General features: G+C 37.8%; 4 protein-coding genes across 4 annotated transcripts; 1 reads left to right on the top strand and 3 right to left on the bottom strand.

The window, feature by feature from the left end:
- Window positions 1-11,604: 11,604 nt before the first annotated feature.
- LOC122035994 (E3 ubiquitin-protein ligase UPL1-like) lies at window positions 11,605-12,428 on the top strand. Its single transcript, XM_042595160.1, has 3 exons — window positions 11,605-11,643; window positions 12,007-12,113; window positions 12,282-12,428. Exons 1-3 carry the CDS (start codon window positions 11,605-11,607, stop codon window positions 12,382-12,384), a joined length of 249 nt encoding a protein of 82 aa, XP_042451094.1. The 3' UTR covers window positions 12,385-12,428.
- Window positions 12,429-26,946: 14,518 nt separating this feature from the next.
- Window positions 26,947-29,340, bottom strand: LOC122036007 (probable phytol kinase 2, chloroplastic). Its single transcript, XM_042595175.1, has 6 exons — window positions 29,014-29,340; window positions 28,015-28,082; window positions 27,810-27,941; window positions 27,561-27,676; window positions 27,375-27,489; window positions 26,947-27,300 (listed from the first exon to the last, which is right to left on the bottom strand). The coding sequence occupies exons 1-6, from the start codon at window positions 29,320-29,322 to the stop codon at window positions 27,123-27,125; spliced, it is 918 nt and encodes a 305-aa protein (XP_042451109.1). The 5' UTR covers window positions 29,323-29,340; the 3' UTR covers window positions 26,947-27,122.
- A 35,168-nt stretch (window positions 29,341-64,508) lies between these two features.
- Window positions 64,509-68,487, bottom strand: LOC122036001 (phosphoribosylamine--glycine ligase-like). The gene is made up of 4 exons (XM_042595167.1): window positions 68,085-68,487; window positions 66,327-66,700; window positions 65,439-65,969; window positions 64,509-65,133 (listed from the first exon to the last, which is right to left on the bottom strand). The coding sequence occupies exons 1-4, from the start codon at window positions 68,347-68,349 to the stop codon at window positions 64,717-64,719; spliced, it is 1,587 nt and encodes a 528-aa protein (XP_042451101.1). The 5' UTR covers window positions 68,350-68,487; the 3' UTR covers window positions 64,509-64,716.
- A 975-nt stretch (window positions 68,488-69,462) lies between these two features.
- On the bottom strand, window positions 69,463-70,986 carry LOC122035995. The gene has a single exon (XM_042595161.1). The coding sequence runs from the start codon at window positions 70,984-70,986 to the stop codon at window positions 69,463-69,465; it is 1,524 nt and encodes a 507-aa protein (XP_042451095.1).
- Window positions 70,987-72,089: the final 1,103 nt, after the last annotated feature.

Below are 72,089 nucleotides of genomic sequence, written 5' to 3' on the forward strand. Positions count from 1 at the left end.
TCGGATTAGTATTTTACAGCAAAGTACAACTGTCTTATTCGATACTGGGGCAACCCATTCATACATATCCAGGGCATTTGCTGAGAGGTTAGCAAGACCTCCAGAGGTACTCAGTAGTCAGTTCCTGACGACCTTACCTTCAGGAGAAATCATGGCATCCACGCACTGGCTCAGAGCAGTGCCGGTCATTATAGCAGACAGAGAGCTCTTTTGCGACCTGATAGTGCTTAATATGACCGACTACGATGTCATCTTTGGGATGAACTTCTTGATCAAATACGGTGCCTCCATCGAGTGCCGTAAATAGAAGATCATATTCCAACCTGAAGCGGAAGCACAGTTCGAATTCGTCGGAGAACCCAGGAGAAAAGCCAAGAAGTTTCTCTCAGCTATGAAAGCACAGAGGTTGATGGATTCAGGATGTACGGGGTTCTTAGCACACGTGATCAGCACCAGTCAGGACACAGACCAACAGCTAGCAGAGGTCCGAGTCGTATGTGACTACCCAGCAGTCTTCCCTGAAGAGTTACCAGGATTAGCACCAGACAGGGAGATTGAATTTGAGATAGAGCTCATTCCCGGTACCAATCCGATTTCCAAAGCGCCTTATCGCATGGCTCCAACAGAACTGAAGGAACTTCATGAGCAACTACAGGAGCTGCTTGACAAAGGCTTCATACGCCCTAGTCACTCACCATGGGGAGCACCTGTATTGTTCGTGAAGAAGAAAGACGGGAGCATGCGAACCATGGGGAGCACCTGTATTGTATAGACTACCGGGCACTGAACCAAGTCACAATCAAGAACAGGTATCCTCTTCCCAGAATAGATGACCTGTTTGATCAGCTAAAGGGAGCAGCAGTGTTCTCTAAAATAGACCTCAGATCAGGTTATCATCAGGTGAAAGTCAAGGAAGGGGATATACCTAAGACAACATTCAGGACTAGATACGGACATTACGAGTTCGTAGTCATGCCCTTTGGCGTGACAAATGCTCCAGCTACATTCATGGACCTCATGAACAGGGTATTCAGAGAATATTTAGATAAGTTCGTTATCGTGTTCATCGATGACATTCTTATCTATTCAGGAACTCAGGAAGAACACGCAGAACACCTGAAAACAGTATTGCAGACCCTTCAGCAGAACCAGCTGTATGCTAAGTTCACAAAATGTGAATTTTGTCTAGATCAGGTGTCCTTCCTGGGTCACATCATCTCAAAGGATGGTATCATGGCAGACCCCAGTAAGATAGAAGCTGTGAGCAACTGGAAAAGACCCAAGAACGCTAGCGAGATCAGAAGTTTTCTGGGATTAGCGGGTTACTACAGGAAATTCGTAGAGGACTTCTCCAGGATAGCCTCCCCACTGACAGCTCTTACCAGAAAGAATAGAAAATTTCAGTGGACAGAGGACTGCGAGAACAGTTTCAGCGAGCTGAAAAGGAGATTGACCAGTGCACCTATTCTGACTCTGCCAGAGAACGCAGATAGCTTTGACATATATAGTGATGCCTCGAAGTTGGCACTAGGAGCAGTGCTGATGCAAGATGGCAAGGTGATCGCCTATGCCTCCAGACAACTCAAGGATTATGAGAACAACTATCCTACTCATGACCTTGAGCTTGCAGCAGTAGTGTTCGCTCTCAAAATTTGGAGACATTACTTGTATGGAGCTCAGTGCAGAGTGTATACAGATCATCAGAGTCTGAAGTACTTCTTCACTCAGAAGGATCTGAATATGCGACAGCGCAGATGGCTAGAGCTGGTCAAAGACTACGATATAGACATCCTCTACCATCCAGGAAAAGCAAATAGGGTAGCAGACGCACTCAGCAGGAAGTCCAGTGCTGCCCTATTATCTCTAGCAGCCATGTCACCGCCCCTACAGAAGGAGATCTCAGATTTCGGTCTTGAACTCATAGTCGGACAGCTCTCTACTATGACGTTAGAGTCTACCTTGCTTGGTGACATCCAGACAGCTCAGGGGCAGGATCCTGAAATTCAGAGAATCAAGCAAGGTTTAGCAGAATCAGAAAGTGGAGAGTTCAGAATATTAGATAGCAGGGTGTTGTATTTTAGTGACAGGCTATGTGTTCCAGATCAGGAGGAACTCAAAAAGAAGGTTTTAGATGAGGCTCACAAGACTCCCTATGCGATGTATCCAGGCTCCACCAAAATGTATCAGGACTTGAAGAAACATTTTTGGTGGCCTGGGATGAAGAGAGACGTCGCTCGATATGTCAGCACCTGCCTAACCTGTCAGAGGGTTAAGGCAGAACATCAGAGACCAGGAGGAGTTTTGCAGCCCATTCAGATACCAGAATGGAAGTGGGAAGACATTTCTATGGATTTCATCGTGGGATTACCCAGAACCATGAATGGTTTTAATACCATTTGGGTAATAGTCGACAGATTGACTAAATCAGCCCACTTCTTAGCCATCAGGATATCCTACTCCATGGAACAGCTAGCTCAGTTGTATCTCAAGGAGATCATTAGACTACATGGAGTCCTACGAACCATTATTTTAGACAAGGACAGCAGATTCACATCACACTTCTGGGAGTGTGTACAGTTAGCATTGGGCACGAAGTTAAAGTTCAGCACAGCTTTCCATCCTCAGACAGATGGCCAGACGGAGCGAGTAAATCAGGTACTCGAAGATATGCTCCGAGCATGTGCCCTAGACTTCAAGGGAAGTTGGTGCAAGTATCTGAGCTTAGCAGAATTTGCATACAACAACAGCTATCAGGCCACTATCGGTATGGCACCTTATGAGGCTCTCTATGGGCGGAGGTGTAGATCTCCAATCTGCTGGTATGAGAGTGGTGAACAGAAAGAACTAGAACTTCAGACAGATCTAGTGGCAGATACCACAGCAGCTATACAGCAGATCCGTCAGAGGATAGAAACAGCTCAGAGCCGCCAGAAAAGCTATGCTGATATACGGCGTAGACCTTTAGAGTTTTCAGTTGGGGATACAGTGTTCCTCAGAGTAACTCCCATGAAGGGAGCAATGCGTTTTGGGAAGAAGGGCAAGCTAAGTCCCAGATACGTGGGACCATACCTTATCAGCAGAAGAGTGGGCAAGGTAGCATATGAGCTAGAGCTACCCCAGGAAATGTCAGCTGTCCACAATGTATTTCATGTCTCTATGCTGAAGAAGCATATCCCAGATGCCACCCAGGTGATTGAGCCCCAGTCGGTATAGATCCGCGAAGACCTCAGCTATGACAGTCGGCCTATTCAGATAATAGACCGAGCAGTTAAGAAATTGCGGAACAAGGAGGTACCATTAGTCAAGGTTATTTGGCACAGTCACATAGCAGAAGCCAGCATGAGACAGAAGTACCCAGAATTGTTCTAAGTTCGAGGACGAACTTTTTATAAGGTATGGGGGATTGTAACGCCCGAAAATTCTCAAAACTATTTTAGAAATATTCTATGATTTTTCTGGAATTTTTAGATATTTTTCCGAAATTTTTAGAGTAGCGGAAGTAGCAAAAATAAATATAAGCGTAAAACGGCCTTCGCGGGAATTGAACCCATGACCTCTAGCCAAACCGAGACTTAATTGAATCCGGCTAGCCAGGAGCCCCAGCAGGGGTGTGCTGAAAGAAGAGGGAATCAATAATATTTATATTAGAGTTGGGCCGAAATATCCACTTAATATAAATAGAAAACTTGAGTGGGTTTGGTTTATTTTTCTTTGGTTCGGGAATTCTCCACCGAGACCTCACCTTACACGCCGCCCCCTCTCCATCTCCTTCTTCCTCTCGGCGCCAACCCTAGGGTTCTCTCCCTAGGGCCCTAAGAGCATCTTCCAGCAGCGGCTCCGACACAAGGACACTCCCCTCCGCGAGAGGAACGTGTTGGCGCAAGAAGACTATCGAAAGGATCGTCTTCTCCGGAAACCTAACGACTAGAACCGTAAGGAAACTAGCGTACGAGGTAAGAAACCCCTCACCTACAGTATAAGTAGCTTCCGTGTGGATTTTATGTTTAGTTTAGCAGTATATAGACTTTCGACACAAGGGATGTGAATTAGCGCACACCAAGTGTTCGATTAAATTGTTTATCGCAGTAAAATGCAACTTAGGCATTTTAGTAGCTTAGATAAATGCAATAGAAGCATTTTTACAGATTATTTAGCCTTGCCTCAACTTTTACAGGACTAGATGTCCAATGGGTGGGCTCCCATAGTCGCCTTTAGGTTCAGATAACCTAGAAAGAGCAAGGCAAGCAATAATTAGTTATATTCAGTATTTTACTTTTCAGTGGCACTGTACAGGATTAGACATCCATTGGGATGGGCTCCCATAGTCGGTCCCTAGGTTTAGATAACCTAGTAAACCCTACCAAATTCGGGACTTGCAAACCCGGGTCTAGTCAGGGACGCGCGCATAGCACGTACAGTTGCCGGGCCCAAACAGCAGCATGTTTATGTATTTTCATCTATTATGTATGTAGTTTTAAACTCTCACAAAACAGTTAGGTGAGATCAGTATAGTTTAAGCATTTGCTAGAATTAGCTCAGTTTATGCTTCAGTTCAGCTCATTTGTATGGTTATGTATGATAACACTATGCTCAACTTTTGGTTACATATGCTATAGATTATAGTATGCCATGTTTAGCTCTTGATTTCCATGTACTGTTTGATAGCATGCCATGTTTTAGTTTAATCAGTACATATTTCAAATAGCATGTTTTAAAAGCATAAATGCATCGTATGCATGTTTTTGTGAGGTAGATGGTTTCTTACTAAGCGAAAACTTATAGATACTTTCCTTTCCTTATACTGCAGATAAAGGTAAAGGGAAGATGGACTAGAGGAAGCTGGTGGTCAATGCAGAGATGGTGTGTGTGACAGGAACTCGGAATGAAGATCCTTAGGGAGTTTAGCAAATTAAGAACTTAGTTTCTTTTCTTAAGACACTTTTATGCATTTCTAGTGGTTAAATGCTGTGAATTAATAAACCTTGCACTATGTCATGTTAGAATGCTAGTTAGTAGATATTAGAATGTTTTCCATGCATTGTATAATTGTTGGGTGAGATTTTGGCACGAACTAGTGCTGAAATCAGAGTTTCAGTGCGAAATCAGAAACTCCGATCGATCCATGGATCGATCGGGGGTCCTCAATCGATCCCTGGATCGATTTAGGGCCGATTCCGCGAACAGAAGGCTTCTGGATCGATCAGCCGATTGATCCAGTCACATGCTGTCGCGAACAGAAGCCTCTAGATCGATCGGTCGATCGATCCAAGCTATTCCTCACGAACATAAGGGTTTTTGATCGATCATTGGATCGATTGACTTATGTTGGATTGATCAGCCGATCGATCCAAATAAAGTCCCGTGCACAGAAGTACGCTGGATCGATCACTGGATCGATCGGTGAGCCTGGATCGATCAGCCGATCGATCCAGATTATCGCCCGAGCACAGTAGCAGTCTGGATCGATCCAAAAGAGAGCAATCGATCCAGTTCAGTCTGGATCGATTGGGAAGTTCAGTTTCGACCAAGAAACTTAGCAGATCAGCTTCTAGTCCATAGGGGATGTGGGATACACCTTGTATCCTTTAGATTACACCCTTCAGCACATGTAGAACCAAGAATAGTTAACAGTTAGCAACTAAAATTTAAATTAGATCAGTTTTCCGCACAGTTAGCACAGCATAACTGTAGCGATCGGCCTTACAGCCTAGTAGAAGAAGGCGGGTCGTTACAAAAACAGTCCCTAAACACACTACAAGAAAAATTGGATTTAACCACACCTAATAGACAACAGTTTTTCAAGAAATTGTTGTCTTTTTTCCATTTAACAACAGTTTTATTGAAAACTGTTGTTGTTCACCATAATGTTTTTTAAATAATAACAGTTTTTCAAAACACTGTTGTCTAATGTGTGTCAAAGACAACGATTTTAAAAAACTATTGTCTTTTAGTGTTGCTTATGTGATAATATACAACAATTTTATTAAACTATTGTCTATTGAATGTTGTTGAATCCTAAAAACACAACAATTTTTTTAACTTCATGAAAAAAAAACTAAAACCCACTTCTCTGTAACTCTTCAAACGAACAAAAACCTATCTCTGACTCCTCCTTCGTGACTCCTCCGCAAAAGCCGCTCCTCCTCCAAATTTGACTTTATTTGGAGGTCAAATGATGGAGATCAAGTAGAATTAATATGAGCCGTTGATCCAGATCAAGAGAAATCTTCCTCCTTCATTCAAATCTAAGCCATCCAACCTTCCATCCAGATTTGAAGCTACATGGACCATTGGATCGAAGCAAGAAGGCAACTAGATCCGCACCACTCATCTCTTCATCAGCTAGATCAAATGGATCCATCTTCATCAAATCGGACGGCCCAGATTAAAGGAGGAGAAAACCATTCCCTTTCCTTTATTTCTTCGCACGGCATCAGTACCAGAACCCCCGATTCATCTCGCGCGGCTTCTCCTCGAGCTAGGGCTCGCGACGCCACCGCCCTTCCACTTCTTCTCCTTTACCAAAGGTGAAACAATCCTACTACATTTAACAACCTGTATTATCTTCTTTGTCAGGTTTTGTACCATTTCCAGGTTTGGGCATGGGACAACTGTTCGCTCTGTCCAAACTCTATTTACCAAGAGGACTGCTGCAGATAGACATGTAGGACCGTTGGGCCGGCTAGAGGGGTTGGTAAATAACCTGTCAATTAAAAACAGACAACCCTTCCTCGAACAATTAAGCTAACACTTGTAAAATGAATTAAGCAGATAAATAAAAACATAAAAGAAAAGACGAGGCACCAGATGTTTACTTGGTTACAACCGATGTGGTTGTTAATCCAAGAAAGATTAAGCTCAAAAACTCCTTCAGGCGGAGAAGCCTCTTACAGCGTTTAGGCACAGAAAACAGAAGCTTAACTACAACTAAAGCATACAAGTGTTTGGAAATAGAATGATCGTAATTATTGAAAAGCTTCTGGACCAAGGCTATATTTATAGCCTTGGTCGGGGCGCCTGGAAGGGTTCCGGGCGCCCTGGGGGGGATAAAATTTATCCCCCAATGGTTGGATCGAGTCAAAGCTCGATCCTGTGAAAAGTCAGTTCCGGGCGCCCCGGACAGCTCCGGGCGCCCCGGACAGTTCCGGGCGCCCCGGAGCCAAAAGTCAACCCAGTTGACTTTTGGCCCGTGCTCTCTTCTCCGGTTCAGCTCGCCTCTAGTCCGGGTCTTTCTGCTCCGGCTCCGCTTGCTTGAGTGATCTCTGACATCCAGAATAGGGCTCACCCGAACCCATCTTCCGGTCTTCTCGAGCGTGCTTCCCTCCGGCTTCTCGTCCCTCGGAATTGCCGCGTATCCCTTCTCGTCCACCAGCGTACTCATCCGCAGACTTTGTCCCTCGGTCACACCCCGTGCCGACCTTCGCGCTAGCTGCGTCTCTTGCTCCCCGAGCAATCTTCCGCTCCGGCTTTCGTACCTCGGAACCACCGCGCGCACTTCCTTCTCGTCCACCCAACACCTCGGACGCACAGCGTGCCGTCCTTCTCGCTAGCTGCGTCTTCCGCTCGAGTACCTGTGCTCCTAAGCTCCTGCACACTTAGACACAAGGTTAGAAACAACGCAGGACCTAACTTAACTTGTTGATCACACCAAAACAACCTTGGGGTTCCAACAATCTCCCCCTTTTTGGTGTGATCAACCCAAGTTAAGCTAGGGTCAACAATAGATATGAAATTAAACAGTTTATTGCAATAACATGCAACATGATAGAAAAAAAATTAAATTTCAAAAATTTCAAATTTTAATTTTTAATTTTTTCTACCTCCCCCTACACTTATACTTTCCCTTCTCCCCCTTTGATCACAATAAAAATAGGGTACAAACGAAATCTAAGGGTTGACATTAAAAAAAATTTTGAAAATATATTTCAATAATTTTCAGGAAAATATTTCTAAGTCAAGACAAATTTCTAAGTCATTCGACATCAAGATTTAAGAAGTTTCTAAACAGAAAGCTTTATGCAAGAAAATTTCAGAGAATTAATAACATAAAGAGAAATTTTCTATGCATTTATTTATTTATATATTTTATGCTTTAATCAGAAGGTTTAAATTTTCATTTTAATTTATCAGAAATTCTTAAGTCACACTTTTTCAGATTTAAAGCAGAAAATATTAAACATGCAACAATTTGTATCATGTTAATTTCTATTATTTTTTGAATTTCAAGTTCACAAAAATATTTCGATAGAATAGATTCTAACTTGATAAAATTTTTCGACGCTATAAAAAATTCTTTCGACAATGTGCAAAATTCGTTTGAAAGAATATTTTGTAATTTGCAAGAAAAAAATTCTAATTTGCATGAATTTATTAATAATAGATTTCTTAATCCGAAACACTTTTTTGATGACTCATTTTCTGAATTGCAAAACTCTTTCGAGAAATTAATTTGTAATTCGAGAAAATATTCGAAGAAAGTTTTTGACATCATTTCTAATTTGCATAATTCTTTCGAAAAAATATTTTGCAATTTACAAAAGTTTTTCGACAAAATTTCTAACTTGCAAAATTCTTTTAATAATAATTTGCAAGGCAAGTTTGACAATTGATTTTCTAATTTGAAAAATTCTTTCGATGATTCAATTTCTGATTCGAAAGACTCTTCAGGCAATTTTTCGATTGAGTCATTTAAATGATCAGAGGTTCGAGTCCATACCTGACTTACCTTTTCGGTAGTTGATTCTCCCCCTGTCGAGTTGCTTTTATCTGAAGATTCTCCCCTTCATCACTCTCGGGATGTACTTCGGCTGTTGGGGCTATCTCGGTAATTTCTTCCATCTCAGACTGTTCTATCGGCAGCTCGGTGTCCATCAAAGAGTAGGATTCGGCTTCAGTTGGTTCTTCGTAGAGTTTTAAGAACTTTTCCCAAAGTTCTTTTGCGCTGTTGTATTCGCCAACTGTATCGAAATCTTCATTTGGTATTGCGGTTACGACCGTTTACCATTGACTCGTCACGCTGCTTCTTGTTCCAGAGGCGTAGATCGAGTCTTTCTCCGTTCGTGTTCTTCGGTGCTTCATAACCTGTTTTCATTATTAGAGAAATACCAATATCACAGTTAAGAAATACCGTCATTTGTTGCTTCCAAGAAGCAAGCTCCCCCTTGAATGCTGGTGGGTAGTCGCTAGCTCCGGCCATTGTTTTGTTGCTTCAGACGGCGGTTAGTCCTTCTGAGGCGTACTCGGCTCTGATACCACTTGTAGGACCGTTGGGCCGGCTAGAGGGGTTGGTAAATAACCTGTCAATTAAAAACAGACAATCCTTCCTCGAACGATTAAGCTAACACTTGTAAAATGAATTAAGCAGATAAATAAAAACATAAAAGAAAAGATGAGGCACCAGATGTTTACTTGGTTACAACCGATGTGGTTGTTAATCCAAGAAAGATTAAGCTCAAAAACTCCTTCAGGCGGAGAAGCCTCTTACAGCGTTTAGGCACAGAAAACAGAAGCTTAACTACAACTAAAGCATACAAGTGTTTGGAAATAGAATGATCGTAATTATTGAAAAGCTTCTGGACCAAGGCTATATTTATAGCCTTGGTCGGGGCGCCTGGCGCCCTGGGGGGGATAAAATTTATCCCCCAACGGTTGGATCGAGTCAAAGCTCGATCCTGTGAAAAAGTCAGTTCCGAGCGCCCCGGACAGTTCCGGGCGCCCCGGAGCCAAAAGTCAACCCAGTTGACTTTTGGCCCGTGCTCTCTTCTCCGGTTCAGCTCGCCTCTAGTCCGGGTCTTTCTGCTCTGGCTCCGCTTGCTTGGGTGATCTCTGACATCCAGAATAGGGCTCACCCGAACCCATCTTCCGGTCTTCTCGAGCGTGCTTCCCTCCGGCTTCTCGTCCCTCGGATTTGCCGCGTATCCCTTCTCGTCCACCAGCGTACTCATCCGCAGACTTCGTCCCTCGGTCGCACCCCGTGTCGACTTTCACGCTAGCTACGTCTCTTGCTCCCCGAGCAATCTTCTGCTCCGGCTTTCGTACCTCGGAACCACCGCGCGCACTTCCTTCTCGTCCGCCGGTGTACTCTTCCGTAGCGCCTCGTCCCTCAGACGCACAGCGTGCCGTCCTTCTCGCTAGCTGCATCTTCCGCTCGAGTACCTGTGCTCCTAAACTCCTGCACACTTAGACACAAGGTTAGAAACAACGCAGGACCTAACTTAACTTGTTGATCACACCAAAACAACCTTGGGGTTCCAAGAATTACATGCTCGCAAGACAGCAATTGCGATACAAAGTTTTTTGATTTTATAGTTGTTGGTAGTGGTGTTGCTGGACTACGGTATTCCTTAGAAGTTTCAAAGTATGGATCTGTTGCTATAATTACTAAAGCTGAACCTCAGGCGAGCAACACAAATTATGCTCAAGGTGGAGTTAGTGCTGTTTTGTGCCCTTCAGATTCCGTAGAGAGCCACATGCAAGACACAACCATTGCTGGGGCTTATCTTTGTGATGAAGAGACTGTTAAAGTAAGCTTCCTTGGTGTTTCTAATTTCACAATTTTATTCTTGATTCACGCATATTGGTATCCTGTAGCTTTTTCTCTCTTGATGAAGTATGATCCACGTATGCTCATTGTGTATATTGTGATGGTATTTTAGTGGATAAGAATTTCGAAGCAGTGATCTGTGGCTTCTTTTTAATAGTAGATTATTAGTTATTACAAATATCTAAGAGGATTGTCCAATTACCTTCTAACATTGTCAACTCCAGGTTGTATGCACAGAGGGCCTAGATCGGGTAAAGGAATTAATTGCCATTGGTGCTTCATTTGATCACGGCGACGATGGGAAGTTACATCTAGCTAGGGAAGGGGGGCATTCTCATTGGTGCTTCACCTTACGACGGTCTTCTTCACTTCTTCCTACTGGGGTTCAGGCAGTAGAGGCAGAGGTTGGCGGTGGTTCATTCCAGCACCTCCATTACTTCCGTTCATCTTCCATCCGAGGGGGTTCCTTGGTGGAAGATAGTCCTTTTAAATGTATATTAATAGTCAAATTTCTTCTTCAATATCTGCGCAACTAGGGTAACTGAATCCACACTCAGATTTTTCTGGCTCAGCTATGGAAGAAAAGGAAATTAAATAATGTATAAATATACATATGCCTAATTGACTAAACTTTTACTTTTTCTAGTAACTACTTTTGTTGAAGGTCACTGACTATGAGCTTATTCCCAGAGGGAGGAATATCAAAGTAATTGAGGAGACAAAGCATGAATATGTGGATCTTGTGGCTGAACACATTTTGACCACAACTATTCGTCCTCAGATCAATTCTTTTCTAGAAGGCTTCAATGAATTAGTGCCTAAGGAACTTATTTTAATATTCAATGACAAGGAACTTGAACTTCTTCTAAGTGGACTTCCAGAGATTGACCGTAAGTTTGTTTCTTGTTTAATTAAAAGTTAGAGTATTGTACTTCATTTAATTCATCTTGCATCATGCAGTTGATGATCTTCAAGCCAACATAGAGTATACTGGATATTCAGCTGCTTCTACTGTAATTCAGTGGTTTTGGGAAGTTGTTAAATCATTTAACAAGGAGGACATGGCGAGATTACTACAATTTGTTACTAAAACATCAAAGGTATATTATGATAGTTTTATTGTTTTTTTACTTGACTTTTGTTGATCTTTTGACAGGAGATACTACTGACACATAACTAGTTACTAACACAGGCAAAGAGAAAACCTAATTACACTTGAAAACAAAGCATCATATAGAAGTTGAAAATGAATGGTGCACGATTATGCAGCACTGTTGAATAAATACAGCATAATAAAAAAAGATTTAGCAGACAAATGCATCTCTTCTTGTTGATTTTCAGTGCACTTACACAATAATATAGTAACATTTTGTTCCTAACAAGCAATTAAGGCCTTGCACGCATGGTGGGTTGAATAGTAAAGTTTGGTTGACAGGATTTATAATCTTTTGGATGTAATTCAGGTTCCCCTGGAGGGGTTTAAAGCATTACGGGGTATATCTGGTCCCCAGCAGTTTCAGATTCACAAGACATATGGTGCTCCTAAAAGGCTGCCCTCTGCACATACCTGGTAATGCCTTGCCACCAATTGTAAAATTCTTTCAGGGGTATAATTATGTTCTACATCTTGGTGTTTTCCATTCCCTCCATTCAATTATATTTTATTGCATTTGATGCTTTCATGTTTCTCTTTACTTGAATCTTAACCAAACATTAATAACTTTCAATCAATGTGCAGTTTTAACCAACTAGATCTACCAGAATACTCTTCCAGGGAACAATTAGAAGAAAGGTTGTTGCTTGCTATCCATGAAGCTAGTGAAGGCTTTGGTTTTGGTTAGACCTTGTGGCAGTTGATAACATATGACTATTTTCTCTCTGCCATGTACAGGTCAGTTGCTTTCTTTGATCTCTCAAATATATTGTTAGCCTTAATTTTTAGGTTAACTAGCTTATTTTGTACCAAAAATTAACTAACTGGTCTTTCAATTTTATAGCATGTCTATTTTATCATTTATTTTACCAATTGCTGATTTTGACCCATCAAATGCCTCTTTGAGTGAGGAGGATTTCTCTCGACCTGCCTAGGTGGGAGTATTGACTCACTACTCAGACTCAACCATTGGCTTAAAAGTTCTACTTGATAATCTCTCACCCTAACTTGAAAAACATTTCATTGGCAACAAGTCACCATATCACAATTTCCACTTAAGTCCCTGTCAATGCCCAGAAGTATGATGCATAAGCTAGGATCATTCTTAATCAAACAGCATGTAAAGTCTAGTGGTGACTCTATCAATCCCAACACCAAACCATTCTTTGTTAAGAAATTTAAGAGCCACCATATTGTTTCAAGAGGTTACCATTTATGTTACATAAATAACGCTTTTTGCACTTCTGTTAGATGACTATATCAAATGATTTTTATGGTTATGTAACATTTATGCAATGCAATTAGAATCACGCGTACAGTTTAGTTTCTAATTTGTAATATATATCTTTTCGAATAGTTGTCCTCAGGAGTATTGGGAAGAATGCCGACAAGCTAAAAAAATGAAGAGACTTTAACAAATTAAGGAGCACTAGGAGCTGCAATCCCTCCTCTTCACCGACATCTAAGCAGAAAATCTTGTGTTATATTGTTCTACCTTTGTTTTAATAGTGTTATCATTTTGTTGGTTGCTTATGAAATTTTGTTGGTTGCTTATGAAATTTCTTCAGAATGTTATAAATATTATTTTTGAATGTTAGAAAATTGTATATTAAATTTTATTTTGAATTTAATATTTTGAATGATTTATAATATTGGAAAATTATGTATTAATTTTTTTTCTAAAAAAGACAACGGTTTTTCACCGTTGTCGTAGATAGTTTAAAACTGTTATTGAATACCCTGTTATTAAAGGTAGACGCTCAAAGACAACGGTGAAAAACTGTTGTCTTTGAAGGAAAAGACAACAGTTTTTCACCGTTGTAAAAAATGTTGTCTTTGCCTTCAAAGACAACGGTTAAAAACTGTTGTCTTTTGCCACCCCTTTTAACAACACGACCTTTAATAACAGTTCAAAATGGCCTACGACAACGGTGAAAAACCATTGTTGTTTGACTTTTTTCTTGTAGTGACATTTTATGTTTTTCAAAACCTCTAGTCCACTACTAGGAATGTCGAAAATAACAATGGAGAGCATATTTGAACTCCTGATCGATCTAGAGATCTCAAATCAGCCATTTCAGGTCTTGTGGATTTCTAAAATTGCAAGGAGTCAAAATATACTCTTTATTGTTATTTTCGACATTCCTAATGGTGGACCAGAGGTTTTGAAAAATCTATTTTTTTTTCTTTTTTTCCCTTTTTTTTGTTATTGGGCCTGATATGAAGAGATATCAGGCCCACCTGATATCTCTTCATATCAGGCCTAACAACAGAAAAAAAAAAAGAAGAAAAAAAGGAAAAAAAAAAGAAAAAGAGAGAGATTTAAGTTTTTCAAAATCTCTGGTCCACCACTAGGAATGTCGAAAATAACAATGGAGAGCATATTTGGACTCCTTGTAATTTTAGAAATCCACATGACCTGAAATGACTGCAATTTGAGATCTCTAGGTCGATTAGTAGGTTTCCGTCAAAACCCACTAATGGACCTAGAGAGCTCCGATTGTACCCATTTCAGTTTCTGTAGATTTTTGATGTTGCAAGGAGTTTAAATATGGTATCTATTATTTATTTCAACTTCTAAAAGATGTTAAAATATAATAAGAAAGAATCAGCAAAACAATTCTTATATATTTTAGATTTTTCAAAACCTCTGGTCCACCACTAGGAATGCCGAAAATAATAATGGAGAGCATATTTGAACTCCTTGCAACATCAAAAATCCACAGAAATTGAAATGGGTATAATCGGAGCTCTCTAGGTCCATTAGTGGGTTTTGAACGAAACCCACTGATGGACCTACAGACCTCAGATTGCAGTCATTTCAGATCCTGTAGATTTCTAAAATTGCAAGGAGTCCAAATATGCTCTCCATTGTTATTTTCGACATTCTTAGTGGTAGACCAGAGGTTTTTGAAAAACCTAAATCTCCCCTTTTTTTTCTTTTTTCTTTGTTATTGGGTCTGATATCTCCCCATATCAGGCCTAACAACAGAAAAAAAAAAGAAAAAAAAAGGAGAGATTTAAGTTCTTTAAAACCTCTGGTCCACCACTAGGAATGTCAAAAATAACAATGGATAGCATATTTGGACTCCTTGTAATTTGAGAAATCCACAGGACTTGAAATGACTCCAATATAAGGTCTCTAAGTTAATTAGTGGGTTTCGGTCAAAACCCATTGATAGACCTAAAGAGCTCTAATTGCACATATTTCAGTTCTTGTGGATTTCTAATGTTGCAAGGAGTTCAAATATGCTATCTATTATTTATTTCAACTTCTAAAAGACGTTAAAATATAATAAAAAAGAATCAGCAAAATAATCTCCATACGTTGGGCCTTATATGATTCATATCAGGCCCACGCATGTGTTGGAGTGTATACTTAAAAGTTTAGCTTTTGTACACATTTATTTTGAATTAAAGAATCACATTGGTCAAATGTTTACATTTATTTGTTAAATGTAATTGTTCAATTAATTTATATAGTAGATAACATGGAGTGTGGAGTCACACTTAGAAGATCATGTTGTCGGTTCTCTATAAATTATAAACAGTTGCTCACGACTAAGATGGAAAGGAACAAACCATCAGAATAGACGTAGTGTAATTAAGTATTAGTTTATCTTGACTAATAAATTACACTGATACACTTTAAGTGTATTGAGTAGGATCATTTAGGTAAGTTTTTTTTGTACTGACTTAGTAAAAGAACTAGACCTTAGTTATTATGGAAGTGTGTGCTCTTAATCCTAATATAATAACAAGCATGTATATTTAATATTTATTTCTTTGACTTATCAAAGGGTGAGGTTTAGCTCGATAAATCAATATATCCGATAAGTTGGGAAATGATATTACTTATAGTATGTGCTGTTGATTATAGAAGGATCTGTGTCCTAGTTATCTAGGTTGAGAATGTCCCCAAGAGGAGCTCATAAGGATTGTCATGTTAAAGCCTGCAGGTGGACCTAGTCCAACATGACAATAAAGTTGAGTGGTACTACTCTTGGAGCTAGATATTAATTAAATGAGTTGTAAGTAACTCACTTAATTAGTGGACATTCGTAATCTTAAACACAGGGAGACTAACACACTCATGATAAGAATGAGCCCATAATGTAATTTGGGATTGGTGCGGTAGTGCGGTAATAATTCTCTAGTGGAATGAGTTATTATCAACGAACTTGAGTTGTGTGTTCGGGGCGAGCATGGGATATTCAAGCTCATCGGAAGGCCAAAACCAATTTCTCCTCTAGTTCCCTGTTGTAGTCTCAATAAAGCCTCAAGTCCATCCAAAGAAAAGTCTATCTTGCTGTCCAAGAAGGGGTCGGTTCATTGCTTGGTGACCAAGCAATGGCCGGCCACATATTCTCTAGAAGTGGTCGGCCCTTGCCTTGGGCAAGGGGGCCGACCGCAATATTTAAATTAGGAAGGTTGTTTTTGAATTTTTAAATTTCCTCAGATATTTACAATTTGTAAAAAGAGATATTTTAAAAATTTATAAAATTTTCCTAATTTAAATCAGGTCACAAGGTTTTAAAAGAGAGTTGTAAAATTTATAAAACTTTCTTTTAAAAAGAACTATTATTAGAGATGTTTTAAATTTTAAAACTTGGTTTTAAATTTTAAAACTTTCCTTTTAATATCCACATTAGAAAAAAAAAAAGAGAGTTTGTAAAATTTTATTAGAAGTTTTCTTCTTTTAAAATTTTATAAAATTTTTTTCTTTCTTTCCCTTTTAATAAGTGGACGACCACCTTGCTTGGTGCCCAAGCAAGGGGCCGGTCAAATAATTAAACATCAGCAAATAGTTGTTTAATTAATAAATCAATCTAGGATTGATTAATTAAAAGGAAAGAAAAAGAAAAAATTAAAAGGAAATAGGAATGAGTCTAATTTTTTATAAAACTCTTTCCATAATTTTCCGTTGGAAAACTAATATAAAAAGGGGGGAAGGGGAGGCCTTGAAAAATATAACAATTGATATTGTGTTGTTGGAGATCATCAAGTGGCCAGCCCCTCTCCCTCTCTTCCCTTTGCTCTCTTTTGCTCCTTTGTGGTGGCCGTGGCCGAATTCTAGAGAAGGAGGAGAAGCTTTCCGGGTGGTGTTCGTCTTGGAGGATCGTTGCCCACACGACGTCTAAGAGGAGGCGAGGGATACGGCAGAAGATCTCGAGGTTTTTAGCATACAAGGAAGAGGTATAACTAGTATTTAATTTCCGCATCATACTAGTTAATTTTTCTTTGTATAAATACCAAATACAAGAGGCATTCGATTCTTGTTTTTCGAATTTAATTTCGATATTGTGTTCTTTTTCTTTTTTCCTTGTGATTTGATTGTTCCTTTTGGTTAACCTAGAGTTATATAAGGAAATTAAATATTAACTTTCCTTAAAAGGCTTTGTCTAGTCGGTGGTGGTTGCTCCCATATCCAAGAAGGCCAAGTGCCTCGCCATGCAGCACTGGAAGCCAATTTTGGAAACTAATATTTAATTGAATTTATAACCTAGGTGATTTGGATCAAACGTGTTAAGTTCTGTAGGAGATCCAAATCTAAACCTAAAAGAACATATAAGTTAAACTTGGAATCAAACGTGTTAAGTTCCGCAGGAGATACAAGTTTAACTTAAAAGAACACATGGTAGCTAGGAAAGGTTCAGATCACATACAAAATTTTTGTACAGTGGAGCCATTGGGTTTTTCGAGTAGCAACCAACAATTGGTATCAGAGATAGGGTTTTGCCTCTGTGTATTTGGTATTAGTTTAATTATGCACATGTCATACATAATTTAGGCAGGTTAATAGTAGGATGTGCTAACTTTGTGGATGCAGGATCCAACTATTATGACTTATAGTTATTATGTGTGTGATTGGACCCTTGGACATGTCAAGGGCATTTATTATGTGTGCATGATTGTATTATAAAATGCAGCAGGAGTTGTATTTAGTTTTATTAGGATTTTATTTTTTGATCTAGATACATGTACATTCCTTTTATGGAATATAGGATCGATGGATGTAAATTTTATTTTATGTTTGATTTAGTTTACATGTACATTCCTTCGAGGAATATAGGATCGAAAAATGTAAAATTCTATTTATGTCGCGGATCGAATCTTGCAAGGCGTGGAACCTTTTGAGGATCAGAGTGGTGCAGCGGAACAAGGAGCAAGATGGATGTGACAACTAGACCCGGTGGCGGTGGCCAAAGATGGCAGCAGCTAGGGATGACGACACACGGAGGACAACAATAGATAAAAGTCATAATAGTTGAAAATTAGTTTTTCTATTTATTGCTTTTGTATTGTGTTGTGTGTGAATGTTAGTGTACATGTTTAGTAGGCTAGCATCATCAAAATTCCTCACTTTAAATAACTAAGTGGGAGAGGAATTTATTTTAGTGAATTCCACGGTCTCCATTACTGGTTTGTAAGTGATGCAAACAAACTTGCGCGTTGGCTCTGAGTGTCTTCCTCCATATCGGATGAGTTTGTTTGCGGATCACTAGATCAAACTTCCATTTTGGATGACTATAGGAAATTAATTAAGAGCGTGTGATCTTCCCCATCGGAAGGGGCACAATCGTATTAATGGACTTAGTGTCAAGTAATGGTATACACTTAGGCACGTCTAATAGTATCCTCCCCATCGGAGTCACTGCTATTATTTGTGTGACCGAAGGAAACCAACTATTAATTTTATTTGTCAAAAAGTTAGGTTGACAAGATAATAAAATTAATGGGATATACCCTCCTTTTACAAATGTTGAATTTGTATATGTCCACACTATCATGGCATACAAAATTCACGGTGTTTTAAGGTGTTGGTTAATTTAAAATAGTATTGTTTGAGGAATCAATATTATTCTAAATTTAGAGTTCTGACCAAAATTTATTTTGTGATTCTTAGGATGACTTTCAACCCACTGGCCATTATTCTAAAAGAAAACAAACTTACTGGTCCCAACTATATAGATTGGAAAAGAAACCTGGACATTGTTTTAACTGCTGAGGGCTATAAGTTTGTACTGTCAGAGGAATGCCCAGAAACACCTAGCAATGATTCTACCCCAAAGGAGATTCAGCATCATAGTAAATGGGTAAAAGCTGATGAGATGGCGCAGTGTTACATCTTGACTTCGATGTCAAATGTATTGCAACATCAGCATCAGGACTTACCAACAGCCTATGATATAATGAACAATCTCAAGGAACTCTTCGGACATCAGAATCGGGCTGCTAGGCAAGAGGCAATGAGAAAACTGATGACAGCCACCATGACTGAGGGGACTCCCGTGAGGGATCATATTCTCAAGATGATGGCTTACTTAAACGAAATACAAGTTCTTGGAGGGGAAATTGATAGGGAAACCCAGGTCAATATCATCCTCCAAACGCTGCCCAAAAGTTTTGAGCATTTTCGCCTGAACTATAATATGAATAAAAGGATGTATTCACATGGCGGAACTTCTGACAGAACTTCAGGCAGCCGAAGGGTTGTTTCGTCAACATTCTCAAATTCACTATGCTGAAAATGGTTCTACTTCTAAGCCGAAAGACAAGAAGATGAAGAAATAAAATGGCTCAGCAAAGAAGGTGAATAAAGCTCAAGGTGCAGGACAAAAAGCTGGAATAAAGAAGCCGAAGGGCAAGTGATTTATTTGCAAGCAGACTGGACATTGGAAGGCGGACTGTCCTCGTAGGAAACAGAACAATAAAGGTATATCTCATACTCTAGTAGTTGAAACATGTTTAGCGGTGTTATCTACCAGCACCTGGTGTGTAGATACGGGAGCCACTGATCATGTCTGCAATTCTTTGCAGGGGTTCCAGGAAACCCGACGACTATTTGATAGAGAGATAACTGTCTACATGGGCAATGCTACTAAGGTGGTGGCTGTTGCAGTGGGAGACGTCTACTTATCATTTGATAGGAATAGGAAATTGATTTTAAGGAATTGTCTTTATGTACCCAGTTTTAGAAAGAATTTAATTTCAGTTTCTAAACTGTATTTCGATGGGTATTCAGTTTCCTTTAGTAACAATGTGGTTATAAAGAGAAATAAAGTGATTATCTGTTCTGGTACATTGGTTGGCAATTTATATACTTTAAATCCAATTTCTCCCACAAAGCAAAATATGGAAATTAATAGCACATCTTCTAACTCTAATAAGATAAAAGAACCTTCGGAAATGAACCAAACACATCTTTGGCATCTAAGGCTTGGCCATATTAACTTAAGTAGGATTCAAAGGCTTGTAGCCGATGGACTCTTGGGTCCATTAGAGTTGGAAAACTTTTCAATGTGTGAATCCTGCTTGGAAGGTAAGATGACCAAGAGACCTTTTAAGGCCAAGGGGTATAGAGCCAAAGAAGCGTTAGAATTGGTTCATTCTGATTTGTGTGGTCCTATGTCTATCCAGGCTAGAGGTGGCTTTGAATATTTTATCTCTTTTATAGACAATTATTCAAGATATGGATACATTTACCTAATGCGCCGCAAGTCTGAGTGCTTTGATAAGTTCAAAGAGTACAAGGCTGATGTGGAGAAACGTCTAGGTAAAAGTATCAAGACACTACGGTCTAATCGTGGTGGCGAATACCTCTTAGGAGAGTTTAGGAATTACTTATCAGAGGCTGGGATTCAATCCCAATTATCCGCACCTGGTACACCCCAACAGAATGGTGTGGCAGAATAAAGGAATAGGACTCTTATGGAGATGGTTAGATCGATGATGAGTTATTCAGAATTACCAAATTCGTTTTGGGGATACGCTCTGGAAACAGCAGCGCACATTCTGAACTTAGTACCTTCTAAATCAGTATCTTCTACTCCCACATAATTATGGAATGGGCGGAAGCCCAGTCTAAGACATATTCAGATTTGGGGTAGTCCAGCACATGTGCTGAAACAAGATGCTGATAAGTTAGAATCTCGTACAGAAGTTCGTATGTTTGTGGAGTATCCCAGAGGAATGAAAGGCGGTTTATTTTATAGTCCTAAAGACCAGAAGGTCATTGTTAGCACCAATGCCCAGTTTTTAGAAGAAGACTATATAATGGATTACAAGCCCAGTAGTAAAATTATTCTAGAAGAACTTAGAGAGGACACGTCTACTTCAGTACCAACAGTACAAGATGAAGTACCACAAGAGACTGCAACATGTGTCACACATGATACACAATCACAGACGGTGCCTCGTCGTAGTGGGAGGGTTGTAAGGCAGCCCGAGAGATTCATGTTTTTGGATGAGTCTTCGGACTTGATCCCAGGTAAACATGAACCAGATCCCCGGACATATGATGAAGTACTCCAAGATATAGATGCAGTATCTTGGCAAAAGGCAATGAATTCCGAAATAGAATCTATGTATTCTAATCAGATCTGGGAGCTTGTAGAACCACCTGATGGTGTAAAAGTCATTGGATGCAAGTGGATCTATAAAAGGAAAAGAGAGACAGATGGGAAGGTAGAAACCTTCAAAGCAAGGCTTGTTGCGAAGGGGTACACTCAGAAAGAGGGAATCGATTATGAGGAGACCTTTTCGCCGGTAGCTATGCTTAAGTCTATCCGGATACTCTTATCCATTGCCGCTCATATGGATTATGAGATTTGGAAAATGGATGTCAAGACAGCTTTCCTTAATGGAAGTCTTGAAGAAAGCATCCATATGAAGCAACCAGAAGGGTTCATTGAAAAGGGCAAAGAGCATCTAGTGTGCAAGCTTAATCGGTCCATCTATGGACTGAAGCAAGCTTCAAGATCTTGGAACATCCGGTTTAATGAAGTAATCCAGTCATATGGATTTATTCAGTGTCCGGATGAGTCTTGTATATACAATAAGTGTAACGAAAATATGGTGGTATTTCTTGTACTATACGTAGATGATATTTTGTTAATTGGCAACAATATCAAGATATTATCAGACGTAAGGGTATGGTTGTCTAAACAATTTGATATGAAGGACTTAGGAGAATGTGCACACATCCTTGGGATCAAAGTTATAAGGGATCGCAAGAAAAGAATGTTGTGTCTATCCCAAGCTTTATATATAGATACAATCCTTGCTCGTTTTAGCATGCAAAACTCCAAGAAAGGCTTCTTACCTTTTAGGCATGGAGTAGCCTTATCTAAAGAGATGTCTCCAAAAACATCAAAGGAGATTGAGGACATGAAGGCAGTTCCTTATACTTCGGCTGTAGGAAGCCTTATGTATGCAATGTTGTGCACGAGACCTGATATCTATTTTGCCGTGGGCATGGTTAGTAGATATCAAAGTAACCCTGGACAAGGACATTGGACTGCAGTAAAGCATATATTAAAGTACCTGAGAAGGACTAGAGATTATATGCTAGTTTACCAAGCAGACGATTTACTCCCTGTGGGTTACACGGATTCGAACTTCCAATCAGATAGGGACAATAGTAAGTCTACATTAGGCTATGTGTTTACTTTAGGAGGTGGAGCCATTGCATGGAGGAGTGTTAAGCAGAAATGCGTCTCAGACTCAACCATGGAAGCTGAGTATGTGGCAGCCTCTGAGGCAGCCAAAGAAGTTGTATGGCTCAGGAACTTTCTAATGGACTTAGATGTGATTCCTGGTTTGCCCACGATCGTCACAATTTATTGTGATAATAGTGGAGCAGTTGCAAACTCGAAGGAACCACGAGCCCATAAGGCAAGTAAACATATAGAGCGCAAGTACCACCTGATATGAGACATCGTCAAGCGAGAAGTTGTCGTCGCCAAGATAACATCAGTAGATAACCTGGCAGATCCTTTCACTAAGGCCCTTCCGGCGAAAGCTTTTGATCGGCATGTGGAGGGGATGAGAATCAGATGTATGGCAACATATATGACAGCTTAGACTTTTAGTATAAGTGGGAGATTGTTGGAGGGTATACTTAAAAGTTTAGCTTTTGTACACATTTATTTTGAAATAAAGAATCACATTGGTCAAATGTTTATATTTATTTGTTAAATGTAATTGTTCAATTAATTTATATAGTAGATAACATGGAGTGTGGAGTCACACTTAGAAGATCATGTTATCGGTTCTCTATAAATTATAAACAGTTGCTCACGACTAAGATGGAAAGGAACAAACCATCAGAATAGACGTAGTGTAATTAAGTATTAGTTTATCTTGACTAATAAATTACACTGATACACTTTAAGTGTATTGAGTAGGATCATTTAGGTAAGTTCTTTTTGTACTAAGTTAGTAAAAGAACTAGACCTTAGTTATTATGGAAGTGTGTGCTCTTAATCCTAATATAATAATAAGCATGTATATTTAATATTTATTTCTTTGACTTATCAAAGGGTGAGGTTTAGCTCGATAAATCAATATGCCCGATAAGTTGGGAAATGATATTACTTATAGTATGTGTTGTTGATTATAGAAGAAATCTGTGTCTTAGTTATCTAGGTTGAGAATGTCCCCAAGAGGAGCTCATAAGGATTGTCATGTTAAACCCTGCAGGTGGAACTAGTCCAACATGACAATAAAGTTGAGTGGTACTACTCTTGGAGCTAGATATTAATTAAATGAGTTGTCAGTAACTCACTTAATTAGTGGACATTCGTAATTTTAAACACAAGGAGACTAACACACTCATGATAAGAAGGAGCCCATAATGTAATTTGAGATTGGTGCGGTAGTGCGGTAATAACTCTCTAGTGGAATGAGTTATTATCGATGAACTTGAGTTGTGTGTTCGGGGCGAGCACGGGATACTCAAGCTCATCGGAAGGCCAAAACCAATTCCTCCTCTAGGTCCCTGTTGTAGCCTCAATAAAGCCTCAAGTCCATCCAAAGAAAAGTCTATCTTGGTGTCCAAGAAGGGGTCGGTTCATTGCTTGGTGACCAAGCAATGGTCGGCCACATATTCTCTAAAAGTGGTCGGCCCTTACCTTGGGCAAGGGGGCCGGCCGTAATATTTAAATTAGGAAGGTTGTTTTTGAATTTTAAATTTCCTCAGATATTTACAATTTGTAAAAAGAGATATTTTAAAAATTTATAAAATTTTCCTAATTTAAATCAGGCCACAAGGTTTTAAAAGAGAGTTGTAAAATTTATAAAACTTTCTTTTAAAAAGAAATATTATTAGAGATGTTTTAAATTTTAAAACTTGGTTTTAAATTTTAAAACTTTCCTTTTAATATCCACATTAGAAAAAAAAAAGAGAGTTTGTAAAATTTTATTAGAAGTTTTCTTCTTTTAAAATTTTATAAAAATTTTTTCTTTCTTTCCCTTTTAATAAGTGGTCGGCCACCTTGCTTGGTGCCCAAGCAAGGGGTCGGTCAAATAATTAAACATCAACAAATAGTTGTTTAATTAATAAATCAATCTAGGATTGATTAATTAAAAGGAAAGAAAAAGAAAAAATTAAAAGGAAATAAGAATGAGTATAATTTTTTATAAAACTCTTTCCATAATTTTCCGTTGGGAAACTAATATAAAAAGGGGGGAAGGGGAGGCCTTGAAAAATATAACAATTGATATTGTGTTGTTGGAGATCATCAAGTGGTCGGCCCCTCTCCCTCTCTTCCCTTTGCTCTCTTTTGCTCCTTTGTGGTGGTGGTGGCCAAATTCTAGAGAAGGAGGAGAAGCTTTCCGGGTGGTGTTCATCTTGGAGGATCGTCGCCCACACGACGTCTAAGAGGAGGCGAGGGATACGGCAGAAGATCTCGAGGTTTTTAGCATACAAGGAAGAGGTATAACTAGTATTTAATTTCTGCATCATACTAGTTAATTTTTCTTTGTATAAATACCAAATACAAAAGGCATTCGATTCTTATTTTTCGAATTTAATTTCGATGTTGTGTTCTTTTTCTTTTTTCCTTGTGATTTGATTGTTCCTTTTGGTTAACCTAGAGTTATATAAGGAAATTAAATATTAACTTTCCTTAAAAGGCTTTGTCTAGTCGGTGGTGGTTGCTCTCATATCCAAGAAGGCCAAGTGCCTCGCCATGCAGCACTGGAAGCCAATTTTGGAAACTAATATTTAATTGAATTTATAACCTAGGTGATTTGGATCAAACGTGTTAAGTTCCGCAGGAGATCCAAATCTAAACCTAAAAGAACATATAAGTTAAACTTGAAATCAAACGTGTTAAGTTCCGCAGGAGATACAAGTTTAACTTAAAAGAACACATGGTAGCTAGAAAAGGTTTAGATCACGTACAAAATTTTTGTACAGTGGAGCCATTGGGTTTTCCGAGTAGCAACCAACAGCATGATGATTTTTTTCCAATTCATCATTATTACAATTTTACACCTCTATAGAAGCTGAAATAAATAATGGATCAGTCTCTGTTGATTTATGGGATTGCAAAGAATTCAAATATATCATCTATTGATTATTTGAACTTCTCCAAATGTATTCTAATATTATCAAAAAATCAACTAAACTCTAAATGTTGTGGGTCTGATATAATTTATATATCAGGCCTATGTTATGTATGCATGCATGGAAAAAAAAAAAGAGGAAAGAGAAGAGCAGAGAGGAAAAATTAGATTGGTTGCATGCATAGGAGACAGTAAATAGAAGAGAGAGTGAGAAATGATAGTGAAAAGGAAAAAGTCAGATTTGTCAAAAAGATAAAATAGGAAATGCACTTAAAAAGGTGTATTATTTGATAAATACCAAAGTAGCGTACGTCTTTTGATAAATTTAGATCTCTACATGCACCCTTTGATAAATTGCCAAAGAAAGTGACACTGTGACAGGACAATAGTTCATACTTCGTATTGTATTCCCATTATTTATTTGTAGTCCCAAATTATATATATATATATATATATATATATATATATATATATATAACTGAACATTCAGTGTATCTATCGCCTATCGCCATTCATTTGTCTGATATAGTTTAAAAATTAAAATTATCAACGAAATTCACAATACATTGTGAGAGGAGAAGTAGGGATTGCATTAATTCTTATTCTCTTATTTGTGCTCTCTCTTGTGGCCAGCCCTCTCCCCTTTCCTTTCCCCTTGCTCTCTTTTGTTCCTTGGTGGTGGTTGTGGCCGAAACTTAGAGAAGGAGGAGGAGCTTTTGGGTGTTCATCTTGGAGGTTTGTCGCCCACACGTCGTCCAAGAGTAGGCGAAGAATACGACAGAAGATCAAGAGGTCATTGCATACAAAGAAAGGTATAACTAGTAATTATTTTCCGCGTCATACTAGTTTTTCTTTGTATGAATTCCAAACACAAGAGACATATGATTCTAGAGTTTCGAATTTGTGATTCGAGTTTGTCTTTTTTTTTGTTTTTCGAATTTGTGATTCAATTATTCTTTTTGGTTAAACCTAGAGTTATATAAGGAAATTAAATATTAAATTTCTTTAAAAGGCTTTGTTTAGGCGGTGGTGGATCATCCCATACCTAAGAAGGACTAGTGCCTCGTCATGTAGTCCTGGAAACCAATTTTGGAAATTAATATTTAATTGAATTTATAACATAGGTGGATTTGGATCAATAATGTTAAGCATCGTTTGCGATCCAAATCTAAACCATTTAGAACAGATAAGTTAAATTTGGAATCAATAATGTTAAGTTCCGTTTGCGATTCCTAATTTAATTTCTAAAGAACACAATAGGTTGTTTAGGAAAGGTTCGACACTGGTATAAAATTTTTGTACAGTGGAACCGGTACGATCTTCCTAGGACCAACCAACAATTGGTATCAGAGCTAGGGTTTGCCTCTGTGTGTTTGGTTTTCAATTTAATTATGCACATGTCATACATAATTTAGGCAGAATAATAGTAGGATGTGCTAACTCTGTGGTTGCAGGCTCCAACTATTATGTCTTACAGATATTGTGTGTGATTGGACCCTTAGACATGTCAAAGGCATTTTATTGTGGGTGCATGATTGTAATATTAAATACAGCAGGAGCTGTATTAGTTATTAGGATTTTACATTTTTATTTCGATCTAGATTATATGTACATTCTTTTGTGGAATATATGATCGATATATGTAAAATTCTATTTTTGTCGCAGATCATATCCTTACCAGGCATGGTACTATTGGAGGATCAGAAGTGCAGCGGAAAAAAGAAGCTCGATGAACCCGACGGCATGAACCCTAGGGCTAGCAGCACTCGAAGAAAAGTGATGAAAAAGGCCATCGCTTTTATTTACTGTTATATGTGTGATGTGTACTTATTAGGTCAAAATTTCACACCTTAAATAATTAAGTACCCAATTGAACTGAACAGAACAGAACAAAACAGACTAAAGGATTTTGACTTTGATTTATGAATAAATTTGATTCTACTCTCAAATTCATCTGTAACACCAGAAAACCCAACAAAGTCCATTGAACTCACACTAGAAAGAAAAAACTCTTTGTTATTCCCATATGCATACAAGGTAGGTTCTCAACACGTGCAACCGTCCAATGCAACGTCAGAAAACAAGGCCGCCTATTAACAACGATGCCACTGGGACAGTTAAATTGTCATCCAATTCTGTACTAATGGGTAGTGATTCCACAACTGAGGCAGCCAAAGACACGATGAAGAAGCGTATGATCATTCCCCAATTTTCTTCCATGAATCCAAAGGCGTGGAAGTAATGCATGTACCTAGTTTGATGATAAACAAAAGTTTAGATTATGAACCACCTCAGTTTACATAACAGGAATGCAGGTGAACTTACCAGACTGATGATAAAAACCCTGCCAAGACCATCGCAATGCTACCTGCGAAGGATTTATTAGGGTTGTAAGGAAGTTTTGTCCCACCGAGTCGTCGCCCTATGATATCAGCCACACCTGAGGACAAAGAACAAGTTTGGACTTTAGCTGAATATCAAATGTTACTTTCAGCATTTAAGTTAGCATACCATCTCCGGCACACAAGTTGCAGATTGAAGCTATTGCGATAGGAGATGTTCGCCAAAAGATTGCAGTGGAACAAGTTATAGTGCATGCGTAGAACAACGGTCCTTTCAAAAGTTCCCTGAAACAAATTGAACATTTTGAGGAGATTAATGGAAAGGAAGAAGAGAAATTGACGATAAGAAGTGAACAAATTTTAAGCATGAAGAATTATCAACAATTTTCAGTCATAAGCAATGTTGTCTTAAAGTCACCTGTAGTCTCCGTGTCTGCTCATTGACTTGACTGTGGCATCATTTTTCAAAAATCCAAGTCCAAGGAGAAGCATCCTAATGATGTTAATTCCTGGTGCCAAAGCCGCAAGAAATGGCGCCCAACGTCCTGAGCTATAGTGAGCAGCAGTAGGTGAATCATATGTGTAAATGCTATATTAGCATCTACTGTTCAAACTCTACTAACCTGAACAAAGGCCAGAAGAGCATGAAAACCAATCCTACTGTTATATGAACAAGCTTCCTGCTTAGTTTCTAAAACAAACAAACAAGCAAAAAATCATGTCTGATATCCATTTAGAGGTGAGCATGACACATTTATGCTAAAGCATGTTGTTTTGCCAAAACAGGCTGAGTAGGATTGAAATTCTTATGAGAAGACAGAATGAGACCCCATTAGCACTGTAGAACAACAAAGGAATATCCAAAGGCATATGCTCTGATATTGATGGAAAAAATTTCAGGACTAAAACAACAAAAAGCAGATCTTTAGACATCCACCTATATGCTTATATCTCCAGAAGCATGAAGAACGACTGGTAGTCTGGTACAAGTGGAAAAGAAATCCAAGGCAGGGGCTTCGAAACATAGATTATTCTACAGAACCTGATTTGAAGATCTAGAGTACTAAAACTAACTACATAAAACAGAAATTTGTATGAGGCACAAACTATTAAAGCAGAAGAAGAAATTATACAAATTGTGGTACGAGGAAACTCAGACTATATATCCAACTACCCATATTAGTGAGCTTGGTTTAAATGCTTATAGAGATAAACAGAGAATTTCAGGAAAATTTACGCTATGAGATCACCACAGAAGTTCTGCAGATGAGGATCATTTCTATAACAAGAGCTACCATCTAAACGTATTGATGCTGCTGGATAAAGGTGACTTGAGAATCTATGAACTGTGAAATTGATGAGAGGTTGTTTATGCTTCCTGTACTTTAGGAACCAACAAGATCTCAGCGATGGAGACATCCTAAATTACATACGACTTATTGCAAATTGGGCCGCCCAATACTACAAAGAAGCAACACTGAAACCTAAGAAAAGTAATAACCCTAGGTCGTGACCTGGAATCCCCAATTTAAATTAGGGATTAGGGATAGAGAATTCCACCAGCTCCGAGCATGAAAGGTTGCATCAAAATTCCATAGCCAAAAAACTGCAAGAGACCTAACCTGCTCAAAGACGCCTCTTTTAGCCAGCTCCCCCCAGAACCGGAGGAGCCCGAGCGCAACAAAACTCGTCACGGCAGAAGCTCCCAAGTCGTGCAGAATCGAACTATCGAGCGACACGGGGGCTGCCATAGTCGCCGTGATGCGGCGGAAGGGGGAGCTGGAGGAAGAGAGGAGTCCCGGAGGCAGAAAAGCCTGGGAAAACCCAGGATATGAGGTGGAGAGGAATGATAAGGCGCGGCGACCGTCCAAGCGAACTGCTGACCTCGGAGGAGCAAGCGCCGGAAGGGTCGCGGTAACTTGGGCGACCATCCTTCCCCGTGAATAGACTTTAGCAGATATAAACCAACAAATTAAATGGATGAATAGTAGATGATATTATAACGGTATCATTGCGGAATCAATTCTTTGTAACGGTTATCATTCCATAGGGTAATAGGAGTGAGGAATGGGAATGAGAATCATTGATTCTCATTGTTAATGTTTGGATTATAGGAATAGAAATACAAATAAGGAATGAATCCTTGAAATTGGGTAATAACTCATTCTCATGTACATCCCCTTCAATGAACCATTACCCTATTTTCATCAATCAAAATATTCTCTTATTCCAAAAATACCCTTGACTTAAAACTAAAATTTTCTCCATTAATATCAAATATCAAAATATATTTATTTATTTTTTCTTTCATATCACTTATCTCTCCTAATTCTCTCTCATTATATTTTCTCTCTCATCATAGTTTCTCTCTCATCATTTTATCACACACTTTCTCTCTCCTTAATCTCTCCTATCACACTCTCTTTCCTCTTTTTTTTCTCATTACACTTTTTCTCTTATCATACTTTCTCTCTCCTCAATCTCTTCCATCGCATTCTCTTCCTTCTTTTTTTCCTCATTACACTTTCTCTCTCATCACACTTTCTCTCTCCTCAATCTCTCTCATCACACTCTCTTTTTTCTCATCACACTTTCTCTCTCATCATACTTTCTCTCTCCTCAATCTCTCTTATCACACTTCCTCATCATACTTTCTCTTTCCTCAATCTCTCTTATCACACTTACTCCTTTTTCCTCAACACACTTTCTCTCTCATCATACTTTCTCTCTCCTCAATCTCTCCCATCATATTCACTGTTCTCTTTTTCTCTCACCATATTTTCTCTCTCCTCAATCTATCTCATGGCACTCTTTCTCCTCTTTTTTTCTCACTATATTTTCTCTCTCTTCATCCTCTCCTATCATACTTTCTCTCACATCATATTTTTCTCTCATCATCTTCTCTACAATCACACTCTCTTTTTTCATTTTCTCTCATCACACTTTCTCTCTCTTCATTCTTTCTTATCACACTTTCTCTCTCATAATACTTTCTCTCTCATCATTCTCTTTCATCATATCTTTCTCTCACATCTAATTTTTCTCTTATTTTCCTTTAAGGGTAAAAAAGGAAACTTTGATTTATTCTGATAGAAGATATACAACTAACCAAACATTGCTTTTAAGAGTGATATCTATGCCCATACTCATTCCCATTCCACAATACAATGATTCTCATTCCAATTCCTATTCTTAGGAAAGAACCAAACGCCCCCTTAAGAAATTGCGGCAATTTATCAAAAGACTACTTAAAATTTTAAATTTATCAAAAAAATGCATACAATTTTAGTATTTATCAAAAGGTACATTTTTTCACAGTGGTCTTCCTATTCTGCCCTTTTGATAAATTTAACTGATTTCCTTTTTCTTTTCTTTGTCATTTTCTTATGCATGCAACATATCTTTTCTTTCCTGTCCTCTTTTTTATCTATATTTTTCAATTTTTTTCCCAAACCTATTATAGGAGATCAGACCCACGTTGAGCCTGATATCTCTCCATATCAGGCCCAATGTGGGTCTGATATAAGGAGATATCAGGCCTAACAACAAGGAAATAAAAAGAAAAAAAGAAAGATTTATATTTTTCAAAACCTCTGGTCCACCACTAAAAATATCGAAAATAATAATGGAGAGCATATTTAGCCTACTTGCAATTTTAGAAATCCACAAGAACTAAAATGGCTGTAATCGGAGCTCTCTAGGTCGATCAGTGGGTTTTGACCGAAATCCACTAATCGACCTAGAAACCTCAGATTGCAGTCATTTCAGGTCTTGCGGATTTCTAAAATTGTAAGGAGTCCAAATATGCTCTCCATTGTTATTTTCAGCATTCCTAGTGGTGGACTAGAGGTTTTGAAAAACCTAAATCTTTTTTTCTTTTTTTTTCTTTTTATTTGTTATTGGATCTGATATCACCCCATATCAGGCCTAACAACAGAGAAAAAATATTTAGATTTTTAAAAACCTCTAGTCTACCACTAGGAATGTCAAAAATAACAATAGAGAACATATTTAAGCTCCTTGTAATTTTAGAAATTCACAGAACCTGAAATAGCTGCAATATGAGGTCTCTGGGTCGATCAGTAGGTTTCGGTCAAAACCCACTGATGGACCTAGAGTACTCCAATTGCACCCATTTCAATTCCTATGGATTTCTGATGTTGCAAAAGTTCAAATATGTTATCAATTATTTATTTCAACTTCTAAAAGATGTTAAAATATAATAAAAAAGAATCAGCAAAACAATCCCTAAACATTTTATGTTCTTCAAAACCTCTAGTCCACCACTAGGAATGTCGAAAATAACAATGGAGAGCATATTTGGACTCCTGATCGATCTAGAGATCTCAAATTGCAGTCATTTCAGGTCTTGTAGATTTCTAAAATTGTAAGGACGTTGGGCCTAATATCTCTTCATATAAGGCCAAATAACAAAAAAAAAATTAGGTTTTTCAAAACCTCTGGTCCACCATTAGGATTGTCGAAAATAACAATGAAGAGCATATTTGGACTCCTTGCAATTTTAGAAATCCACAGGACCTGAAATAGCTGCAATTTGAGGTCTCTAGGTCGATTAGTAGGTTTCGGTCAAAACCCACTGATGGACCTAGAAAGCTCCGATTGTATCTATTCACTACAAGAAAACAGATATTTTGAGATGAATTTTATTGTCGCTAATAATATTTTTTCGTCGTTGAAAAATATTCGAGACGATAAATTTTCGTCGCTAGAGTCATCGTTATAAGCTTGTCGTAAACCTATATTAGCGACGAATTTTCTATTCTCGTCGCTAACATGTTTGCAACGTTAAAATATTTGTCGCTAAAGTAAATTACTTCGCCGTAAACTATTTAACGACGATTTAATTGGTATCGTTGCTATAGTTAGTCTTAACGACGATATTATTTATTACGTCGCTAACATATTCCCTACGATTTATATATATTTGTTGCTAAAAACTACGTCCCCCAGTTTCGATATTTTTCGGAATGCAGCCGTTAGCGACGAACTATAGAAAATCGTCGCTAACATATAGGTTAGCGACGATTTTTTACTTAAAATCGTCGCTAATATAGCAGTTTAGCGATGAACTTAAGCCAAATTTATCGCTAACCTATATGTTAGCGACGATTTTCTATAGTTCGTCGCTAACCACTGGTTTTAAAAAAATATATATTTTCATTTATATCCTTTGTACATATTTATATACATATCCATCATCGCAACTATAACAAACTATAACAACAAATTAACAAATACTCTAACATTTAACTCATACTTCAACACAAATATAATAACAATATTCACAATCCAAATTCAAATCATATTCACAACCAAAAATCCAAACAAGTTCAAAACAATTCTAGAACATCATGTTTCTATACAAAAGTGTACAACATCAAAGCCTACGATGGAGGAGGAGGTGGAGCTGAAGATGAATCTTGGATCAAGGAATCTAATGCTCCAGGCGCCAATCGGTTAAGTATTTGTTCAAACATATTTTGTCTTGATTTAATTGATGCTAATTCATCTTGGGTGTTTGCTAGATGAATTTTGGTATTTGCTAACTCATCTTGGGTCGATTCAAGTCTTTCATGCAATGCAGCATTAGTTGATCTGGATGAGGACGTAGCATCTGAAGAAGTAGACCTAACTGGCTTCAGCCCACTTCCAAGTCCTCTGATATATCCAGACCGAGTACCAAGAACCTAATATAAAATTTTGAAGATAATAAAACATATGATATGATATGATGATATATTAAACATATGGATAAGAGTTAAACTCAACATTAAATAACAACCAAATCAGATATTTATGAAATGTAGATATACTTTCTACCTTTGCACCTATCAATTTTCTTGTTCCTGCAAAAGGGTTAGAACAGAACTTAGAGAGTTTCAGAGAATGATGAGTGGAATTCCTGTACTACTAGAAGACGACTCTCCATTTTCTCATGCACATGCTGCTTAGATGTTAGAACTACTCTCCATGTTAGGCGAATTCGTAGTCTACTGTTTTGGCATCAATATTTATTTCTGGGATTTGTTTTCAAGTGGTTGAGTGCTCTGCGTTGGCCCATGTTATTGTGCTGTCACACTTGTGCCAAACTTGATAGTGGCCACTGCTTGAGCCAAAATGTGTTCTGGAGATTCAGCTTTCTTTTACGTTTGCATCTGTCTTCTAGTGATCAGTGAAGTCCTTTGTCACACAGTTGATTCCAGCAAAGGATTCATTTGTAGCCATTTGCATCCTTGTGAGGGTGACTGATTCAATTACACAAGTGCAAATGTCCATGTACTGAAACATTCTCCTCGATTATTATTAGAGTTGTTTGGAGTTGATGGATTGGAAATTTACGAGATACGATATTTCAATAAGAACCAACAGGAATTAATGGTAATATTTCACCTATTGAAAATAATGTAAAATAGGATGAGTGAACACATATAACAAATCCAAAGACGCAAATGAATGACTAACAAGACTACTTTAATCAGTGATTATATATATTCTTACATGTTTAAGTGATTATCAGCCTAACAAGACTACTTTAATCAGTTGAAAATAAGTTGACTACTTTAACAAGACAACATGTCATATATACTTTGAAAAAATGAAAATTGTATCGGTAGTTATTAAATAATATTCTCACGAACTTGATCACAAACGACTGTATCTGCAATTTAGACTACATCGATGTCATCTTTTGGATTTTGTGATAGAATACACTCATCATGTAGTCTTACCATATCATCCTAGAAAAAGTAAATATGTTAAAAATAGTGTAAAAAATAATTATGCACGGTTAAGAACAAATTCACTAAATAAGATCATAATATACATATGCAGATTTTGTCGTGTCCCCAATCCACCCTTTCTTCGAGCTATAATGAGTTTCATTAAAAACAGTAATCCGATCTTTTCTTTGTGACTGATCGGTCTAAAAAAAATAATGTGTTAGTATTTTAATCAACAAACAATATAAGATAATTATAAAATTAACACTTACACTATCGTAACTATACTGAATGAATGATTTAGAACCTCCGCGATGATTATATGGCAGTTTTCCTCGATTTTCGACATTTATTGCAGATCGTTTCTACGACACAAAATTTTGTATAAACAAAACAATAGTTATAGAATAAATAGTTAAATTTTTATATAAATAAGACATTTGTTATAGAATGAGTTACCTGAAATGCCTCATATTCAAATAGAGTACACTTATAGTCACAATCATCTTGAGTCTCACATAACTCAATCGGAATATGTTGTCGGCGCTCAGCAGGAGGAAGGTGTGATAGCTTCTTATAATGGTTATGCATTTTAGATCTATTGTCTCTATATCGTGCACTCATCAATCGATCGGTCTCCTTCATGACCGACGATGAACCCTCCTGAAAACTTATATCAAAAGCAGCCTGAAAAAATAAATTTATTTTGCACATGGTTAATAATAAAGGAGTGGTTATAAATATGTTGAATTACTTATACTTACTGATATTCGATCGTATATCATCCTTTTATTCTCAGCGGGGATGTGCTTCCAGCTCTTAGCTTGTAAGGGAGCAAACTTCTTTACCGAGAGGCTTAACTCGGTCATAAATGAAGCTGCATTAGGGCCAATGGGATGCCCATCGCTCTGACGGAAAGTAACGGGCAATCTACCCCAATCACTGATCTGGCGTCGCAGCCGATCATAATGTATGCCACGTGTCTCCCTACGTATCGGTCAACCTGTAAATGCAATAGTGTTAACAATTAACAGATGAAATATTTAAATAAAATTTTTGTAAATTAAATACAAAACAACTAACCACTGGAAGAACTATCATCTATAGGTGTCTCCAAAATTGGTAAATGCTCAATCCTCTTAGGCGGCATGGCTATCGCATATTCATCATATATAGATCAACAAATATGCATCAACATATATAGATATCTACAAGTAATGAATTAAAAATAAAGAAAACATATATACCATGTTCATAAAAATTAATCCCCACTATCATCTGAAAGAGATAATTGATCATATGTGTCACTATCAATTTCAGTATCTTCATCCTCATCGTTAAGGAAACTTTGAGCATCCATAGCAAGCTCCACTTGTGCATTTAACATATTTATATGTTGATGCTCAACATCTAATCTACAAAGTTGGGATATCTCTAATTCTTCATCAACTACTAAAGTTGCTTCATTAGAAGAATTATCTTGGTTAGTCTCAATATTAAAATTATTTCCAGATTCAATTTCTTCTGATACTTCATCAACTTCAGTTACTTCGTATATTTCTCAATGTTGAACCTACTGCACTACCATCCAATGGCCTCCACGCTTTATATCATTTAAATAATGAACTTGGTATGCTTGGTTGGCCAAAATGAATGGGTCATCTGCATACCATGTTTTAGAAGTGTCAATAGATAACAGCCCAAACTCTTCAATTATTGATTTTTTTTTCGGATTACATTGGAACCATTCACACCAAAATAATTGTACTTTATATCTGAAAGAGTAAAATAGTTGAACAACATCCTTCAACACTCCAAAAAAATCTAAATTGTCCCCGTCATCAGATGATGGTACGCTAACCCCGTTGTTCTGAGTAGTTCTGTGAGCATCACGAGATCTTGTATGGTATCGAATACCATTTACAATGCAGGCACCATACAATTGAACTTCAAGATCATGTCCCATTGCTAAATAATATAACTCGTTTGTGATTTCTGAATTTGTTAAATTCTTTAACTTTATCATTCTATCCCTAAACCATTGTTGGAAATCTCGCTCATGGTATTGGAGAAGTTGATTTGAATGAACTTTATGTGACAGAAGTTGTAGATGTTCACTGTAGAAAAAAATAATTATTTTACAATTGTATAATGAAATATAAACAATAAAATTACATAATGTAAAAACTTACTTCCTATATTGGTCAACTTCCTTACAATTATTGAGAATATATCAATGTGCTTTCTTATACAAAGTCAAAGACAATTTCAGATTATGTGGATTGCCAAATACTCTTGTTTGTTGTGAGAAAACACTTAAATTGCATGTTACTGGTTGAACATCATGGTTTCATTCTGGCCTACTAAATCTTGTCTTAATTTGACTCATATATAAGGAACTGAAAGTCAATGCCTCATTTACAATATACCCTTCTGCAATAAATCCTTTAGGCCTTGCTTTATTATGAATATACTTTTTTAGTCTGCTCAAATATCGTTCAAAGGGATACATCCATCATGAAGAAATAGGTCCAGCTAACATGGCTTCACGAGGTAAATGAACTACCAAATGAACCATAATGTCAAAAAATGTTGGAGGAAATATTTGTTCCATCTTACATAATATGAAGACTATTTCCTCCTCCATTTTACATAAGTCCGCTAAGTGTAAAGATCTTGCAGTTATCTTTTTGGAAAAATCGCATAACTCAATTAGTGTGCCGCATATGTCTTTTGGAAAGAATTTTCGTACGACCACTGGAAGTATTCTTTGCAACAAGGCATGACAATCATGTGATTTTAGTCCATGTAACTTTCCATCATTTGACAATATTTATATTAATAGATGTTGTAGTAGCTTCTCCGTGAAAGTTCCAAACTTTATATAATTTATCAAATTCCCACCTATAAAGATGTCCTCGAACATAATCCAACTCATATTTAAACCAATTGCCACACCTTCTACATGGACAACGAATTTTGGATAAATTCAAACTTATCATATAATTCTCTGCCACCTTAAAAAACTGATTTAGCCCATTTATATATTCAGGCTATCCGATTCTCAATCATTATCCAACTTTTATCCATATTTATAACCTGATTAAATATATAAAAAATTTCATATTTTCAATAAAATAATTCTAAAATTAATTAATAACATCAAAATAACCCTAAAATTATCATCTAAGCATTAAAATAATCCTAAAATTATCATCTAAGCGCTGAGGTTAACAAAGGAAAAAAATAAATTGGACTCAAAGATTTGAATTTCGAAGGCAAAAAGAGTAAAAAGGTATCACCACCTAAGCCAAACTAACATAAGTGAACATGAAGACTTGAAGTCCGAAATGCCATATTAAACAAATAAAAAACTAAAGTATGACCAGAATGCATCACAAAAGGATAGACACAAAATATTACAATTCTAAACTAGGTATAGCTACTATAATCACCTAGAGACAAGGTTACCAGTGGTTTTATCTGAGACAAAATTTGGTAACATAGAGATTATTTTTGTTTTCTATGTTTCTATATGTTTGTGTGGTGAAAAGATTTATGTTTTGTATGTTATTTGTTCTGAATGATAGTGAAACTATCTTCTTTTGTTTTGACTGGATTTGTTGATTTTTGTATAATATTCAAGTCTGGAAATGGGTCTAAATTAAATAATTTCAATTTTTGATATTATGTTGTTATCAACCACTGGTATTGTTTGCTCATGGGCACATTAGCTTTGGATGGTTAGTATTTTCATTTTATGAATATTAGAGATTTTATGAATGCATAGAGCTTATTTGAACGGATTTTTACATGTGACCTATTTTCAGTGACCTATTTTTTGACATGGATTATTAGAGATTTTCAGTGACCTATTTTTTGGCATGGATTATTTACATGTGACCTATTTTCAGTGACCTTATTTGAACGGATTAACAGAGCTTCAAGGATTTTTACATGTGACCTATTTTCAATGTTAATCATTGAACGGTGAGTACTACAAACATTTTCAATCAATCAAATCTACAACTAGATTTTGTGGTTTCAGATGGTTAAAAGAGAGTGAATATACCTTACTAACAAGTAGTAGATTTCCAGATGGGGTAGTCAGTCGGTTGCCAAATTGCTAGAAATAAGAGGGAAGATGAACCTAGATGTGGTGCTTTCATAAACAATAAACAGACAAGGTGCAGGTGGTACCGTGGATGGTGGCCCGCTGGAAAGTAAAAAAGCGAGGGGAAGGCGCCGGAGTCGTCGGAGTCGCCGGAGGAGAAGTGCGGCATAGGATGGCGCAGGAGAAGGGAGTAGGAGGATTCCGTAAGAGTCGCTGGAATCGCTGGAGAAGAGGTAGGCGTGAAGAAGAGAAGTTGTGGCGTGAGGAGAAAGACCGTGGCGTGGAGAAGAAGAGAAGTCGGGTCGGGGAAATTAGGGCTCTTTTAGTGAATTTTAGCGGCGAGTTACTCAATTTCGTCGCTAAGGTTATGTTAGCGAATATATTAGCGACGATTTTAGTATATTTTGTTGCTAATATACGAATATTAGTGGTATTTTCCCCCACCTTTATCATATTAATTAACGACAAACTCCATATTTCGCAGTTAAATAAATAACGACGATTTATTTTCCACATATTCGTCACTAGCACATATTTTTATCAAAAAAAAATATTTGAGAGAAATTAATATGTCGTCACAAATTGCGATGATTTGCTTCGAAATATAATTTCGTCGTTAAAAATTCGTCGTTATTTTACTAATTTTTTGTAGTGATTTCAGTTTCTGTAGATTTTTGATGTTGCAAGGAGTTTAAATATGGTATCTATTATTTATTTCAACTTCTAAAAGATGTTAAAATATAATAAGAAAGAATCAGCAAAACAATCCTCATATATTTTAGATTTTTCAAAACCTCTGGTCCACCACTAGGAATGTCGAAAATAACAATGGAGAGCATATTTGAACTCCTTGCAACATCAAAAATCCACAAAAACTGAAATGGGTACAATCGGAGCTCTCTAGGTCCATTAGTGGGTTTTGACTAAAACTCACTGATGGACCTAAAGACCTCATATTACAGTCATTTCAGATCCAGTGGATTTCTAAAATTGCAAGGTGTTCAAATGTGTTCTCCATTGTTATTTTCAACATTCTTAGTGGTAGACTAGAGGTTTTTGAAAAACCTAAATCTCTTTTTTTTTCTTTTTTTTCTTTTTTCTTTGTTATTGGGCCTGATATCTCCCAATATTAGGCCTAACAATAGAAAAAAAAAGAAAAAAAAAGAGAGATTTAAGTTTTTTAAAACCTCTGGTCCACCACTAGGAATGCCAAAAATAACAATGGATAGCATATTTGGACTCCTTGTAATTTTAGAAATTCACAGGACCTGAAATGGCTGCAATATGAGGTCTCTAGGTTGATTAGTGGGTTTCGGTCAAAACCCACTGATGGACCTAGAGAGCTCCGATTGCATCCATTTCAGTTCTTATAGATTTCTGATATTGCAAGGGGTTCAAATATGTTATCTATTATTTATTCAACTTCTAAAAGATGTTAAAATATAATAAAAAATAATCTGCAAAATAATCCTCATACATTGGACCTGATATGATTCCATATCAAGCCCACGCATGAGGTTTTTTCCCAATTCATCATTATTACAATTTTACACTTCCATAGAAGCTGAAATAAATAATGGATCAGTCTCTGTTGATTTATGGGATTGCAAAGAATTCAAATATGTCATCTATTGATTATTTCGACTTCTCCAAATGTATTCTAATGTTATAAAAAAATCAACTAAACTCTAAATGTTGTGGGCCTGATATGATTTATATATCAGGACTATGTTATGTATGCACGCATGGAAATAAAAGAGAGGAAAGAGAAGAGCTGAGAAGAAAAAATAGATTGGTTCCATGCATAGGAGAAAGTAAATAGAAGAGAGAGAGTGAGAAACGATAGTGAAAAGAAAAAAGTCAGATTTGTCAAAAAGATAAAATAGGAAATGCACTTAAAAATGTGTATTCTTTGGTAAATACCAAAGTAGCGTACGTCTTTTGGTAAATTTAGATCTCTACATGCGACCTTTGGTAAATTGCTGAAGAAAGTGACACTGTGACAGGACAATAGTTCATACTTCGTATTGAATTCCCATTATTTATTTGTAGTCCCAAATTCTATATATATATATTGGAGTGTATACTAAAAGCCTATTATATAAACATTTATAAGAATCACATTGGTCAAGTGTCTACATTTATATATACCAAATGTAGATGTTCAATTAATTTATATTATAGATAACATAGTGTGTGGTGTCACACACAGAAGATTGTGCTATTGGTTCTTTATAAATTATAAACAGTAGCTCACGATTGAGATGGAAAGGAACAAACCATCGGAAAAGTCTTACTGTAATTAGGTATTAGTTTATCTTGACTAATAAATTACACTAGTACACTCTAAATGTATTGAGCAGGACCATTTAAGAAAAGTTTTGTTGGATCGAAAGCGCTAGAGGGGGTGAATAGCGCTCGCGGCTATTTCGTTCGTTTCGGAATCGTAAAAGCAGTCGAGTAAATAAACGCAGCGGAATAACAACAAACACACAAACACAAGGGATTTACTTCGTTCAGAGCCTGTAGCGACTTCTACTCGAAGGTCCGCGATCCTTGATCGCTTTCCGTGGGCAACAACTATAAGCACGAAATTATTACAAGCTAAATACAATTTAAAACAATAATTAAAAATACCAACGACACTTCGGAAATATCAGATTTGAAGCTCCGGGTCGTCGGGAAGTATTCGCAGCACTTCTGGGTCGTCTCGTTGACAGCATATTAAAGAAAGGTTGCTTAGAGGAAGATCTGTCGAGTTGCTGGTCGAGTGCTGCTTTTATACAGTGCTCAAGGCGCCTTGAAATCCATCCAAGGCGCCTCCAGGATGGCCGAGTCGCCCGCGTGGATCAAGCCTGAACTGGTCGTGACTTATCCCTTCAAGGCGCCTTCTGTGCTCTCCAAGGCACCTTCATCCACCAGTCCAAGGCGCCTTGAGCTTCCTTCAAGGCGCCTCCAAGCTTGCTTCGCAACCAGCTCAACTTTGCATCCGAGGCTAAGTTGTGCTCCTTTGGTCCTGCAAAAAGTGTTAATCCCAAACACATACCCTGCAAAACCAAGTTAGCACAAAACAACAATATAGATATGATAATAGAATATGATGACAATCTCCAGACTGTCCGGGTTTGACTTCGGATTTCCAACCGGAAACCCTAGGTCGACCCGACGCCTACTGTTCCCTCTGCGGGGAACCCATCCTCACCTACTCCACTCAGGAGATTTACTTGATGCCAGTCCGGTCCTCCAGACCGACTGGACTTTCCGCCTAGGTTTACCACCCCCTAGGACCTAGGGTTACCGCCCCCTAGGGTTTTTCTCCACCTAGGGTTACCACCCCCTAGGACCTAAGGTTACCCCCCTTAGGATTTTCCTCCACCTAGGGTTACCACCCCCTAGGACCTAAGGTTGCCGCCCGCTAGAGTTTTCCTCCACCTAGGGTTACCTCCCCCTAGGACCTAAGGTTGTCGCCCCTTAGGGTTTTCCTCCACCTAGGGTTACCTCCCCCTAGGACCTAGGGTTACCACCCCCTAGGGTTTTCCTCCACCTAGGGTTACCTCCCCCTAGGACCTAGGGTTACCACCCCCTAGGGTTTTCACCTGCCTAGCCGCAGCTAGGACTTTTGCCTAAGTATCACTTAGGACTTTCCTGCAAGCTCCATGAACCTTGTTAGATAACACCATAGCTTAACTTTGAGCTCTTTTCCATAATCAAAACTCAGGTTCGATCATCTGGTGCTCACTGCACCAACAAGTTCTTTTTATACTGATTTAATAAAAGAACAAGTCCTTAGTTATTATGGAAGTGTGTGCTCTTAATCCTAATATAATAACAAGCACATATATTTAATATTTATTTCTTTGACTTATCAAAGGGTGAGATTTAGCTCGATAAATCAAAATGGTCGATAAGTTGGGAAATGATGTTACTTATAGTGTGTCTTGTTGATTATAGAAGGAAACTGTGTCCTAGAAATCTAGGTTGATAATGTCCCTAAGAGGAGCTCATAAAGATTGTCATGTTAAACCCTGCAGGTGGACTTAGTCCGATATGACAAAAAGGTTGAGTGGTAGTACTCTTGGATGAGATATTAATTAAAATGAGTTGTCAGTAACTCAATTAATTAGTGGGCATCCGACATCTTAAACACAGGGAGACTAACACACTCATAATAAGAAGGAGCCCAAAATATAATTTGGGATTGGTGCGGTAGTTCAATAATAATTCTTTAGTGGTATGAATTATTATTGATAAAGTTAAGTTGTGTGTTCGGGGCGAACACGGGAAGCTTAATTTCATCGGGAGACCAAAATCAATTCCTCCTCTCGGTCCCTATCGTAGCATCTTGTATATAGAGAATTATACAGACCTATACCCACCTTTCTACCCACCTTAAGGTGGCCAGCCAAGCTAGCTTGGAGCCCAAGCTAGGGTCAGCCAAAGCTAATGGTGAAGCTAAATTTAGGTGGTCGGCCAAAGCTTGGGTCCCAAGCTTAGGTAGTTGGCCACTAGAAAATAAAAAGGAATTTTTATTAAAATTATTTCTTATGTGGATATCATGGTTTTAAAATAGAGTTTGAAATTTAAATCTTTCCTTTTATAGCTTTCTACAAAAGATTAAGAAAAGATTTGAAATCTTTCCTTATTTGTAGATTAAAAGGTGGATTTTAATTTTAAGAAAACTTTCCTTTTTAAACCATGTTCATGATTTAAAAGAGAGTTTAAAAATTAAATATCTCTTTTATAAGTTTCTACAAAAGATTAAGAAAAGATTTGATATTTTTCCTTATTTGTAGATTGAAAGAAGATTTTAATTTTTAAAGATAACTTTTCTTTTTGGAAATTATCCACATGTTTAAAAGAATGATTTTAATTTATAAAATTTCTTTTTTTATAATCCACGAAGAAGGGAAAAATTATTGGAGAAATTTTTTATAAATTTCCGGAGACAAATTAGGAAGTTTTAATTAATTAAAACTCTCCTTGTTTATAACTTTAAAGTGGTCGGCCATGATATTTAAGAAAATAAAATTGTTTTTTAATTAATTAATTTTTCTTAATCATGGCAAAAGAATTAAGGAAGTTTTTATTTAAATTTCCTTATTTGTCAAGACTAAGGATTATAAAAGAAGGGGTAGAGGTGCCTTCATGGCTAACGACTCTATCCTATTCTTCCTCTCTTTTCCTCCTTGGTGGCCGGCCCTAGCTTCTCCCTCTTCTCTTCTTCTTGTGGCCGGCGGCAACTTCTCTAGGAGCTTGGTTGGTGGCCGGATTTTACTTGAGGAAGAAGAAGAAGGAGGAGGCTTTGTTTCCTAGCATCCCTTGGAGATTGGTTGGTCGTCTAAGTTCTTCATCCCTTAAAGAAAAGAAGGTGGTCGAAACTTGGAAGAAAGGAGAAGGGCTTGAGTGGTTCTTATCTCTGTAAATCGTTGCCCACACAACGTCCGGGAGTAGAAGCGGAATACGGTAGAAGATCAAGAGGTTATTTGCTTACAAAGAAAGGTATATCTAGTAATTGTTTTCCGCATCATACTAGTTTTCTTTGTATAGTTATTTTTAGAAATACCAAACACAAGAGGCATTAGATCTAGTTTTTCGAATTAGTTTTTCGAGTTTGTGTTTTCTTCTTTTTCGAATTTGTGATTCGATTGTTCTTTTTGGTTAACCTAGAGTTATTTAAGGAAATTAAATATTAGCTTTCCTTAAAAGGCTTTGTCAAGGCGGTGGTGGTTGCTCCCATATCCAAGAAGGCCATGTTCCTCGCCATGCAGTCCTGGAAGCCAATTTTAGAAATTAATATTTAAAGAAATTAATAACATAGGTGGATTTGAATCAATAGTGTTAAGTTCCGCTTGCGATTCAAATCTAAACCATTAAGAACAGATAAGTTAAATTTGGAATCAATGATGTTAAGTTCCGTCTGCGGTTCCTAATTTAACTTCTAAAGAACACAATAGGTTATTTAAGGAAAGGTTCGATACTTGTAAAAAAAAATTTTGTACAGTGGAACCGGTACGTTTTCCTAGGACTAACCAACAATATATATATATATATATATATATATATATATATATATATATATATATAAAATTTATAACTGAATATTCAGTGTATCTATCGCCATTCATTTATCTGATATAGTTTAAAAATTAAAATTATCAACGAAATTCACAATACTTTACAATAGTTAAATTGATCGTCTCAAACCCCGCGGCTTAGTAGATCATAATTCAGTGCACATAGTACCCTTAGGACGGTCTAGTAGCTAGCACATGAGGTGTTACCATATAAGATCTGGGGTTCGAATCTCCGTTAGGAAAGTAAATCGTATCCCATGATTCTTGCTCTAAATATGTTAGGGAAGTAAATGATATTTAATGATTCTTGCTGTAAATATGGTAACTGTCTTATGAGAATTATTGAATTATAGGAGTGGAAGATATGTACACTATATATATATTACATCTTTGTTAATGAGAAAATAGAACAGATTATTATTACATGGTATCAGAGCAGTGACGATCTGCTCTATATTTACATGGATTCCAACAATTCCTATTCTCTACATCCTTCGGATCATCCTGGAATGATTCTTGTTTCTAAATCTCTTGATGGTGAACACTATTCAACTTGGCGTAGAGTAATGACCATCTTTAAATGCAAAATCCAAACTTTGCTTTGTGACGGAACCCTCGAGGCACCATCTGCGCAAAACAAACCAGAGGACTACACGACATGGAAAAAATACAATGATATGGTATTATCCTAGATTCTTAATTCTTTGATACCTGAAATTGCAGATAGCGTTATTTTTTATGACTGCTAATGAAGTTTGGGAAGATCTTCAAAATCATTTTTCTCAAAGCAACGCACCACGAATTTTCCATATCGAGAAAGAGATTGCTTGTCTTGCTCAAGATCAGATGACAGTTGTGTATTATTATACAAAGTTAAAAAAATTATGGGACGAGTTAGGATCCTATAATGATGTTGCTTGCACTTGTGGTGTAAACAATAAAAGACGTAAGTTGATGCAATTCCTCATGTGATTGAATGAGTCTTACAATGCTATTCGTGGTCAACTCCTTCTCATGAACCCATTACCTAATGTTTCCCCCCAGAACCTGAGGAGCCCGAGCGCAACAAAACTCGTCACGACAGAAGCTCCTAAGTCGTGCAGAATCGAACTATCGAGCGACACGGAGGCTACCATAGTCGTCGTGATGCGGCGGAAGGGGGAGCTGGAGGAAGAGAGGAGTCCCAAAGGCAAAAAGCCTGGGAAAACCCAGGATATGAGGTGGAGAGGAATGATAAGGTGCGGCGACCGTCCAAGCGAACTGCTGACCTCAAAGGAGCAAGCGCCGGAAGGGTCACGGTAACTTGGGTGACTATCCTTCCCGGTGAATAGACTTTAGCAGATATAAACCAACAAATTAAATGGATGAATAGCAGATGATATTATAATGGTATCATTGCGGAATCGATTCTTTGTAATGGTTATAAAGTATGCGGGATCATTTCATAGCTTGAAATTTAAGAAAGTACGGCAATTATCAAAAGACTACTTAAATTTTTAAATTTATCAAAAAATCATACTATTTTAGTATTTATCAAAAGGTACATTTTTTATAGTGGTATTTCTATTCAACCCTTCTGATAAATTTAACTGATTTCCTTTTTCTTTTCTTTGTCATTTCTATCTCTTCTCTTTCCTACTATGCATGCAACGTATCTTTTCTTTGTCATTTCTATCTTTTCCTTCCTGCCCTCTTTTTTATCTTCTTTTTTTTCTATATTTTTCAATTTTTTTCTCAAACCTATTATAGGAGATTAGACCCACGTTGGGTCTGATATCTCTCTATATCAGGCCCAATGTGGGCCTGATATATAAAAAAAAATTTAGATTTTTCAAAACCTCTGGTCCACCACTAGAAATGTCGAAAATAATAATGGAGAGCATATTTAGCCTCCTTGCAATTTTAGAAATCCACAAGAATTGAAATAGCTGTAATTGGAGCTTTCTAGGTCGATCAGTGGGTTTTGACCGAAATCCACTAATCGACCTAGAAACCTCATATTGCAATCATTTCAGGTCCTGTGGATTTCTAAAATTACAAAGAGTCCAAATATGCTCTCCATTGTTATTTTCAGCATTCCTAGTGGTGGACCAGAGGTTTTGAAAAATCTAAATCTTTCTTTTTTCTTTTTCTCTTTTTATTTGTTATTGGATCTGATATCTCCCCATATCAGGCTTAACAATAGAAAAAAAAATTAGATTTTTAAAAACCTCTAGTCCACCACTAGGAATGTCAAAAATAACAATGAGGAGCATATTTGGGCTCCTTGTAATTTAAGAATTCACATGACCTGAAATAGCTGCAATATAAGGTCTTTAGGCCGATCAGTGGGTTTCGGTCAAAACCCACTGATGGACCTAGAGTACTCCGATTGCACCCATTTAAATTCCTGTAGATTTCTGATGTTGCAAGAAGTTCAAATATGTTATCTATTAGTTATTTCAACTTCTAAAAGATGTTAAAATATAATAAAAAAGAATCAGCAAAATAATCCCTAAACATTTTATGTTTTTCAAAACCTCTAGTCCACCACTAGGAATGCCGAAAATAACAATGGAGAGTATATTTGGACTCTTGATCGATTTAGAGATCTCAAATTGCAGTCATTTCAGGTCTTGTGGATTTCTAAAATTGCAAGGACGTTGGACCTGATATCTCTTCATATCAAGCCAAATAACAAAAAAAAAAATTAGGTTTTTTAAAACCTCTGGTCCACCATTAGGAATGCCGAAAATAACAATGAAGAGCATATTTGGACTCCTAGAAATTTTAGAAATCCACAAGACCTGAAATAGCTGCAATTTGATGTCTCTAGGTCGATTAGTAGGTTCGGTCAAAATCCACTGATGGGCCTAGAGAGCTCCGATTGTACCCATTTTAGTTTCTGTAGATTTTTGATGTTGCAAGGAGTTTAAATATGGTATCTATTATATATTTCAACTTCTAAAAGATGTTAAAATTTAATAAGAAAGAATCAGCAAAATAATCCTCATATATTTTAGATTTTTCAAAACCTCTGGTCCACCACTAGGAATGTCAAAAATAACAATGGAGAGCATATTTGAACTCCTTGCAACATCAAAAATCCACAGAAACTGAAATGGGTACAATCGGAGCTCTCTAGATCCATTAGTGGGTTTTGACCGAAACCGACTGATGGACCTAAAGACCTCAGATTGCAGTCATTTTAGATCCTGTGGATTTCTAAAATTGCAAGGAGTTCAAATATACTCTCCCTTGTTATTTTCAACATTCTTAGTGGTAGACCGAAGGTTTTTGAAAAATCTAAATCTCTTTTTTTTTCTTTTTACCTTTTTTCTTTGTTATTGGGCCTGATATCTCCCCATATTAGGCCTAACAACAGGAAAAAAAAGGAGAGATTTAAGTTTTTTAAAACCCCTGGTCCACCACTAGGAATGCCAAAAATAACAATGGATAGCATATTTGGACTTCTTGTAATTTTAGAAATTCACAGGACCTGAACTGGCTGCAATATGAGGTCTCTAGGTTGATTAGTCGATTTTGGTCAAAACCCACTGATAGACCTAGAGAGCTCTGATTGCACCCATTTCAGTTTCTATGGATTTCTGATGTTGCAAGGAGTTCAAATATGCTATTTATTATTTATTTCAACTTCTAAAAGATGTTAAAATATAATAAAAAAGAAGCAGCAAAATAATCCCTATACGTTGGGCCTTATATGATTCATATCATGCCCACGCATGATGATTTTTGCCAATTCATCATTATTACAATTTTACACCTCCATAGAAGCTGAAATAAATAATGGATCAGTCACTATTGATTTATGGGATTGCAAAGAATTCAAATATGTCATCTATTGATTATTTCGACTTCTCCAAATGTATTCTAATGTTATCAAAAAATCAACTAAACTCTAAACATTGTAGGCCTGATATGATTTTTATATCAGGCCTATGTTATGTATGCACGTATGGAAAAAAAAGAGAGGAACGAGAAGAGCGGAGAGGAAAAATTAGATTGGTTGCATGCATAGGAGAAAGTAAATAGAAGAGAGAGTGAGAAATGATAGTGAAAAGAAAAAAGTCAGATTTGTCAAAAAGATAAAATAGGAAATGCACTTAAAAGGTTGTATTCTTTGGTACCAAAGTAGCATACGCCTTTTGGTAAATTTAGATCTCTACATGCGACCTTTGGTAAATTGCCGAAGAAAGTGACACTGTGATAGGACAATAGTTCATACTTCGTATTGTATTCCCATTATTTATTTGTAGTCCCAAATTCTATATATATATATATATATATATATATATATATATATATATATATAATTTATAATTGAACATTCAGTGTATCTATCGCCATTCATTTGTCTGATATAGTTTAAAAATTAAAATTATCAACGAAATTCACAATACTTTACAATAGTTAAATTGATCGTCTCAAACCCCGCACCTTAGTAGATGATAATTCAGTGCACATAGTCCCCTTAGGATGGTCAAGTAGCTAGCACATGAAGTGTTACCATATAAGATCTGGGGTTCGAATCTCCGTTAGGAAAGTAAATCGTATCCCATGATTCTTGCTCTAAATATGTTAGGGAAGTAAATGATATTCAATGATTCTTGCTGTAAATATGGTAATTGTCCTATGAGAATTACTGAATTATAGGAGTGGAAGATATGTACACTATATATATATTACATCTTTGTTAATGAGAAAATAGAACAGATTATTATTACATGGTATCAGAGCAGTGACGATCTGCTCTATATTTACATGGATTCCAACAATTCCTATTCTCTACATCCTTCGGATCATCTCGGAATGATTCTTGTTTCTAAATCTCTTGATGGTGAACACTATTCAACTTGGCGTAGAGTAATGGCCATCTTTAAATGCAAAATCCAAACTTTGCTTTGTTGATGGAACCCTCGAGGCACCATCTACGCAAAACAAACCAGAGGACTACACAACATGGAAAAAATACAATGATATGGTATTATCCTAGATTCTTAATTCTTTGATACCTGAAATTGCAGATAGCGTTATTTTTTATGACTGCTCATGAAGTTTGGGAAGATCTTCAAAATCATTTTTCTCAAAGCAACGCACCACGAATTTTCCATATCGAGAAAGAGATTGCTTGTCTTGCTCAAGATCAGATGACAATTGTGTCTTATTATACAAAGTTAAAAAAATTATGGGATGAGTTAGGATCCTATAATGATGCTGCTTGCAGTTGTGGTGTAAACAATAAAAGATGTAAGTTGATGCAATTCCTCATGGGATTGAATGAGTCTTATAATGCTATTCGTGGTCAACTCCTTCTCATGAACCCATTACCTGATGTTTCACAAGCTTATTCTTCCATTATCAAGAAGAAAAGCAACGAAATTTAGGTGCAAGATGGGAGACAATAAAAGTTTCTACCATGGTCGTTCAAAAAAGTGAACCAGTAGCCCTTGTTATTCGACACAAATCTAGTCCTTTTGTTCGCCCTAATTCCAATAATCATAAGCCGCTGCATTGTTCTTATTGTGATAGAGATCATCATACGAGATAGATATGTTGGAAACTACATGGTTATCCACCTGGACATCCCAAGCATTCAACGGCCAAAAATAATCATGTCAAGCACAATGATAGCAATCAATCTTCAATTCATAATATCAGAGAGACTTCAACTATGCAACAACTTCAACCAATTATGATTGGATTGACTGAATTACAACTACAACAACTTTTATCCATTAAACAAAGCAATAGGGCATCTCAAATAGCTACTCCCAAGGCAAATAATGCCACTACTTCTTCAGGTTTGTCCTCACCTGAACTGATAATCTATAGTGATGCAACAGATCACATTACTTCTTCTCTAGCATTACTTGCCAACAGTAAAGAGAACACTTCTTTACCACCAGTTGTTATGTCAAATGGAGACCAGGCTCCAATTATCTCTATTGAAAATTTACCTTTGAGTCCTATTATTTATTTAAAGAATGTTCTTGGGGTGCCATCTTGTAAGGTGGATTTGATGTCGGTGAGTCGGGTGACAAGAGATTTAAATTGCTCAGTAACATTCTTTTCCTTATTGATGTATTTTGCAGGATTTGATGATGAGGAAGATGATTGGTTTGGGTAAACAACGAGATGGACTATATTACTTGATTGCAATGTTAGCAAATAAGTCACACCATCATGTCCAATCTATCCATACCATCAAAGCTTCCTCTTCTCAAAACACTACTACCTTGTGGCATCGACATCTAGGATACTTATCCTCTTCTAGATTAGACTTTATGTCCAAGACCTTGTTACATTTCCCTTTGGAACCATATAATAATTGTGATGTTTGTGCGTCTGCAAAACAAATAAGGCTTCCTTTTTCAACTAGTTCTATTTCTTCCATTAAACCATTTGAATTAATTCATTGTAATATTTAGGGCCCCTTCAAAGTTCCTTCTTTTTCTGGTGCAAAATATTTTTTAACTATTGTGGATGATTTTTCTCGCTTTACTTGGGTTTTTTTTATGCATCGTAAAAATGAGACAAAAAATCTACTAATCAATTTTTTCTCTTTGGCGAAACCCTAATTCAATACTCCTATAGCAAATATTAGGGTTCACAATGGAGGAGAGTTCTTTTTTATGCGAGATTTTTTTAAACAACAGGGCACTCACTTCTTACCAGCATACTTCCATTTACACATCTCAACAAAACGGGGTGGTCGAGCGCAAACATAGACATATCTTTATATCAACTAGAGTCTTTCATTTTCAAGCTCATCTCTCTTTACATTTTTGGGCAAAATGTGTCTCTATTGTTGTTCATATAATTAATAGGCTACCCATGCCTATACTTTCTCACCAAACTCCATTTGAGAAACTCTATGAAAAAGTTGCTACTTATTCCCATTGTAAAATATCGAACCAGATAATAATTAAATAATAAGATTAATGGGTGAATAATCTTATTGGAATTTTTAGAAATTTTTCTAGAATTAATCAGAGCTCGTACGACGTATTTAATGGGGATGCATTATTAGGCTTGAGAAAAAGTCTGTTTGGAATACTTATTTATTAGGGAGTTGATTATTTTAATTAACCTAAGGTTTATATTAATTACCCTAAGTTTTATTCCTCGTGCCCTAGCCAGCACCGCCGCCCGAACTCCCTCTCCCGATTCCACCTTAGTCCCGCGCCCTCTCCTCAGGCGAGCACGAGCCTTCGCCTCTCCCTCGCAATCTCGCCACGACAAATGCCTTCTCGCGCCAACCCCTCACCTGTGCCCTAGTTGTCCCCGACGCCGAGCTCTTCATCTTCTTCTTCCTGCTCGGGTCGCCACGGTGGCCACGACCAACACCGATCGCCAGCCAAGTCTTCCATCGTCGCTGCCCTCTGCTGTTCATCATTGTAGCAGAGGCGTCCTTAGCAGCTGTCGGCAGAGCAGCTAACCGTTTCCGGCAGCAAAACCCTAAACTGTGCAGTGGTAGTGAGCTTGAGGTAAGATGCTTAATTTTGGTTGATTTAGGTTTAGACGTAAATCAATTGTATAGTGGGTTGTCTAGGGTTAAGGAAACTAACTCTAGTTAACCAATTGATTGTATTTAATGAGATGATGTTTTGCTCTTTCCAATCTTTGCTCCAAAGTTTTAATCCGACTATTAGTGATTTGAACCTTGAATGAAGACACACATGTCTGTTTGGAAGTGATGGGTTCATTTGATTGTTGTTTTCGTTCATCGAATAATTGTGGGTGTTGTGTGATGTATTCCGTTGATGAGTTGTTTCTTCAGATAGCTATGGGATAGCGCGATTGTGATTGGAGGTTTGTTCTGTGGTATCCTTGTTTTTGAGTTAGCAATGAACTTGTGGTCTAATCTAGTAGGTTGAGGTGTGAACCCAATATGGTTTTTGCTCTTAGTATTGGCTCTGGAAAGGTAGTTGGGAATTTTGATAGATTTAGGTGAATTGAGATTCGTTGGATTAGGGTTTTTCCTTAATTAAGTTGGATTTTTGTTTAGTTAGTGTTGTTTATGAAATTATCTAAATTGTACATCACGTGATTTGTAGGACATTGATTGAAGAGGGTTAGCTCGATCTCCGCATAAGGCGGGTACTTCTTACTTTGATTCTTTAGTTCTTCGAACTTAGTGCATGAGATATTTTGGATAAAAACGGCTTTACCTTGACTCCACTCGTAATTTTTCCTATGCTTGATACTTCCACTCAAAACCTTTGAGTTACTCATTTTTATATCCATATAGTCTCTTGTTGTTGTCCATGATCAGTAGCAGATACTAGATATCATGTTTGTATGTTTTGACTGTTGCTTATTTATGTACGATATTGAGCATGCTGGCTTCATGTAGCATACCTATTTCTGCTTATATATATATGATGATTGTTGCATTGTTCACATCATGTCATTGCATGCATGCCGCATCCTCGGCCACTCGAGAGAGTGGTAGCTGGAGTTGATGCTGCTTGTCCTGTCGTGTCGCACTCGGCCACTCATGGGTAGTGGTAGCTGGAGTACGAGCAGCAGGGACCCCATCGCAGATGTAGCTAGTTAGCTACTATGCAACTGTCCCCTCGGCCACTCGTGTGAGTAGTAGCTGGAGTGGTGTACAGTCTGTCACTAACCCGGCCTCTCGACCATACAGGGGTCATGGTGCAGAGAGGTGAGCGGGAGTGACCATTCGTGCATACGCTATTGTTATTATATTTGCTTTGGCTGCTGCTGTCTATATATGTTGTTATTGCTTACTGTTGTTGTTGTTGTTCACATATGCTGATATGCTTACTTAGGTTGAGATATATTCTCATTGTAGATGTTTAGTCATTGGAAATTGTATATACCTTGCTTATTACCTCTGTAGTATGAGCAATACTGTAGCAGATTAGTACCAGTTCTGACCTACTATACCTAGCCTAGGATATGGTTTCAGGAATGAGCATTTATTTTGGTTCTATTATAGTATCTGCTATTCTTTTTATGAGGTTATATACTGTTGACACTCTCTACTTACATGTTATATTCATGCACTATCTCTTTCTTTACCCGCTGAGTTCCAATACTCACCACCCCACAAAATGGTTTTCTTTTGCCAGGTAATAGATAGATGAGTCAATGGATGCTTGGAGAGATGTCGGTTGCCAGTCCTGGGTCCTACGTCACACTCGAGGGTAGTTTTCGTTTTGGTTTTGTTATCGTTTGGGATGGTATATTGATTTTGTGTATTTTGTTTTTCAATCGATGTGAATTTTGGGTCAAGTCTGTGATGACAGGTATTTTTGTTAGTGTCGTTGTTAGTTTTACGGTCGTATCGCTTTATGTCTTCTGCTGCTGTGTGTTTATTTTGTTCCAGCCGAGTGCGCTGATGATATAAGCTGCGTGGTTGTGTATATATTCCAGCCGAGTGTGGTTAAGGTATATTTTGTATGTAGTAATGCTTCGGATTGTCACCCATACAGGGGAGATGCTGCCGAAATTTCTTTGAACAGAGACTCCTCTAGGGCGTGACACCCATCTTAGAGTTTTTGGTTGTCTAACTTATGCCACTAATGTTCATGTTTCCCATAAGTTTGCTCCTCGTGCCACAAAATGTGTTTTTCTTGGGTATCTTATTGGTCAGAAAGCTTACAAATTATATGATATTGAAACTCATCAAGTCTTCACTAGTCATGATGTTATTTTTCATGAAGATATTTTTCCCTATGAGATTATATCCATTGAGCCTCAATCAGATTCTGTCATACCTATTACAATCCCAAATTCCTCTTCCATTCAACCAACACCTACAGAATACATCTCTGTTGATTCTGCTACTTCACCAATGGCCCCCTTTTGTCGTTCTCAACGATCTCATGTTCCCCCTATAGCCTTGCGTGACCATATTTGTAACGCCCAAAAATTCTCAAATTAATTTTGAAAATATTCTATGATTTTTCTGGAATTTTAGAATATTTTTATGGAATTTTTGGAGTAGCAGAAGTAGCAAAATTAAATAAAAACGTAAAATAGCCTAAGTGGGAATTGAACCCGAGACCTATTAGACTCTAATACTTATAGATGTCTCTAGTAACCAAGGGGCCCCAGCAGGGGTGTGCTGAAAGGAAAGGAGAACAATTATACTTAAGGTTTAGTTGGGGTGTATTAATCATTTAATATAAATAGGGAAATTAAGTGGGAGATTTTATTTAACGACAATTTCCTCTCACCCTCAAACCCTCACCGCCGAACCTCCTCCTCCTCACCTCTCGATGCCCAAGTCCAAGAAGCCTAGGGTTCCGTCCCTAGGGTGTAGGAGCACCTTCCGACGATAATTCCGGCACGAGGACGCTCCCCTCCGCGAGAAGAAAGCACAGACGTAGGAAGATCGTCGAAACGATCATCTTCTCCGGAAATCTAGCGATCGGATTGTAAGAAAATCTAGCGCAGGAAGTAAGTAACCCCTCACCTGCAGTATAAGTAGCTAATCGCACGCTTTTATGGTTCTAGTGCACTTTTATGGTCTTAGTTTAGCTAGATGCAGAATTAGAGCACACCAAGTGCTCGATAAAATGCCTAGTATAGTTAAATGTTACAATAGGCATTTTAATAGCTCAGTTAAATGCCCTAGATGTAGTTTACATAGCGTACATAGCCTTGCTTCAGTAATATGGGACTACGGTCCAATGGATGGGCTCCCATAGTCGCCTCTAGGTTCAGATAACCTAGCTCTAGATTCAGATAACCTAGTAAAAACAAGATAAGATAAATCAGTTATAAACAGTATTTTACTTTATTAGTGGCACTGTACTGGACTTCAGTTGTCCTTGGGTTGGGCTCCCATAGTCGTCTCTAGGTTTAGATAACCTAGTAACCCTACTAGATTTGGGATTTGCTACCTCGGGCCTAGTTAGGGATGCGCGCACAGCAAGTACAGTTGTCGGGCCCATCAGCAGCATGTTTAGTATTTTTACCTATTTAAGAAAATAGTTTTCAAACTTCACAAAACAGATAAGTGAATTCAACTTAGCTTCAGTTCAGTTTTCTATTGATATCGCAGATAGTTTTATGTTAGTTCTTGATTGCCATGAGTTACATGCTTATATGCCATGTTTTAGCATTTCTAGTATGATTCTCAGCTTGCATATCAGCATAGCATCTTTTAAAGAGCATGACTTCTGCAAATACATGTTTTTGTGAGGTAGATGGTTTCTTACTAAGCTCCCAAGCTTATAGATGCATTTTCCTTATACTGCAGATAAAGGTAAAGGAAAGATGGAATAGCGGAGGCTGGAAGCAATGCGATGAAGATATGTGTGAGAAGGAACCTGGAATAAAGATCTTTGGAGACTAGCAAACTTAAAAACTTAGTATTTCCTTATGTTATTACTTCTCTGCACTTTTAGGATGCTAGGTATCATAAATTGTGAAACTAGATATTATGCCATGCTTAGACTACTTATTATCTTGATATTAGTTAGTAAAGTATAAGTGATAACCTGTCTAGTGGTATCGTTTTATGTTTTAGTTGAGTTCTGACAAATTTGTATGAGTTCGTGGCTGATTTCAGTGAAATCAGAAACCCAATTGATCAACTGATCGATTGAGAAGCCCTCAATCGATCAGCCGATCGATTGGGAGGTGATTCCCCGCGAACAGTGAGCAGCTAAGTCGATCAACTGATCGATTGAGAAGTCTTCGATCGATCAGCCGATCGACCGGGAAGCGGACTTCCGTGTACAGAAAGCTAATAAATCGATCAGCTGATCGATCGTCCATGGATCGATCAGCCTATCGATCGGGAATTTAAATTCCGCGAACAGAGAGCCTTTGAATCGATCTCTGGATCGATTGGCCAGACTGGATAGATCAGTCGATCGATCCAGACGGAACTTCCGTGCACAGTAGCACGTTGAATCGATCAGTGGATCGATCAAACAACTCCAATCGATTAGCCGATCGATTGGAATGTCTGATTTCAGCCAGAAGCGTCTGCTTTCAGGCTTTTGATCAAATAAGAAGTTTAGCTTGCCCTCTTTAGCACAGACAAAATTTTAGAAGTGTATTCTAAGCAGGGAATTCCAGATTTCATAGCAATTAGCAATGAGACTTAAATTACTTTAGTGTTCCGCGCTAGAATAGTTAGCATAATGTAACCCCCGACCTTACATTTTAGGAGTAGAAGGTGGGGCGTTACAGAATGGTATCAGAGCAAATTCCATACTTCCTGACACACACATCAGCATTGAACCTGCAGCTTCCTTGGGGTACCAACAATCTCCTCCTTTTTGGTAAAAAATTTTCTAAGATGGAAAAAAAATTCTAAGTTAAGGATACTGCAAAATGTTTAAGTAACTATTAAAGCATTATTTACAATTAAATATTTATCAATTAGTCAATTAAATATTTTATTTCATTAACTGACTTCCAAGCTGTGGCGAGGCACTAGGCCTTCTTGGTTATTGGAGCAACAACCACTTTCTAGACAAAGCCTCTTAAGGAAATTAAACATTTAATCTACTCTCTGAAAGCATTAAGTCTAATTAAATTTTAATTTAGATAAAATTTTGGAACTTAATATAAGTTCCAGCCTACTAGATTAATTAAAAATCTTTTGGATATGTTTTCCTTTGAAATTTTCTTAATTTGTCCTTTGTGATATTTGAAATATCAGTTCTTTGGGTCTCGTGGTTCTATCCTTGCAACTGTAGGTCCGCACTAGGAATGACAATGGGGTGAGGTGGGGGCGGGTTTGCCATTCCCATCCCCGCCCCCGAATTTTATCCTCGTCCACATCCCCGCCCCCATACTCGATTTTTCCTAATCGGGAATCCCCCGCCCTAGCCCCGCGGGGATTAAATCCCCATCCTCGCCCCCGTCCCTGATTTTTTTTTATTGGGGAATCCCATCCCCGCCCCCGGCCCCCGACCCCATTCCTGATTTTAGAAAAAAAAAATTATATATCAACTCATTTTAAATAATATAGCAATACAATAGATTCTCAAAACACCAATTACAATAATATAACAATACCATCCTTTTTCAGACCAACATGAGTTTAATTCTTTAATCTGTCAAACAAAGCTAATGAAATAGTATATTGATGTTTACAAAAAAGATTAATATTCCAGAATTTAAGGAGCAAAATCCACCATCAATAAACAAAGCGATGAAGGTCCAAACAATGCAATACATCAGGTGCAAAATACATATCATTGCCAAGCCTCAGGGATCAATACAACAAACCCAGGTGACAAGTGATTACCATTCAGCTTTCTCAGGTTCCATACGCACTACTTTCGCAAAACCAGTAAGGCTTCTTTAGGATTAGTTTCCACTAGACCTGTAAAATAAATGCTACATGTAAAGTCTATTCTAGCAAAGTGCTGATATCAAACACACAAAATTGCAGTGGAATTGTACAGGGAATGCACAAATCATAGTAGATTAAAAAAAATAACATGGAGAGATCATAAAAGAAAATAAAAATTACTTCTCAAGTAGTCGACTCCTCGAGTTGAATTTTTGTAAATGAAAAGTGGTAAGCAAAGTGAAGCCAAGTAGAATAGTAGACCAAAAGAAAAGGTTGAAGGAGGGGCATATGCCTCAAGCATTTGACTCTAGAATAAAAAACTTGTGAATGTAAAAGGATACTAAACTGTGAATCCTAGAAGTTGTCATTGATGTTAACAAGCCAACCATTCATGAATCCAAACCAAGAAAAGTTTTTCAAATAATAAATGCAGACAATAATTGAACAAAATAGGAACTGATAAAGTGACGCCAACAATATAAATAAAAATAAATCTATCTAAGTCATGTAAAATTGTTTATCAAACCCACAAGAGAGAATCTATTACTTAAAGTGGTAAGATCTTTTCATTACATAAATAGGTTTAACCAACTCTATCATCCATATGCATTATGCAGCACAAAGCCAACATGAATAGCCAGTTAACATCAAATAATATTGAAATTCTCCTTTTATAATAAAAAAAAAGGTCAATCCACACTCTATTTCAGTAGTTTTGTCATGTCACTAATGTATAAATTACAATGATGCAAGTCAATCACATTTTTTATAGATGCAGAATGATAGATGCAGAATCATAGACAATGATGCAAGTCAATCACATTTATACACTGCCCAAATTGAAGAAATTATAAATGCAGAATGAAAATCAATTCATGTATCAATAAAAGAGTGACAAGAAGATCACCAAGAAAATTCAAGAAAAAAATGGAAACAGTGTCTCACCCTAGGCGAAGGCAAGCCAGACTGCCAAAACATTTGCATTGCTCTCTCCAACTCATTCCTCGCCTTCTCATTCTCTAAAGGCCTGTAAACAATATTACAAATATTGATCACTCAAAATTGTGACCATGATAGAGCAGCCATGGAGCTAAAACCAATAGCCGATTTGATAAAGAATAGAACAATTAATCAGTATTAGAGAACTAAATATAGTAGAAATAAGAAATTTGCATTTGTTAGTTAGATCCATTAATACTAGGCAATAATCTCAAAAACAATTAGAAAGCAGTTCTAAGTTCTAACATATTAGAATTATTTCCTGAATGAAGCCGAAAGAATGAAACTCCAGGTGTCTTATATAACTAAACATGAGATATCTATTTCTTCAATGATCAGATATGTTTGGTTTGCAGGAATTATATAAGTAATAGGGAACAATCTCTAAGTTGTTATCAGAATATATTCCTGAAACTGAAAAAAAGGGGATCAATTCTACATATCAAATATCTGTTACGTAAAAGATTATATTGTTGGAACCCCAAGGTGTTTTGATGTGATCAAACAAGCTAAGTTAGGTCCTGCGTTTGTTTAACCCTTGTGTCTAAGTGTGCAGGAGCTTAGGAACACAGGAAGTCGAGCGGAAGACGCGGCTAACGAGAAGGACGGCACGGGGAGAGAGCCGACGGGCTCGGTGTGTCCGAGGGACGAGGTGGCCGCGGAAAAGTACACCGGCGGACGAGAAGAACGTGCGCGGCATTCGAGGGACGAGAAACCGGGAAGGAAGGCTGCTCGAGGAGAAGGCCGGAACATGGGTTCGAGTGAGCCCTATTCCGGAAGGCCGAGATCACCCAAGCAAACGGAGCTGGAGCGAACAGACCCGGACCGAGATGAGCTGGATCGAGACGAGCTGAACCGGAGTCGAAAAGTCAACTTATGTTGACCTTAGGGCTCCGGGGGCCCGGAACCATTCCGGGCGCTCGGAACCGACCGGGGCGCCCGGAACCCTTCCGGGCGCCTGGAATCGACTTTTCAACAGGATCGAGTTTTGACTCAATCCGACCGTTGGGGGATAAAATTTATCCCCCCCAGGGCGCCCGGAACCTTTCCAGGCGCCCCGACCAAGGCTATAAATATAGCCTTGGTCCAGAAGCAATTATTAATGAATTAAGAACAACTACTTGTAATCCAGTGCTTTCATTTGTGTTATTTCTTTCTGTGCTTTCAACGCTGTAAGAGGCTACTCCGCCCAGAGGAGAATCAATTAGTGCGCCTTCTTTGCCTTGAATTAGCAATCCTCTGATTGCAAACCAAGTAATTCCTCTGTGTCTACTTTCTGTCTTAATTAGTCTCTGCCGTTTTAATTACAAGTTCTTTTAAGTTAGTTGAATATCCGAGAAGGGTTTTTGGTTTTATTTTATAGGGCAATTCACCCCTCCACTATTGCCGGCCTCCAAAGGGACCTACACATATATGGAACAGTTACTATACAAATCAGTGAGAAAATTAACAACCTTTTGAATCTATTGTGAACAAGTATAATCAAAGGATTAAATTTATCACATTGTCCAACAGAAGCAAATAACAAAAACTATAATTGCGGTCATACAAAATTATCACAGAAGCAAATAGAAAAAAAAAACATATAGAGTGTGACCATCATATTAAATTCTAACATTCTATGGGGTTGTTGTATGTGACTGTGCGTGAGCATGACTCCGACTCCTACAAAATAATAAGACATATAGAAAAAAATATTAATTAAATTTAAAACACTTTAATACAATAATAAAAAAAACTTACCACAATATCAGCATCATTGTCAAACTTTTGATCATTTGAAATTGTAGAATCTAATAAGACAAAATAAATAACAAATATTTTAATAAAAAATAATAAAGAAATAAAAATAATTTCATTTGAAAACTATTTAATACCTTGAATTTCACTCCATAGCCAATCTTGAGCACACATCAAAGCCTCAATAGTTTTAGACTGAAGTTTACTACGGTGAGCATTTAAAACTCTTCCACTAGTATTGAAAGTTGATTCGGAAGCAACGGTGGTCACGGGAATGGCCAACACATCCTTAGCAATATCATGCAAAATGAGATATTTGATCTCATTTGTCTTCCACCAACATAAGATATCAAACTCACTTGTTCTTGGCAAAAGAGACTCTTCTAAATAATAATCCAAGTTTGACTTATGTTCAGTACTAGTATTAGAATCCATGAACATCTCAAACTTATCAGCATAACAACCATGCTTAGGAAGTGGAGGCCTTAAAGAAGAAGATTATGAATTTTTCATTTTCTACGATTGTTTGGATTTCTTCTCATACTCTTCAACCATGTCACACAACTTTTTATTTAGTTTTTCAATCTCATATGAAGACATATCACCAAAAACAAGAGGATAATAGAATTGAAATGTCTTCATCTTGTACCTCGGATCTAAAATACTCCCAATTGCCAATAAACAATTCATTACGTCCCAATACTTTTCAAATTTTACTTTCATATTTGTTGCCATTGTTTTCACCAAATTATCACCCAAGAGAAGTCAATCACCAATTGCTAACTTAATATCACAAATAGTTGAGAAGAAAATATTTATATTGGGATACTTGGTCCCCCGAAAACAACTCTGTGGCATCAAAATACATCTCCAATTTAGAAGAAATATCTCTCACTTTTAACCAATCTTCTTGTGTGGGAACTCTTTTATATAAAGTCTCACGTTGTTTCAAACGAGTAAACACAGCTTCATATTCCAATGCAGTGTTAAGCATTAAATATGTACAGTTCCATCATGTTTTGCAATCAAGTTCTAGTTTCTTTGTGCTTGGAACCTCCAATTGTCGAGCTGTTTCAATAAATTTTTCATCTCTTTTTGGTGTTGCTGTCCAAAATACAACACTATAACGAATTGTTTCAATGCTATCACTGATTAATTCTAGTCCATCCCGTGCAACCAAATTCAAAATATGGGCACAACACCACATGTAAAATAATTTTCCTTCTAAGATAAGTGAACTCGGAGGAAGCTTGTCCAGAATAAGCTCAATCATAGCACCATTAGTTGTCCAATTATCAATGGTTAAAGTAGATAACTTACGATCCAAGTTCCAATCCAAGAGGCAATCAACAAGTGCATTTGCGAGGACCTCAGCAGTATGTGGACACGGCACATATATAAACCTAGTAAAAAAAAGAAATATAATACATTGTAATGATAATAGTAATACTATTAATGGTAAATGCAAGTATAAAGTTTAAAGAGAAAAAAAATTACCTGACAAGCCGACTTTCCATGAAACATTGATGAAGTGTGAAGTGATGGCCATGAATCCTCTTTTTTGATTACTTGTCGTCCACATATCAGTTGTCAACGCAATCCAACTAGCATTTGAGTCTAATAATTTTATTGTTTTATTTCTTTCATACTTGAATATCTTCATGATGTCAGTCTTGATTGTGTTTCGGAAAACAACTTTAAATATTGGTTGCAATGCATGAGAGTACCTTATAAAGCCGACATGATCAACCATAGATAACGGATACTCCTGCAATATAATCATATTTGCAAGCTCTTCCCTTGCTTGATCTTGGTTGAAATGGTATGTCCCAAGTTGCGTTATCCCATCATTGGATTTTGTTGGCTGCAATAGAGATTGTTGTATGGTCTTCTATTTTTTGTGCAAGTATGTTTTCATGTGGTCAAGTAAATGCTTGGTACCATTCTTAGTATCACCACCTAAGGTCTTCTTACAATCATTGCAGACCGCTTTCCATTTTCCTTCAATTAATTTTTTCACGAAATGATCCCATGCAATAGATCTAAATTTTCTTTTCTTTTCACCATTTGTACCCAAAATTTTAACATCTAAAGTGTTATTTAGAGTTGCTTCATTTGCCTCGATTGGAACACTCTCATTTTGCGAATGCAATTCAATCGCTGCATGAACTTCACTTCCCACAGTTGGAGTAGTTTGCATAGCACCCTCAACCTCGTTATCATTAATTTCCATCTGAAAGGATATATTATAATATCAAAAAATCGTATTCTACTCATCCACATAATCCCCACATTAACAAAACAAGGTAATGTTATAGATGATTTTTTTTTAGGAATATACTTTTAAAGAAAAGTCTTCTTAATTGATTGATATCCTTAAACATTATAAAAGCAGCACAATCTTAATCTATCAGAGAGTATATATCCTTAATTAATTGTCTTCTTTTATCAAATAAGTAAAAGAGAAAAAAAAGATATCACTACCTTTGCCAGGCTTGTTTGTGTTCCTAGCTGTGAAAGTGGTTGAGCTACTAAAATTTTGAATAAATAAAGTTTAGCATAACCATCAACATCATGTTTTAATGCCAAAGCAACATGGATTGATGATTTGATTAGCAATAGTGATGTTAGAGCAAAGCCATTAACTGCTTAATTTGTTGAAACATTCAGCAATGAGGTCTGGTTTCACCCTTGATCAAGATGGAAAGAAGGAAAATCTTGCTGGATTCTCCTTTCCATCTAAAAGAGCATGTGCATCGAGGTGAGAACAATGATTCTAACGACTTTGGCTAGCAAGTGTTGATGACAAAAACTTGAAATCTGACTCACCTCACTGACAACAAGAGCAAGTGTTGATGACATACAAGGATCGGAGGATGTGTAGGCTGACGACGTCGACGGGAGACTAGAGCAAAGATCAAACTTGGGCGGGAGGAAGGGAGCGATCAACGATGACGGGAGACTAGAGAGGTCGGAGGCGTTGCCACGTCGAAGGGAGCGGCGTCGACGGAGATCGACACGATGAAGGGAACTGCATCGACGGAGATTGACGCGATGAAGGGACGGTGTCGAATGGGCGAATGCGTAAGGTTTAGGAATTAAGGATTTCATTTTTATCTCATTTATATTATTATTATTATTATTATTATTATTATTATTATTATTATTAAAACCGGGGCGGGTTCGGGGATGAGGATAGCATATCCATACCCGTCCCAATTTAATTTCAGGAATTTTAAAAATCTTCGAACCCGAATCCATACCCGAATTAACTCCCTAAATCCATCCCCGTTTCTGGTTTTTCCTACAGGACCCCGAACCTATGGGGAAAATTACTACCCCTAAAAACAGATGCAAAATTCATGGTCATCCCCACAAATGTGGAAACTTAGAGAATCACAATTGTGTGAATTGGTGTTTAGCCGACTCCCTTGTGTTATTTCTGCCGTATGGGGATTTTTGCTTTCTCAGACAGAATTGATTGAGCTTTCCTGATTCTTTTGGAGGGTGGGTGCTTGACATGTAACATGCTCAGAAAGAATGCTGGGAATGCACTCTGCAACTGTCTCTAGCCTTGTGGCAGCAGACTCCATTTTATCTCTGAAAAGAATATCTTAATATGTCATTGAAAAATTCGAACCAAACTCTAGCGAAGTTTGTTTTCAAGGCAGACTCCATTTTATCTCTGAAAATAATATCTTAATATGTCATTGAAAAATTCGAACCAAACTCTAGCGAAGTTTGTTTTGAACTTGGTTGAACTTGACTGAAAATTATTGTCCAACTCTTAATTCAAATTTGTTTGAACTTTTATATTTTAAACTTGATTATTTAATTATTAAGCATAATAATAAACTTATTTATTTTAAATTATTTATTTATTTAACATATTAATAAAAAATTTATTGATAAACGTTATTTATAAACATTGTAGACAAACATTAATAAATTAAATTCATATGTTCAAACTTCGTTTAATTTAATGAGTTATTAAATATACATAAATAAACTCTCACACCGAACACTAAATGTATTCACACTTATTCATCAACATTTGATTCATTTATAACCTCTTAACTTGCACATCAAATTATAACTTTCAAATTTTGTTTTCAATGGACGGTGAAAATGGATAGAGTAAAAATGGCTATAAAAATCCAAGAGAAAATTTTAATTTTACATCTCATAATATAAAATATACAGGGATATTCAACATTAGAGATGATCCATCGAAGCTTCCAAAAAAAAAGAGAAGTCAGAATATAACTTATTTAAAAATCCTTCTATCTAAAGAAGCTGCAGTTGGAATTTTTAATACTCTGAGGCCAAAAAACAGGTTTGATCTCTCAATGTATAGGAAAAGCCTATCACAGATTGTTGGTTAATTGCTTGACGTTAAGTGCTCTCCAGCCAATGTCATGGCGGAAGAATCCTTCAGGCCAATCCACTGCTTCCACAGCATCGTAAACTCTTTCTCTAGCTTCTTCTATATCTTTGCCCCTGGCGGTAACGCCAAGGACACGACCACCAACAGCAATGAAATTGCCATCTGGGTCTACATCTGTGCCTGCATGAAAGATCTTAACTGCAGGTGAAAGCATTTCTGCCTCTTCAAGGTTTCTTATCTTGGTTCCCTTCTTGTAGGATCCAGGATAACCTTTGCTAGCCATTACCACCACCATTGCTGATCCAGGTGACCACTTTAATGAAACACTGCCCAATTCTCCTCCGCAAGCTGCAAGCAAAACTTGTGCCAGATCAGACTCCAAACGCATCATTAGAACCTGTTTATAAAAAAAAAGGAAAAAAAAATTGAAGTCACGTGTGGCCAACTTGTTAGCTCATGAAACAATATAGCCAACGAAATATCATAGGAATTGAACCTTATAAAATGCATGTGATCAACTATTAGTTATGTTTAGTTGCTAGAACATGGTTTCTGCCATCTCAAGTCTTTAAAAAATAAATAAAGTTCAACATCTTACCAATGATCTCATTCTAATATAATATGGATGGGTAGAGATGAATTGAAGTTTATATGACAAAAATGTTTTCCTAAATATTTTGCTTCAAATACAACAATACTAACCTGACATTCTGGATCCCCAAACCGTACATTGTACTCGATGAGTTTAGGCATTCCTGTTTTTTTCTCGATCATGAGTCCAGCATAAAGTACCCCAATAAATTTGTGACCCTCGGCTTCCATTCCCTTCACTGTTGGAAGGATTATTGAATCCATAACAACAGACTCGAGCTCTTTTGTGAGAATTGGTGCAGGGGAGTATGCACCCATTCCACCTGTATTTGGTCCAGTATCACCATCTCCAACCCTTTTGTGATCCTGGGCAGATTCAAGAGGTATAGCAGTCTCACCATCTACAAGAGCAAAGAAAGAAGCTTCCTCTCCTTCAAGAAATTCTTCTATGATAACTTGTGAACCAGCAGAACCAAATGCGCCATCAACAAGCATAGAATCGATGGCTTCATATGCCGCCTCTAAACTCATGGCCACAATCACTCCCTTCCCAGCAGCCAACCCATCTGCCTTCACAACAATAGGTGCACCTTGCTCCTTTACATATTGTTTTGCAAAGGAAGGATTGATAAAAGTTTGATACTGTATGGATGAGCAAACATGTTAATTAAAAAAATCAGCAGATAGAATGATCTAAATTGGCAGAGAAACTAATTCTCACCAAAGATGAGAAATTCCTTGCTTTTATTTCAACAGAAAAAAATTGCATGATCTTCTTTTAGGACGAAATTAGAGACACAGACATAACAGTTTAAAAACTTAAAATCAGCTCTATAGACGTAATAATTCTGACCAACCTCAATGCAAATTTAGCACATGTAATATAGAGATGTATTTAGATAATTAAAAAAAAAAGGACATCCGGAACATCAAATGAGAAATTTTAAAGTAAACAAATTAGGATTTTCATAACCATGTGAGAAAAAATGGTTAACAAACCTTTGCCGTAGGGATGCCATATTTATCACATAACTTCTTCATGAAATCTTTTGATCCTTCTAGTGCTGCAGCTTTTGCTGATGGGCCAAAAGTAGGGATCCCAGCCTTGACAAGATCATCAGCAAGACCAGCCACTAGAGGAATTTCGGGACCAACAACCACCAATCCAACACCCCACATTTGGCAAAAGGAGATCACTGCTTTGCTATCAAGAATGTTTAGGTCTGGTATGCAAGTGGCATTCCCAGACTGAGAAATTCCAGCATTACCTGGGGCACAGAAAACTACATCACAGGATGGAGATCGCTGCAAGGCATAGCAAAGTGCATGTTCCCTTCCACCGCCACCAATGACAAGAACAACCACTCTATCCTCTAACCAAGAAATATAAAATTAAAATTCAATCTTCTGAAATATAAAGCAGATAAATACTATCAGTATGAATAAAATAACATGAATGAGATAATGCTTCAACATAAATTCAAAAAAAACCAGCAACAAGTCAAATCACATGCATAACTGACTTATGTTAACTAGAAAAAAAGGAAAATATTGATAATTATGAAATAAATAGTCGAACATTATTGACTGTGATGACTTGTGCATGTATATATATGGTATAACTATTCACTATTCTACATCTTTCACTTTTTTTTTGGGTAATTCAGGTATCCAACTCTTAAGATTCAACTAATTCTGGAGGCGAACAGCCTGACCCCACGAAAGTTTCCCGCCAGCCATCAAAATAAATTGGGAAACACAAATGGATCAGATGGCCCAGTGTCACATGTTTTTCAAACTCCCCAGGTGTAATATGTCCTAAGTGAGAGTTGAACCCTTGTTGTCTAGGGAGCTCATCTTATCTCTTTCCATTACACCATAAGCCCGGAGGAGATTCTACATCTTTCACTCTTTTTTTTTTGTAATCGGCCATCCAATTATTGCGAAATGACAAATCCTGGATAGACTGTTCGACCCCACATTCCACCCATCAAGTAAATTCAGGAAGCATGGTGGCTCCTAACTTGGTGACCCAACATCATTGGTAGTTTGATCGTCGTAGATGTGCCTTGCGTGGAAATTGAACACTGGTTGTTTGGAAATGCACCCGGCCTCTTTCCACCACACCAAGCTTTGGGGGGCAATTCTACATCTCTCACTAAAATGATAGAAAGTGGAGGTGGCTCTTTGCTATATCTTCCTTAATGATTTGCTCATTTTAGTCCCAGACAGAGATAGCTCTTCACTGAAAATTCCTAGATTACTTAGTAATAACTGCAAGAATTACGTCTACAAAATTTGTGGTATAAATGGCTTCAAATGGGCATACTTGTCGTAGGCACTAGAACTACATGGTCGGAAGCACTAAATCTGGTTATAAATGTGATTTTTAAATTGTTGGACTAGATTGATCATCTAAGCAAAACTATAATGTGTTGGCGTTAAGTAACTTCAAGATAATGAGATCAAAACCAAAGTCTTATAAGATATTCCAGAGAAGCGAGTTTGACTGGTACAAAGTAGTCGAGGAAAATTTTGATATTAGGACCAGTTCACTATGCAAAAATTTTTCCTTACAACTCAAATGCATGGTCAATGTAACAAATTAACCTCGTTTCATATATTCCACGGCTTCCTATAGCATCAAAAGTTTGCTCTAAAAAACATATCGTCAGAAAAACCACAAGCAATCAATCAAAAGGGAAAAAAATTGCAATTTCTCACCGAAACAAAAGGGAAAAAATTGCAATTTCTCACCGAAACAATTCGAGCTTCTGTTGCCACCGCGCGTACCGGAAATATCATCAGATTCATCGGCAACCGAAGCCCTAACGACGAAGTTCCACCGAGGCAACGATGTAGGCGATCCCTGAGCACAGCCGGTGGAGGCAAATATCGAACCCCAAGCCCTATAACTCCGGAAGCAGAGCGAAGAAGTCGAACCACCGCAAACAAGATGCCGACCAGGTTCACTGGCCGGAAACCTCAAAGAGCTCCCAATATTGCAAGCAGCGGAAGCCATAGATTGCCAAGGATCAAGCACAAACAAGAAGTCAATAAAAGAATAGAAAATCCTTCGAAGATCGTTGCGGTTTTAGGGTTTCGGGATTTGGGGAAGGTTCGACGATGGCTTTGGGGAGAGATACAACAAAGAAGAGACGCCCAAACCTTAAGAATTTATGCTGAATGACGTCAAATTTATTTCTTTATTTAAATGTCAAAAGGTCAAAAAAATGAGTATAATTTAATTAATTTATTTTAAATTTTATAATTTGATTATTAGACATCTTAGTAAAACAAGCTTTTGGTAATTCTTTCTATTAAAAGACGCAAAAGAATTTACTTTCTATAATAATAAAAAGCCATTTTGTGGTTAATTTATCACTAAAGTACGTCTAGTTTGGTAGTTATTAAAATACAAATTGATTTACAAATTTTAAATTAACACCCATTGATTTAAAGCTATCTACCTTTTATAAAATTTGATCATTGAAATATGGCTCCAAGCTGATTTGCAAATTAAACTATCCCTACTTTAAAAATCTAATCACAGATTAATATTATTCATGGATTTGAGATTATCATATATCAATTTACTTTTGGTCCAAAAATCAACATATGCAATGATTTTTAAAAAAAAAAAAACAAATTAACCTGGCTATCCCTACACTACTTACCCATCCAATTCGCGAAACACAAATTCAAAGTTATTGATAAAGCATATATATATAACATGTCTTTAGTAAATTTGAGACTCACCCTGTTACTCATGTCTTGATTTTCTTTAACTTTGAATCACTTTCTCAGTTATTCTCTATTAAATTCTTATCATCATGAAAGAAGAGTTTGCTATATGCTTTGGCTTACACTGACAATTATGCAAAATAAAATCTTTTTGAATCTATTATCTATTTATATTTTTATAGTTTTAATAAAATAAAATTTTAAAAATAATTTAAAACATTGACCTAACTAAGTTTATTAGGAAGAATATCATGTATTAATTGTTTGAACAATTTAAAAGTTAATATAATTTTAATTTCTATCACTTAAATAATAATAATAAATTCTATGTTATTATATTTTTATATTTCCTAAAAAATAAAATTTATTGGATATTTCAAAAAATTATAATCTATATATTGTTATTGTAATAACTTTTGTAATACTTGCGCACACAGTCCACCTTGGGGATCAACACTATCGTCGTAGCCGCCATACCCCGTGGAAGCTCTGCCCCTCGAAAGAAATCCAGTACTGCCTGAAGGACATCCTCCCCCACAATCTCCCAGCAAGCTCTGTAGAAGGCCACTGAAAAGCCATCTGGACCCGCTGCACTGTCCTGACACATGCCCCAGACCACCTGCTTCACCTCCTCTGCTGATGGGAGCCCCTCAAGCATCAAATTATCCTCTGTACTAACCAAGGAGGGTATCAACTCAGTGTCCACCACCGTACTATCCACTATCTCCCCTGTCAGCAGCTCTTGAAAATATCTGACTCCTGACTCTCTGATCCTCTCAGGCTGGTCCAGGCACTGCCCCTCCTCCCAAACTCTGAAAAGTCTGCTAGCTGCCCTCTTCTTCTGCACTGTGGAATGAAAGAACTTTGTATTCCTCTCCCCCTCTCCCATCCATCTGATAGCAGCTCTCTGCTTCCAGAAGTCCTCCTCCATGTCTAGCACTCTGAATAGATGAGCCTGACACTCTGACCTGTAAATTCTGCTCTGCTCTGTGGGGTCCCTGTCATATGCCTGCTCAGCTGCAGCCATACTCTCCTCAGCCTGCAAAACCCTGTCATGTATGTTACCAAACACCTCCATGTTCCACCACTTCAGATGTTCCTTCAGCCTCCTCAGCTTCATCTGTAGCATCTGCAGTCCCTGTGCCACACTAGGTAGACACCAATTCAGCCTCACTGTCTGCATAAAGTCCCTGTGCCGCACCCACATCCTCTGAAATCTGAAGGAGGCCCTCGGCTTCTGGAAGCCTGGGAACTCCACAAGTAGGGGGCAGTGATCTGAAGCTGCCCTGCTCAAATGCTCCACTCTGACTGTGAAATCCAGACTTCCCCAGGAGGGAGACAAAAGGACCCTATCCAGCCTCTTCCACACCCTGTTATTCGTCCATGTGTACCTGTCCCCAACAAAACCTGCATCCACCAGTCCAGCAAGCATGATAAAAGTATTGAAATCCTCCATGGCCCCTGGCCTGGCTAGAACTCCTGCTGAGTGCTCCTCCATGCTAGATATGACATTGAAGTCTCCTCCCACTAGCCACAATCTGTCTCCCTCTGGCCTCAGCTCCTCCAAGCTCTCCCATAGTAAGCTCCTCTCCAACCTCGTACACTTGGCATAGACCACTGTCACAATCATAGAAGAAGGGAACAGCTGCGAAGAAAGCTCCAAGTGTAGAAACTGGTCATGGTCAAACAAAACTCTGCAAGCAATAGTAGAATCCCAGAAAAACCAAACCTTCCCAGATTTATTAGAGACTACCTCCTCAAATCCCATGCGCCGAGCCATATACCTGCAGTCCAAATCAACCATAGGCTCCAACACTGCTAAGAAACTCAGATGATGATGTCGTCTCAGAAACAAAGCCCTCCTCTGCGTCGCCAAATTCCCAAACCCCCTCACATTCCATATGATGCCAGACATGACTAATGGGAGGGGGTGCGAGCCTGCTTTGAAGTCTGGCTCCTAGTCATTCGTGGCTCCAAACCCACCTTCGGCCACTGCGCCTTGAACACCTTAGGCATCCCCGCTTTCCTTCCTCTGGGTGGACTGACCACGGATGCTAGGCTGTGTCCCCCACGTGATGAAGAGCTAGTATCTGCCTCCTCATACTCCTCAAAGGTCTTCTGAAAGTCTGGATCCTCTGAGCTCTCTGGGATAACCTGTGTGAGCCTAGCAGGCTCTTTCTGACCCAAATCTTCTGAGACTCCCTGATCCGCTGAGGAGCTGGAATATCTGTCGAGACAATCATCCTCTGGCAGCTCCCCCGATGTCTCCAGTACCCTGGGCTCCTCGCCACTGATCAAGCTGACATCCTGCAACCCCCTGGAGAGGCCCCCCTGTCCCTGTGCTCCATCTGTGTTCTTCTGCTGTGCCCCTATGCCTGACCTCTGTACTGTCTGAGAAGCCTGCTCCCCCTGGCCGAAACTCTGGGATGACTGCTCCCCCACCTGTTGCTCTCCTCCCTCCACTGAGGCACTGTCCTGCTGACCCAAACCCTGAGATGTCTGCCGTAATGTCTGCTGCTGTCCCAACTGCACTGGCATTCTGTCTTCCACCTCTACCAGCTGGGTCTCAACCACCCTGTCCTCTTCTTCCCCCACACCCTCATCTGTCTCTGTTCCCACCTGTGGAGTGTCTCCCAGCGCCCCCTTGCCACCAGCCACCTCCATCACGTCATCCCCTGCATCCTGCTCCTCTCCTATATCCTTCAGCACCTCAAAAGGGTTGACCTGAGTATGTAACTCCTGTGCAGATTTCTGGCCCATCCTGAGAGGTGGCTGCTTCCGGACCCAAGTCAGTCCATCCCTCCTGCCACCAACCCTCTGAAAATCCTGTGCCTCTGAGTCCTCCACCAACACTGCCTTACCTTTTCTGTCTCGCTCCCTCTGGTTTAGTCTCTCTCTCAAGTCTTCACCTGGGGGAATCGGATCCACTCTGTCTCTATGCCACTCAGGCCGTGGCTTGTTCCCTGCCACATAGCAATCCGCCTCTGCATGTCCAAGGTGTCTACAGTACTGGCAGTA

The sequence above is a fragment of the Zingiber officinale genome, unplaced genomic scaffold (assembly GCF_018446385.1).
Source record: "Zingiber officinale cultivar Zhangliang unplaced genomic scaffold, Zo_v1.1 ctg129, whole genome shotgun sequence".
Taxonomy (NCBI): domain Eukaryota; kingdom Viridiplantae; phylum Streptophyta; class Magnoliopsida; order Zingiberales; family Zingiberaceae; genus Zingiber; species Zingiber officinale.

Bases quoted from the DNA above. Each gene is read 5' to 3' on its own strand.
- LOC122036001 (XM_042595167.1), bottom strand. From the start codon at position 68,349: ATGGCTTCCGCTGCTTGCAATATTGGGAGCTCTTTGAGGTTTCCGGCC. The intron at 66,701-68,084 runs GTGAGAAATTGC...TTTCTTGGTTAG, and splicing joins CAGAAGCTCGAATTGTTTCG to AGGATAGAGTGGTTGTTCTT. The intron at 65,970-66,326 runs GTTTGTTAACCA...TCATCCATACAG, and splicing joins ATGGCATCCCTACGGCAAAG to TATCAAACTTTTATCAATCC.
- LOC122035995 (XM_042595161.1), bottom strand. From the start codon at position 70,986: ATGTCTGGCATCATATGGAATGTGAGGGGGTTTGGGAATTTGGCGACG.
- LOC122035994 (XM_042595160.1), top strand. From the start codon at position 11,605: ATGGCGAGATTACTACAATTTGTTACTAAAACATCAAAG. The intron at 11,644-12,006 runs GTATATTATGAT...GATGTAATTCAG, and splicing joins TTGTTACTAAAACATCAAAG to GTTCCCCTGGAGGGGTTTAA. The intron at 12,114-12,281 runs GTAATGCCTTGC...ATCAATGTGCAG, and splicing joins CTGCCCTCTGCACATACCTG to TTTTAACCAACTAGATCTAC.
- LOC122036007 (XM_042595175.1), bottom strand. From the start codon at position 29,322: ATGGTCGCCCAAGTTACCGCGACCCTTCCGGCGCTTGCTCCTCCGAGG. The intron at 28,083-29,013 runs GTTAGGTCTCTT...TGTTTGTTTTAG, and splicing joins AAAGAGGCGTCTTTGAGCAG to AAACTAAGCAGGAAGCTTGT. The intron at 27,301-27,374 runs GTAAGTTCACCT...TCATCAAACTAG, and splicing joins GGGTTTTTATCATCAGTCTG to GTACATGCATTACTTCCACG.